Source organism: Odontesthes bonariensis, chromosome 22 (assembly GCF_027942865.1).
Source record: "Odontesthes bonariensis isolate fOdoBon6 chromosome 22, fOdoBon6.hap1, whole genome shotgun sequence".
In the NCBI taxonomy this organism is placed as follows: Eukaryota; Metazoa; Chordata; class Actinopteri; order Atheriniformes; family Atherinopsidae; genus Odontesthes; species Odontesthes bonariensis.
Genome location: NC_134527.1, coordinates 24,519,688 through 24,591,776, shown reverse-complemented (window position 1 = coordinate 24,591,776; position 72,089 = coordinate 24,519,688). Strand labels below are relative to the sequence as shown.

General features: G+C 40.6%; 1 protein-coding gene across 1 annotated transcript; it reads right to left on the bottom strand.

The window, feature by feature from the left end:
• Positions 1-14,335: 14,335 nt before the first annotated feature.
• LOC142372790 (uncharacterized) lies at positions 14,336-49,893 on the bottom strand. Its single transcript, XM_075455762.1, has 2 exons — positions 49,571-49,893; positions 14,336-16,914 (listed from the first exon to the last, which is right to left on the bottom strand). The coding sequence occupies exon 2, from the start codon at positions 16,451-16,453 to the stop codon at positions 15,797-15,799; it is 657 nt and encodes a 218-aa protein (XP_075311877.1). The 5' UTR covers positions 16,454-16,914; positions 49,571-49,893; the 3' UTR covers positions 14,336-15,796.
• Between the last annotated feature and the right edge of the window lie 22,196 nt (positions 49,894-72,089).

The following is a 72,089-nucleotide window of genomic DNA, read 5'->3' as shown; positions in this document are numbered from 1 at the left end:
TTCTGTTTTTTAAGAGCAGAAATAAATAAATAAGTGAGATGACAGGGGAGGAAATCTTACACATATTGCTGGAAAGAACTCATCAAGTGGGGAAGTCAGCAGTTAAGAGTGTGTTTAATTACTTTGGCTGTTGCCTATCAATCAGTTAGCTTAATGATAAAATTGCAAAGCAAGATAAAAGTCATTCACAGGTGAGGGAACATTGAGACAAAATGGGTGACTTTACATTTCAATTGAATGTAACAGGAATTTTTTTAAGCAGTCCATTAAGCAAACTGCTAAATCGACCGAGTACACTTAAAAGACCCACATTGCTGTATGCAGTGTGATACAGCAACATCATCTTTTCATGCACATGTAAAGCAGCTGTTAATTATATCCACTGAAATAAGTGTTCAAACCAAAAGAACATTTTTTTTTATCAACTTAAAGTGGAACATCCTGTGCATGAGATAATGTTATAGAAAATTCTGATGCTCCTTGTCTGTACTGAGGCAAAAGGAAATTTTATGTAGATTGGGAGACAAACAATAAATGGGAACGAATGGTTAAATCGTATGGATTTCATGCTCTCCCAGATGACTTACACTGATGAGAAGAGACAAACAAAGGTAAATACTTTGAGGAGTTTCTTTAGTTTTCAATAAGAGTATTTGTAACTCTATCTTGCAGATATAGTAGTTTTTCCACCTATTTCAAGTTTCTCAGATAATAATTAAAAAATGTATGGCATAAATTCACACTATTTGTCCACTAGAAACTTAATTTGTGCTCGAAGTGTCTGTTGTAGTGATGCGCGGGCCGGCCCGAGCCCGGCGGGACCCTCGGGCTAGCCCGCGGGCCGGGTGAGGTCGGGCCATTATTTTCTTAGAATCCACGGGTTGCGGTCGGGTCGGGTCAGATCACAGACAGTTATTATAATTACACCGTTAAAATCACACCTACGCACATCCGAGACAGCAGAATGCCAATTGACAGCGTCTGCACTTGTGTGCTTGCTCTCTCTCCCCCTGCGCACGGCACCAATGCTGAAGACCACAGAATGCAAGCAAACAGGCAGCCTACTCACGTGAAGCTCTCTCTCTCTAAATTCATATGACATGCACAGAGCTTGGGTGTCTGATGTGGCAATGAAAAGTGGAATTACAACCATAATCGTCAGATGGATGTGCTGCGGTCAAGACTTTAGAGTAGCAACTGTATTGATGCAAGGGAAATTAAGGGTGAATGCGCGCAGCTTTTGGCAGCCTATGACATTACGCACCCCCTTGCAAAACCGCAGACAGTTCATTTATGTTTAATAGGCCTACATAAATAAATACTTATTCATTTAATTTTTTTTTTTAAGCGGGTCGGGTGGGGTCGGGTTAAAAATCATTGTGTAATCTTTCGGGTCGGGCGGGCTGGGTTGGCTGCGTGATTGGTCGGGTTGGGGCGGGCCGTAAAAATCATCGGCCCGCGCAACGCTAGTCTGTTGGATAAACAACAGACGAATGGAAAACAGTGGAGGCATGAAGTAGGTATGAAAATCTCTGCACAGCTAAACGAACACTATTCTCCACAGAATTGCTGCTCTGAACAAAACAAAAAGGAAAGAAATTCCAGAAAGGAACCCACAGCAAAAGATAAAAGTTTGACAACAATGGAATAAGGAAAATATTTTTACAGCAATTTATTAATGGAAGGACAAAAACTATTTTCATTGACATTGTTTATTGTTAAAAAAAGAATGTATGAGTAAAAAAGAACATCTCTCAAATTCCCTGCAAAAATTCTAATATTTAAAGTACAGAGCAGAGCAGTGACAGGCTTTTAAGCTGCCATGGATCTGAATCTAATTAACCTCAACAGAGACCTCCTGTCAGAGAAGCAACTGTGGTCAAGGTAGCCATGGCACTTCTGCTGTTATGCTGAGTAGGTTTGTCCAGCAGTCTGCCCGACACCTCCTGAATGTGTGACCCCTCAACTGTGAAGGGCTTTTATTGCTCACTGATCAGCCATTCCAGATATAGCTTTCTGACTTGTGGCAGATGAATTTGCCCACGGGTCTCAGTCTGTCTCGCTGCATGATCGTACATACATTTTTAACAAGCATCTCCACACACATAAAACTTGAAGGTCCCATGAGGAGCTATTAGACTCCCATGATTATGACCAAATGCTTCAAAGCTCAGTTGTCCTTTTTGACTGATTAGTCTCCGGATAGAAATTAGTAACTCAAAATAAGAAAGCTGGTGGGGAGAAATGCATTGTTATGTGCGAGTACTACTATAAAATGTGTCAAATCTGTGAGACACGAATTCCATTTTTACTGACACATTGTCACAATTGGGATACTTATTTTACTACACCTACATGTATGGAAATGTGTGCGGTGCATATATTTTGACAGAATCACACACAGGAAGTTGTGTATTTACTATAAATGCTGTGTGCCGCTATCTACAACTGTCCTGCTGTCCTGTGGCACAATTTACAAGCATGTACACATTTTTGTGCACCTGAAACTAAACTAATTCAAAAGTAAAGATGATTGTTTAATGTACATAAAAAAAGTTGATATTACAAAACATGTGACGTAAATTCAGGATAAAACTGTTAACCAGCTAGCTAGCTAGCATAAGCATGTCCTCTTCACTGGGCGGCAACATTCATTCCGATATCCCGCCATTCCGACATGCAAACGTCCCACTATTCTGACAAGACTTTCCATATAATATAATATAAAGATATATATAATATATATAATATAATATAAAGAAATGTGCGTCACCCAACAGATAACAGTCTTCTGTTCATGCATTTTACATGTTTTAAGACATGTGTACAGATGTGACACAGTCTTTAAAAGCGTAATTAAAGCTTCTCTCACTCTCTTATCTCTCTCTCTCCGTTATTCTTCAAAGCTTGAATGACATTAAATTGATACTGAATGATAATTTAAGGCTCAAATCTACAGTCAGAGGGGAGGATCAGGTGGACGTGGGCTTATTTCAGATTTTAAAAATAAAAATAAAAGATAATGCCACTCAGGATCCATTTATAAGGGCTGTGTTGTTACTATTCACTATAAATCTAGTGTGTGTGTGAAACAGCTGTCATGTAGGTGTGTCGGATACCGTCAGATCCGTCAGACGCACTCCCAAAGCAAATTAACGATATTCAAATAGTTTATTACACAAAAAGGAGCGACAAACATAGACAAACACTGTTTACATATTGATTTAAAACTAATAAACTAATACAAAAAAATAATAATGATACGTTTTGGGTAGCCTGATATATGAAATTGGTTTTATTTGCAGCACAGGGACGTCCGACACAGGTGAGCTGTCATTGTGGTCTGTAATTACAATTAACAATGTTGCATATGATGCCAGCGTGCAAAAGATGCATGGGCTCTGTGGAGAGCTCCGCTCCAGCTGGCTGCTGTGACAGGCCACTGACACTGTATTTCTGCTTAATGTAACATGTTTCAGACTCGCCCGATTTACATTAATACCTGTATTTTGATATTTGAAATTGCAGGGGATTCTGATAATAATTTATTATAGTTGGTTCGCGAGGTTGTGGAGTTCCTCTAAAAAAGGAAAAAAAAAGGCTTTTAATAGGCTATTAAAGGAATTGTCGGAATGGCGGGATGTTTATAAAAAATAAAACATACCGCCATTCCAACAATAGGAGGAAAAAAGTGTTGGAATGACGGGACGTTTGATAGAAAATTAAGTGTCGCCGTTACGACAATTTGAGGCCCATGTCGGAATGGTGGGATCAAGGTCAAGGTCACGTTTATTTATATAACACCTTATAACAACCTGGGTTGACCAAAGTGATTTACATAAATAAATAACTGTCAGATCTGGGATGTTGGAATGGCAGCCCTATTCACTGATTACAAACCCACATACTATTGTTAGAAAGAATTGGTTGTCCCCCCATAATGAAGCAATTATTGAGGATTAGAAGAGAACATCGGCATTCACGAAAGCTAAAGATGAGTTCTGTGCTTAGATTTCAGCTCTACTTATATGATCAATGATCGTTCACCGAGAAAGCTAGAAGTAACAGAATGTCTCTCTCACATGGTAAACAGCCTCCTTACTTCAAGGACAACACTGCACATATGCTGTTACGACAGCAGTTTTTTTTTTTGCCAATAACTTATCAATATGAAAGGGGAGAAAGGTTTCCCTGTAGCGTTTTTTTGGGGGAAAAAAAGTTTAGGAGATCGTCTGAAAAGTAGCTTAATCTAGTGACAAATTCACTTAGTTGGCAAGAGTGGTGACAGGTGTCAGATACAGGATTGAAAAATTTAAATTCTTGTAGATGGACACAAATCATACAACAAAAGCATAATTTTACTGTAAAGAAGCTGTTGTGTGTACCGTGTTCTGTGTAATCTGCAGATGGCCAGGACTTGCATGGAGGCTGATTTTTAGGCAAGACATTTAGTTTTTCTTCACTAACTTTTTCCAAACGAGTGACTTTCCTTTCACCTAGCTCAGTTAGGTGGCTGAAATTAATCAAAGGGCACCTTAAAATAGCCTGCCAGTCTTCCACTCAAAATAACCATATAGATAGTTTTTTCATACCCTTAAATATGACCCATAATGGCGCCCTGTAAAGTATCTACAAGCAGCAGAAGAGAAAAACGACTCACATGAGTGTTTAAACATCTGAAAAATGTCATTCTTAAGTGCTTGCTTTAACAAGCCACAATGTCCTCTTAGGGACGCAGGAGGGGGTGTGATGGAATGGTTAGTTATAGTTATAGCGCCAAGCGATTGTGAGGTCTGACTTTTTCTGGATGAACTAAATAAATGTATTACCCTGTATTACCCTTTTGAACGCATATTGTTTTGAGAAGCAAGACGCTTTATTTTTAAGCCCCAGCCAACTAGCCGTACTACCTTCGTCAATGCCAAAACGAGACTTGAACTCGGCTCATTGACGTAAGTCAATGTTCATAAATGATATTACTATTATGGGATGTCATACAGCTTCATGTCAAAAGAGGCGAACTATCCCTTTAATGACATGATAACACTTTAGTAAAACAGTTCTCACTCCCAGGTTGTGTTGGTTACCTGGTTAAGGGTAAATCTTTTTTCAATGTGACCATTACTTTATCAATGTCAGTTTGGGGTTGGCAGGACACGGATGCAGACTTCAAAGGTGTAAAAGCAAACTGGGTTTATTTTCAAACAAGGTTAACAAAAGGCGCGGCTGAGCCGGATGACAAAACTAAGCTGTGGAAAATAAAACATGGCCAAGGCAAGGCAAAACAAAGAACACGGCTTGGTAAATCATGAAATTACTTAGCTTGGTTAGTCGTGGCGTGGCGTGAAGTGTGAAACACAGAGAAAGGATTTCACCAACTGAAGGGAAAAACTGGAAACTAAATACTGAACTGGGTGATTGGTGAATGAGTGAAGCTAGGGACAATGAATACAGGTAAATACATTGGCAAAACTTAACTAAACATGAACTTAAAAACTAAGACATGACTAACACATGATAAAACAAAACTAAAAACATGGGGAAAACCCCATGAACGTGACAATCAACATAATTTCTGGATCACTAGAGTTGAAACATTCTTCAAATATAATTTTTGGTTGTTTATGCCTGCATAAACAAACAACCTGCGGGGTCGTATTTGGGTAGATGAAATGTCAAAAATAGAATTAAACATTGAGTGACAATGAATGATAATTATAAAGCATTATGAAGTTGGAAAATGTCGTCATGGCAGACAAAACTGGGTCTCCTAAAGGACAGTTGGACTAACAATATTGAATTACATCAGTATTGAATATTTTATAATTTGTCATGTTGTGCAGGCAGCACCTGGTGATCTTATCTTTGAAATCAGTAAAAGCTTACTGGCTATGCTGCAATATAGTGAGCCTCACAAGTTAATGAGTATTTCACATTTATTTAATCCATTCAAATAACCTATCAGAATATAAAAACTGCAACTTTTTATTATGGCACTTTAAGTTGGCACATTAGAAAATGTTGGGACACAGCCACACCCCTCTGTTACCATAATGTTCAGGGTGGTATAAGGGATCTCTTTTTACTCTCATCTTGGTTGTGAACAAGCACATTTTTTTTAATATGAGACTGCTTTATACGTGATATTATTTATCAAAACACTTAATCTGCTACCTCATCCCCTAGCTCGTGACTTTTTTTTATAATCTTCCCTTTTTGCTATTGGTCTGATTTCCCTCATCCCCAACCTACTCTATGGAGGGTAAATTAGTGTGTAATTATAGCCTTCTACTCATGGCTGTGTTGCTCTAATGGATCAGAGCTTCTCCATATACCTCAGTAATAGCCTGACAGAATCCAAATGACAGGGATTGCGCTCCAAATGCGAACTTGAGTCTCTGCGTAGACCTTATTGAGAGCTTGCACCAACCAAGGCTGGGATTGGTGCAAATGAGATACATGAAAGATTACATGGCTTGTAGCTGTGACATTTCCAATGATTGTCAGTGTTATTGCAACAGCAGCTGCTGTTGTGCCATCCATTCGGTATGTATCAATTTTGTATGTGTCTTGTGAAACGGCTTTGAATAATGAACTAGTTATTTCATGATGAATTTTTGTGATCAGTGGAGTAGATTTCATGTTGGGTCATTAGAAGTAGAGTGTGTTTTCATGAATAACGGCAGTCGTGCATGCAGATGCGCACACACATATGCACAGTGATGCTCATTATCTCTTCAGAGTTGTCCCCATTTCCAATCCTCCAGCACCAGAGAAGAGGGGGTTTGTGATATCTCTCCTGGAAAAGAACAGCACCACTGAGGCCGATCCTGACCTAGATTCACTTTTTCATTGTTTGGAGGTAGGGCTAAGATCTGTAGCTGTAGGTGTGCAGCAGCCAAACATGGTTGCATCATGGTCACATAGGTTTGGGCATCTTAATTTGGTTTTGTTTGTAGACAGACGGAAGTGACGTAAAAATTTTGGTAAAGGAACATGAATAAAAAGCTGAAGTGTAGAGGGAGATTGTTAAGACATCTCATATACCATTACATTCTAAAAAAAAATATCACCTTCATCCCAAAGCAGTAAAATCTCTGATTTCCTTTGACTTATAGTAAGGGGGAAAAAAGACGGGGAAAAGACAGAGAAACAAGGTAATAAAGATGAATCAACTGCTATGTAATTGGACATCTCTTAAAGCTTTTTTTTTTTTACCATCAAAGGAACATTTCGAGAACAGACAGCTTTATTGTTTAAAAGATGGGTAAAAAAAAAAAGAAAAGAAACAGAAAAACAAGGCACACAATGGCAAAGAGAGAAATTACTACCAATTTCATCAAAACCACCTGGAATTTGTTCCTTCAAATAATCTATCTTAATGCAGTGTAATGAAACCCCATCCATGCAGTGAAGTGGGACATTATAGTTTTAATTATACATAAGCCTCTTTGTATCTCCTCAGAGGTGTCAGCCTTGAGCCAATAAATTATAGTGTGTTACAGATAAAGTCCAGCTATCTCAACAGTATGCAACTGGAGCAGCTTCTGATGGAATATTTAATATGGGACACTCTGAGAATGGATTTGTGGTCTTGGTCTCTAACATTTCTCTCTGCCACAGGAGTCAAACTTAACAAATCCAAACAGACATTAAAAAAACACAGGTTTGTTTGATCAGTACAATAACACAGGTTCAACAGGCAGTCTGTGTTTATTATTTTATGTATGGCTGCATTATGTTATAAATTGTGCAAATATGCTGAGGTCTGCAAAAACAGAGAACTCTACACCGAGATAGAGAGGAAAGATGGCCGTAAATGAAATGTAGGAACAGGAGAAACTGAGGGGAGGTGTTTTACAGGAGCACGCGAGCCATGTTGTGATGAATTATGTACTGCTGAAATGATTCCAGCTCCCACTGTTCTCTCCAACGAGCCAAAGCTCTACAGAAGACAGAGACCAGCTCTTCCATTAGAATAAAAGATAAAAAATGCAGCGGCAGTAACAAAAAGGGAGAAAGATGGAGGAATTCAGAGGCAGACAGAAGGTAGTTACTGGGGAGAGAAGTGTTTTCATGAGCCAAACAGACCTACTTAAAAAAAAAAAACAACAATATTCTTAATAAGCATCTGTACAGAAGATAGGAAGCATGAAGGGATAGATTAGTCAAGTGACGGGTGTAGAGAAAGAAAGAAACATGTGGACAGGGTTAAAAGGTTTTACTGGAATTATATTAGCGATGGAGCATTGGGGAAATGTTGATGAATGGAAAGAGAGGCAGCTTTATTAGATTATAGCATCGTGTTTCCTGAGGGAGAGCAAGTTTATCACAGAGTGCTCTGACGGAACCTCGTTCACATGCATTACTGTAGGAAAAAAATACGCATTTGATGCAAATTTTGATCGTATATTTATTTTTACGATACATCAAACTGTAAAAAACAGTAAACCAAACAGTGAATATGATATCTATGATTACCAAAAGGATGTAATCTCTACCCTGCACTCTTTTATGTGGTGCTGAAAACAACCCAGTTGGAGTGGTTTTCTCTGAAATACCCTGCAACTATTATATCAATGCCATTATTCTGAAATCAAGAGTTTACAATTTAGTGATCCTAGCATTACAAATTTGCTTTTCTATTGAATAATTACTGAATTTATCTCAGGAAATTGGGTTTTTAGATTAACTGAATAAACTGTGTTGCTTTTATTTTAATGTTCACTTCACTTTTGCTTTTAGTAGCAGAATTGTTTGACCAAATTCACTCTGTTTGGTTTAGGCACTAATTATACTTGGTCAGATTTAGGAAAATATGTGGTTTGGGCAGCCCGATGTTGCCTAGAAGACTACTTTTGAACTCAATTTGTGTTTTGAATTCATAAATATCAAACTCTTTCACAGAAGTGGTGGTGTCAGTCACCATCGTCTGTGCTGAGACTCGTCACCTTGGCAACGGAACAGGTTGAACTCAGACAGACATGACATAAAGTTCTTTACGCTACATTCAGTGTAAGAGGGGTACGGTTTGTTGCAGTGGTATCAACATAGAATTTTACATGTTTTGTGTCACCTTGCAGTGTCCTATTCAGATGTCATACCCATCATGTGTATTTTAATCACTATAATTGACAGCCAAACCAAGTATTTGTCTCACCAGCCAGTGAGAAGTAGGAGAAAAGAGCTTAAAGATGTAGGAAAGGGTAGGAAAAGGTTATAGCTTGAAATACAACATTTCAGTATGTTTTCACTGTTGTTGTGGTGCATAATAAGCCAGGAGAGATAACAGCCTCTTAAAACTACATTCACTAACATTGGTGTCTGTGCTGTCCATGTTGTTTTAAAATACACACTGTATATGTGGTAAATACAATGCTTTAAAGCAAAACTAATCAGCCTTTCCTTCCAGCAAATATATACGATCTGATATATTAGATTTTTCATTCAGTTTCACAGAGAGATGTTTACTCAGCAGGAGTTATCAGTGTGTCTTGCAGTGAAACATGAGGCAGTAGGGAGTCATCACCTACAGTTTTATTTCAAAACGCTTGTATCCTCATAATGAAGGCAGTTCTACTTTTTGCAGAATTAAACAAAAGGTCTGCTTAGTATGTAGGCATCAACGGTACAGAGCATGCCTCTGGTTTGGTCATATGAGATTTGGAGATTTGCATAATAATGCCTTGTTTCAAATTGCTTTTCACAGTTTTCTGGATATATACAGTCATTACTTCCTCCACTGCAGTGGTGTTCCATGTCGGTAAATTGAAATAATATCAGTATTGTTGTATCACTGCTATCATTTCCTGCTATTTGTCAGCTCTCTTTTTACTGTGTTGTCAGCCAGTTTTTAATCTGTTAGCCACCTGTGGTCCACATTATCCCCGTCATGATGCAAAAAGGGTGTAAAGTTGATTGTTTTCACTCCTTTCCTGAAGCTTTTATGCAAAGATTGTTTGCCAATACTTACTTACTTAACACTGTTTTGTCTAAGAGTTCAGAAAGCTGTCCTTGTTATTCTTTAGAAACAGCAATGTTTGGTTTGCTCGGGCTTGTAAAAGGCTTAAACATTTATTAAATGGTTATAAAATTTGTAAAGCCAGGATAGGATATGTCAAAATCAAACAGACTACCTTGAGTACTCTGCAAAAAATTTAGACATCATCTTTGGAAAACTACACAGTTCACATGTCAAAACACAAGTAACACATGGTAAGAATAGGCAACAAGTTATATCTTTAGTCTTTAGTTGCATTTCACCGTTGGGTGTGGTCTTTTTGTTGGATAATCTATCGAGGCTGACAAAGTCTTCTTTTGCCGGGAATCAGCAGCACCAAGCAGTTGTGGACTACTGATACTGATATAATACAATAACAGTAATATGATAGAAGTCATTAAGCCATTTTCTGTGAGGAGTCTTCTTTCCTCTCATTGAATCCACCAGTCTTTAGACAAAAACACAATTTCAGCTTGAAGAACATAGAAGCCGTTGGTCTACTTCAGTGTTTTGATGCATTAGTTCAGTTCTGATATATTGAAACAGCAAAGTCAGACAATAAAATTGGACAGAGGACTGCCCTGCAATTCTATCTGTCTTCTGAAATTGTCATGAACATGGAGTTTGGCGCCATGGTTTTGGTTCTTAGTTTTGTGATTTGTCATGTTTTAGTTTCTCATGCCTTGGTGTTTAGTCTTTAGTTTTCTAGCTGATCTTTAGTTTTAGTTTTGCCATTGTTTTCCCCACAGTTTCTCTTTCCTCAGTGTACCTAGCTCCAGCCATAAACTTGAGGGATGCATTGACAACTTCAACTGAACAAACAAAGAACCCTTTTTGGAGAAATGGGAGACTAACCCATTCCCTACCTTATCTGGCCCAAAAAATCAAAGTTGACATTTTACCCTCATCCTCCCCAGATAAGAGAACCAGATGCCTAAATAGAACTGAAATGACTTTTACTTCGATTCCCTTTCAGCCGAATCTTAAAACTGTATAAAATGTGTTTGATATCTTTGTACAAGTTCTTTCAGGTTCTCAGCGAAGTCACGAGAGGCATTTAAAGACAATTTTCACGATTGTGACTAAAAGAATGACGTTGGAAAAGTGACTAACCCTATGGAACCATATTGCCCCATAGTGGTCTGTAGTGTTGAATAGTTAAATCCACACGGAGTCAGTAAACTGGACAAGTTATATGCAGTAATGCAACAGTTAAACAATGTACCTTCTGTATCTTTTTGTACTCCATTGTTAACACAGAAAAATAACATTGTTTGGTTCGCTATTCATATGTCTCATATATAACTTTACAGATATTCATTTGAATTTTGAGACTCATAATCATCGTCTATTTCATGTTATGTGTTATTTGATGTCTTCATATCATAAGTCTATGTTATATCTTTAATCCTTATATCTTAACAAGTTGTGGTGTTTTCAGAATCATTGAGACAAATGTTTTATGAGACGGAAGAAATGGAGAAATAGAGTTTCTTTGTTTTAGCCAAAATTCTCTATAAACGTTAGGACAGATCGTCTTACACATACGTCCAGAAAGACGTCACAAAAGTTTCAGGCATATCATTGGCTGGTGTCCTTATGCCTTGAAACCATTGCAACATAACAGAAATGGGAAAATTGACATGGTTGTTCGGGGATTTTGGGGACTTTGGAGAGATTAATTTGTTTTAATTATTACTCATTTAAAAAATAATCCAAAACACGTTTTAGTAAACTACTAAGGTGAAAAAAGTTCAAGTTTATGTACATGTTAATGAGCTTCTACTTGGGAGATTTTAGTGTAGAAAATAACATCACTTGAGTCAAACCCACTTGATTAGGAAAACAATCATGGTCTGAAATACATTCTTTTTACAATGCCACCATCGGCTTAATGAATTTAATTGTTAGAGTTCACATACAGTTGCTCTAATGACCGCTTTGCTGTGTTGACCTGCATCAGCATATGATCCATAGGCTCCTATCTGGGAGGAGGACAGTCTTTGTTCAACATATCCAGGTTAGCTTTATATGGGTTAATTAAGCCAAACAATCACATCTATGACACTAGATATCAACACAGAAAGTTAAGAAAGGTTTTTCATCTCTCAGATCAAATGATATATTTCTAGCAGACTGAAAAGCAACCCAGCTGCTGCAGCAAAAGCATAAAGGAAAGATGACAAAAAAGAAAAAGGATGCCCATTATGTGTAAGTATAAAGTGAGCTTATCATTATCACTGCCTTGTATTAAAAGTATGAGCAGATCTGACAATTTTGGACTTATTCAAAAAGGTCTACGTTCATGTTCTGTCATCCAGCCATAAAATGTTCAGTAAAAAATAAAGTTAATTTAAAATCCAGTGATTCTAATTGGATTTTTAAACATTTTATAAGATGGATGTGGGTATGAATGTGAATGTACAGATTTAATTTAATGCATCATTTGACGAGTTTGATATTCTGCACATTCATACATTGTATGAGAAAACAGCAGAGCTCATTCAGCCCCGAATCAGTTGGGGCTGATTTTAATTATTATTAGTTCTGAATCTTCATAAGTTAACAGGAGTTATCACTTTCTGTTTCAGGCAAAAGATAAGCCGACATCTCATGAAGATGCTTCTCGGTGAAAGTCAAATGGTGTAGCCTGTTTTTAGAAAAAGAGAGAATAGACGGTTACTATCCATGACCAAATGTCTTTTTGTCACTCAAGCGGATTGTCAGGTCAGAAGGCTGTGCTTTCACATGTTGATTGGAACCAGAAAAGAGCACAAGTTGCTATGGATATACACCCCGGTAAGAAGAGAGCCAGCGGGATGATACTGAAAACGCAGAGTTGAACTAATTAAAAGGAAGCCAGTGAAACAAAGCTGATATAAACAATCAAAAATGTCTGTGGAAAATCATTTGCCCACCACACCGAAGATAACATAATAACAGACAAAAAAGAAAAAAAAAAAAAAGAAAATCAGGACTTCACTGAATTAATCTTCAAGCTTCTCTCTGATGACTGGTTTGGCAGTTGTCTGAGGAAGGGCAGGCTGCCCGAAACGTCACATTAAATTGAGAAACGGGAGATTGGTGTGCGGACTTTATTTTCAGTTTTCATGTTACTTTGCTAGTCCTGCACCCATAACTTTTTTTTGAGACGGATGTGCGTGTTTTTTCTTTGCTCAACGTGGTTTGGCAGTTGTCCCATGTCAATTAATACAGTCAAACCTCCAAACACCAATCCCTGAGCCCAGAGATGTATATAATCATGGACCTATTTTCAGAAGCGTCATCGGCACAGTAGGCACTTATTGAATTGTTGGACTGAGAGGTGCTTTAGAGCTTGCACTAAAAGGCACTTTTACCACACTGATTTCACTTTTCACACCAGGTGACTACAGTCATCTTTTATACACAGATTGGCCAAAGAATGGGATGAATGGTGGCCAAATAATTCATCAAATGTCTGGTCATTTCTTGATGGGACTACAGTAGGATATGGCTATTGAAATTCATGGGGGAGTTAAAGTCCTATCAAAACCCACATGTGTCTAGGGAGATAAAAGACTCATTTTACTTGAAGCTCATGGATAGAGTGGATGACTTAGAAAATTTCACCTGTATATTTTTGGTACCTCTGGGTTGGGAAACACTGTCTATTTCTGTGTGGAATGAAAAAAGTGTGACAAGAAAAGAGGATTCTTCCAGAGAGTTGGAAGAACACTTTGAGTTTTTCTGACAAGTGCTTTCAAAACTGCCAAACTGGCAATGTATGCTGGTGCCATTTTTGGAAAAAGGTTGTGTGATCTCTCCTTTCCCTTTCCCTCTCTCTCTCTCTCTCTCTCTCTCTCTCTCTCTCTCTCTCTCTCTCTCTCTCGAGCATCTCTCCTGTTCTGTTTGTTTCCCTAAAGCAAAGAGTCCCCATTTTTAGAGAGTCAGTACATATCAAGTTAATATGCCGCAGTGGCATCAGTCAGTGAAGATTGAATATTAATACAAGGATATTCCAAATGCCTTTTACCTCTTTATGGCTTTAATTTTAATTAACATCATTTAGTTAAAAAGTCAAATCATATTCAATTGGGATGATCTGAGACAGAAATGCATCCCTGTATTATTTATGAAAAGGAATTCAATTCCATACAGCCCTTCCTGTTCAAAAGAATCACTCATAACACCACAAGGATACCATCGGTTTATCATTTTATAGTATTTCATAATCAAATTAAAGAAAGCCAGGTCCCATAGTTCTCGGACTGAAACACATCAATTGCAGCAAGTTGTTTTAAATGCACTTTAATGTAAAGCTTTATTTCTGGAACTGTGTCCTCCCGTAGAGAATTCAATGCCCTCAGCAGCTGTTTCCTGGGGTTAATGCAGTACATATGCAGACACAGTATACTGATGAAGTATAAAGTAATGTTAATGTTTATACTCTCCTGCATTTGAAAGTGGGAAAGCTGATGTTGCCTGTCAAAACATATATTTTCAAAACCATTAACTGGGAAAGCAGATGCAACAAAGGATTTTCCACAGCTTTGGTTTCTGTGAGATGCAATAATAAATCATATGGCTATAAAGAGGTGCAGCAGAGTGATTTTAAACCAGCTCGGCTAAAAGAATATTTTGTGAACAGCGAATGTCTCTTTAGAGCAGTTCAGGGCAGATCTGAAAATACCACCTCTGAGATTTCTGCACTGCGTGAACATAGGAATTGCATTACCTAGAGGCACTGCTGTGTGGAGTGCTTTTTTCCGCTGGCGCACAACTGCTCCGTTACCATGTTGTGTTATTCACAGCATCAACCTTTGGAGGGATTCAACACTGATTCCACCCAGTGAAAAGAGAGCAACTATAAACTATGAATAAATAGATAAAAATAAATATGAATGCTTAAAGCAGTTGCACAGTTTCTTAGGGCAGCATCTTATTTTAAGTAAAATAAACATATACACACACATTAAATATATTTACATACATGCATATATATATATCCATCATTTCTAGAAGCTTAAACTGTATTTTTGAGATACCACACAATTTTCACCTCAGGTCTCACAAACATATTTCATATGAAAAAATGCTCCAGAAGTAGGTAGCATAGTTTTTGTCCTCTTTGAGTTTACCAGTAAGGGCAAAGAGACTTTGGAAATGCTGGCTTTGCCTGATGATAAATATATTGGCCACAATGAAGACCCACAAAAGACTGAGGGGTTCCATGAGGGATGCTGTCCCCTTCCTACTCTCAGACCAACAAATAACTTAATCATATATAGAAAATGTAAGAAAATCTAAAATATGTTACAAGCAATACACTTGGGATAGAAGTAAAGAAGATCTAATGCTCACATATCTGAATTAAAGAAAGACACAATAATATCACAGCAGTAAATTTGTGTGTAACAGATGAGTCGGATTTTTGGAGAGGCGGAGTAATTATTGCTGTCATTATTCAAATTTATTTTGGAAGCATTGTTTTTCAAATTAAGAAATCCTGTTGAAAACAGTGGCACATTTTCCATCTGGAACAGTAACATTACATTACATTACGGTCATTTTGCAGACACTTTTATCCAAAGCGACTTACAATAAGTGCGTTCTACATTGGTAGGCAAAAGAACTTCAGGTCACTAGAAATCATAAGTGCATTTCCTTCCAAAACCAAACAGCTAAGAGCATAACTAGTGCTAGAGTAAGTGCGATAAGTCAGGTACCTAGACAGATTGGAAGACAATTTAGAAAACGAAGACAATTTAGGAAACAAATAAGTGCGTAAGGAACTTGGACGAAACAGGTGATGTCCTAGGAGGGCGGATCAGGGTAGTGTTTCCTGAAGAGGTGGGTTTTCAGCCTGCGGCGAAAGATGGGCAGCAACTCAGCTGTCTTGACATCAGTCGGGAGATCGTTCCACCATCGGGGTGCCAGAACAGAGAAAAGCCGTGACCGTATCGATGGTGCGCAGGGACCACTGAGTGACGGGGCAGCCAGGCGCCTGGAGGCCGCAGAGCGAAGTGGTCGGGCGGGGGTGTAGGGCTTGACCATAGCCTGGAGGTATGAAGGAGCTGTTCCTTCCACTGCCCTGTAGGCTAGCACCAGAGTCTTAAACTGGATGCGAGCAGCTACAGGGAGCCAGTGTAGAGAGCGGAGAAGGGGAGTGGTGTGGGAGAACTTGGGGAGGTTGAACACCAGACGAGCAGCAGCTTTCTGAACCAGCTCCAAAGGTCTGATGGCAGAAGCCGGGGCGCCAGCAAGGAGCGAGTTGCAGTAGTCCAGGCGGGAGATGACAAGAGCCTGGATGAGCACCTGTGCTGCCTTGTCGTTGAGGAAGGGGCGAATCCTCCGGATGTTGTAGAGGAGGAATCGGCAGGAACGGGTCACTGATGCGATGTTTGGCGAGAACGACAGTTGGTCGTCCAGGGTCACACCCAGATTCCTCGCGGTCCGAGTTGACGTCACCATGGAGTCATGATGGCCAGATCTCGGAACGGGAAGCCCTTTCCCGTGAGAAACATCAACTCAGTCTAGTCTAGGTTGAGCTTAAAGTGGTGCATCGACATCCACCCCGAGATGTCTGCCAGGCACGCAGCAATGCGTGCCTCCACTTGAGTGTCAGAAGGGGGAAAAGACAGAATCAGCTGGGTGTCGTCTGCATAGCAGTGGTAGGAAAAGTTATGGGAGTGGATGACAGAACCAAGAGATGATGTATAGAGGGAGAAAAGAAGAGGACCCAAGACTGAACCTTGGGGAACCCCAGTGGTGAGCCTACGTGGCTTCGACACAGACCCTCTCAGTGTTACCTGGTAGGAGCGGTCTGTCAGGTAGGATGAGAACATGGAGAGTGCAGAGCCAGAAACACCCATTACCTCCAGGGTAGAGAGAAGGATGTGGTGGTTCACTGTGTCAAATGGTTCAGACAGGTCCTGGAGAATCAAGACAGAGGAGAGAGAGTTAGCTCGAGCAGTTTGGAGTGACTCAGTTACTGCTAGGAGGGCCATCTCAGTTGAGTGGCCCACCTTGAACCCGGACTGGTAGGGATCCAAGAGGTTGTTCTGGTGGAGGTAAGAGGACAGTTGTTTAAAGGCAGGGTAGGGGATCTTTTTCTGGAAATTTTTTTTACATATTGCTTGAAATACTCTTCACACCCCCGTTGCAACCAATTAATTAAAAGTTTTGACACAAATATGAAAAGTTTTAGTGGCCTCTAGAACGTACAATCTAGGAAAAACAGTATCCAATCATACTGAACGGACCGTTCACAATGATTGGATTCTGATGCCGTCAATCAAACTGCAATCTGCTCCTCCCTCCCCCTCCTTCCCCCTCCTTCCCCCTGTGCGCGTACCCTGCTCCGTGAACGAAGCTTGGCAGGAAGCTAAACTAGAGCCAGCTTGGCTTATAGAATCTGTGCTAGCACCTAGCATTATTAAACGTATAGTTAGCATAAACTAAATACTAAATACGGCAACGATCGATGCTTGCTGTCAGAACAGCGCTCGTGCACCTTCGTGCTTGTGCGCGTTCATGTACTCTAGAGGCGTGGCTTCGGGGGGAAAGTGAAGAAAAGGGTTGGGACTTTTTACCTGTGTATTTTCAAAATGCAGCTTCGCTGGACTCAAAATCCAGGATCTCCTACCCTACCTTTAAAGACAGCACGTTCAAGAGTTTGGGACAGAAAGGGTAGAAGGGATGCCGGTCTGTAATTCTTGATCTCTGAAGGGTCAAGAGCTGGTTCCTTTAGAAGAGGAGTGACTTGAAAGTAGAAGGAAAAGAGCCTGATGTCAAAGATGTGTTAATGAGGTGGGTCAGGTAAGGAAGAAGATCAGGTGCAGCAGAATGAAGGAGAGGGGAAGGGACTGGGTCAAGGGAACATGTGGTGGGGCGGCTAGATGTTACGTAAGGTGATGGACCTCATTTGCAGAGAGGGGAGAGAAGTGGAACAGAGAGGGAGTTGAGGGAGAAGGTGGTAGAGAGGGAGGAGTGGGAAAGGGACAAGTGTGGGTGGTGTGGACAGCTGGGGGGTGAGGGAGGGAAGATCGGATATCCCTAACCTTCTTGTCAATGAAGTCGGTGAAATTGTCAGGGAGGAGGGAAGAGGGGGTCGGGGTTGGAGGAGGGATGAGAAAGTTTGAAAGAGTTTTTTGGGGTTGGAAGCAGAAGTTTGAATTTTGTTACAGAAGAAGGCAGTTTTTGCAACAGAGAGAGAGGTGGAAAAAGTGGAAAACAAAGACTGGAAGGCAAGAAGGTCTTCAGGAAGTTTACTTTTCCTCCATTTGCGCTCAGCCGCCCTCAAGCCAAGTCCGACAGCCAAGGGGCAGGTGGAGCTGAGCGTGCAGGTCTGGATGTGAGGGGACAGAGTTTGTCCAGAGAGGTGGACAGGGTGGAGAGAAGAGGATCAGTAGAAGTGAGAGAAAAAGATTCAGGGGCAGGCAGAGCAGAGAGAACAGAAGAGGAGAAGTCAGTGGGGAAGAGAGAGTGTAGATTGGGACGAGAAGATACCATGTGGGTGGGGGGAGGTTGGGAGGGAGGATAGGAGAGGGAGAGGGTGTAGGACATGAAGTAGTGGTCAGAGAGATGAAGGGGAGTGACAGAGAGGTTGGCGCTAGAACAGTGCCTGGTGAAGATAAGGTCCAGTATGTTGCCAGCCTTGTGGGTAGGAGGAGATGGGGAGAGAGCTAGGTCGAAGGAGGAGAGAAAAGAAACAAGAGGGTGAAGCTTCTCTGTCTGGATGTTGAAGTCACCGAGAAGGATGAGGCCGGAGCCATCATCAGGGAAGTGAGAGACAAGAGTGTCTAGCTCCTCCAGGAAGTCCCCAGTAGGGCCTGGTGGGCGATAAAGTACAGCAATGGTGAGCTTGACCGGGTGAGAGACAGGGACAGCATGAAATTCAAAGGAGGAGCGAGAGAATTGCAATAGGGAACAAAGAGAGTATTTCCAGTCCTTGGAAAAGACCAGGCCAGTACCACCGCCCCGCCTCGCAGCTCTGAGAGTGTGAGAGAAAGAGTACACATCAGACAGAGCTGCGGGCGTGGCAGTGTTTTCTGGGGTGATCCAGGTCTCTGTAAGAGTAACAATGTAGCTTTTATAAATAAGGTGATTAGAAAAAGGGACGTTGTTCCCGTTTCCTCTCGTCTCTCTCTGTTACGTTGTTCTTGCTCTCTGCACATCTGACTGTTTAGTGACGAGATTGTTGTTTTGCTCTCCCTTTATTGATAAATTAGCAACTCCGGCTCCATCGTGTTAAAAATTTCTCCTTATATTGCAAAGATCCAATCCACCCAACTACATTTTTTGGTTATACACTATCTGCTACAGGATACATGCTTTAATTACCCAAATACACAATTTAAACGTTATTTTGTGAGTGCTCTTGCCACAAAAAGGGAGCAGATGCTTTAGAACAATTGCATTATTAACTAACATAAAGTATGTCTAACATAAAGTATGTAAAGTACCAACATAAAGTATGTCTAAAATAACTTAGCATTTTTTGTGCTTGTCCAGTGGCATGTTAGTCCCCCCTGAAGAAACATATTGTTTGCAGACATCCAAAGTTCAATATACCACATTGTGAGTGCTGTGCAGTGGAAACCAACCGCAAAGGATACCACCTGACAGAACTGTGTAGTGATGGGAAGTTCGGCTCTTTTCCGAGAGCCGGCTCTTTTGACTCGGCTCCCAAAGAAGAGCCGGCTCTTTCGACTCCCAAACGGCTCCTTATTTAGGATCTTTTGTAGCCTATATTTTACCTTAACTTTGCAAAAAAAATCATGGTTTATGTGTTGAAAACCCTTTTGTTTTCAGTGTTTTTATGAGAGACCTTATAATTGCCTAATTCTTTGCATTTATTCTGTGACAAAACCACTTTTAAATTTGTTTATTTCAATTAAACTTTTTTATTGCACAAATTAACAATAAACTTCAAACAAATCCACAGAACAGAACCAAACTCAAGCTAACATTAATAATGTCCTCAATTAAACTTTTTTATTGGACAAATTAACAAAAAAATTTCAAACAAATCCACAGAACATAACCAAAACCAGAACCAAACTCCCTAATTCTCACGTGAATACCGCATGCTGGTCCCACGCTAGCCAATCATAACAAAGCTCTGTCGTAACCAGAACTGGGACTGAGCACTGAAAGTGAAACCTTGGCAGCGAATGGAAAAAAACTGGGAGCCGGCTCTCACTTGATGCGAGCCGGCTCTCAGAGCCGATGCTTGTGCGCATGACCCATCACTAGAACTGTGTATGCCAGTCACTACAGATAAATCATGACCTGTTGGCACAACGCACAGCTGTTTTATATGCATGAGGTTTTTTGTAGACTGTCTAAAACATACTGGCCAGGCAGAAATCCTGGCGTGTCTGCCCAGTATATGAATGTTGAATAAGCCAACAAACAATCTTGTAGCGTGACACAATGTGGATAAACATGTGCCCATGGAATAATGGAATAACAGGCTACCACATCTTTTTTACTCCGTGCTCTGTGACAGTCAGCTAACTTCACACGGAGTTTGCTACTGCTAGTTTTGTACAACATGGCAGGATATTTATCAGAGTTTGACGACGTGGATGACGACTTTGAGTAGGATGGACGTCCTTAGAGGAGTGAATGAGCTGTGCTTCAGCGGCGCGCGTCAATGAATTCATCCCACTAGACATGTGTAGATGGCTCCCTTAATAATAAAACATACCGCCATTCCGACAATGGGAGGAAAAAAAGTGTCGGAATGGCGTGACGTTTGGTAGAGAATTAAGTGTCGCCATTCCGACAATTGGATGCCCATGTCGGAATAGTGGGATGTCGGAAAGGCGACATGTAACCATGCAGGCCTATGATAACGATTACTTTCTCCGTCGTTAATATACTGTCATTTTAGTAAGCTATCTGAAACAAAACAAACAGCCATGGCTTTGTCCTCCTATGGTTAAATGAGGGTGAAAATGTACTTTCTTTCTCTCTCACACACACACTCACTGCCATCTTTCTATCAATAAATATGTAAATATTACTTGTATTTCCTCAAATGTAATCAAATTTATTACTCACTTATTACTCAGTACTCACTCCTGTCACACATCATTATTAAACTTCTCTCTTTCTCACACGCATTTAAAAGAGAATTTACAACAACAAAAAAGAAAAAACTAGAGGCAAGATTAGTTCATCACATTGATAAATGCAAAATTTATGTCCATTGAACACATTTATGAAGAAAACAAATCTAGTAATCCACCCTAATTTAGGGATTTACACAGCAACCCTGATGAAGAATAGGAGGTCCCTGGCAGCTCAGAAATTTAATGACGATGGCTGGGTGGATGAGGTGCTACACCATAGACCCTGTGCTCAGAAAGTAATTTTGATAAACGTATAAAATAAATCATATGTTGGTCTCTTTCAAGTTGTTCGATGAACAATATACCACACAGCAACCCTTCGGCATTGTGGTTTTTCGTATTGGCGCGACTATTAACTCTGAGGTCCTCTCCTTTGTTTTCACCGGAATGGGGGCGTGGCCTTTTACGTGACATATGGTTGCAGTCTTCTAGCAGGAAATTCAGATGGAGGGCAGCATAGACATATAAAGAATAGATGCTGCATCGACCACTACTGCCTATTGGCGCTGACGAGCCGTGTGGCCGCCATCTTGGACCGGTCATCCACTCCACTCAGTGTAATCTGGCTGGCTGGCGCAATTAAATGTCAGCGCATTTAATCAATCATAACTCGCTGAATACAAAAAGGATTTTTACACGTATTTTAATATTCATTGTAGGTTTAACAGTAATAGAATGTTCTGGTATGTGATATATGTTATGTATGATAGGTGGGTTATTTTGCAAAAGACACACGATATATGAAATATAATACACACAAATATATAAAAACTAGTGGTGGGCATAGATTAATTTTTTTAATCTAGATTAATCTCACTGAAATCTTGAAATTAATCTAGATTAATCTAGATTAAAATGGCTCATTCAGGGGTCCGACAACTACCCCCCACAGATTATTGACCTCCATAAACTGCCTAGCACAGGCTTCTGCAAAGTGGCGTTCTTCTGTTTTAATCACACCTAACGGCAGACAAAGTACATCAGTCCACACCCAAGCTAAAATATCAAGGTAAAAGTCATCACAGTTTGCTTAGGCTACCTATTTTGACCCAGTTCCCAACCCAACTTTGAGAATAGATTAACGGCGATATTTTTTATATCGCCCGATAAGACTCTCAAATTATCGCAGCACGTTAACTCCGATAACGGCCCACCACTAATAAAAACACAAATATATGATAGAGAAGTAGAAGCAGATTGTGTACAACTCAGATATTTTAATAAGTTGAAAAATGAAGAAATAATATATTATAGATACAAGATAAAAAACACAATAGAGGGCCGGTCGGTGGCGTAGTGGGTTAAGCAGCTGCCCCATGTACAGAGGCTGCAGCTGGCCCCCGGTTCGAGTCCCGCACTGAGCAGCCCTTTGATACATGTCTTCCCCATCTCCCTGCTTCCTGTCTCTCTCTCCAACTGTCTATCCATTAAAGGCATAAAAAACCCCAAAAATATTTTAAAAAAACACAATAGAAAGAATTTATATATCAGAAGAAAATAATATCTATATCTACATATATCTCAGAAGAAATGAAAATTTACATCTATATCAAGATTGATTCAAATTGGCTTTATTAGATTTCGCAGAATATGCCGGACTACAAACCCTGCAAATGTAGAACAGAGCATTTTCCACCAGACCACCAAACTGAGTGGGAAGATAGCTCATAGACATTCCCTCCTCAAAGCAACTTCCCACTTCTTCCCAGGGGCGTAACCACCAGGGGCGTCTGTAGCTTGAGCAAACATTCGGGGCTGTAGCCCAGACATGAAAATAATTTTTAACGGGGGTCAGGGGGTTTTTCCCCCGGGATTTTTTAAAAAAAAAAAGGGGTGTTAAAATGAAAATTTAACACAGTTCATGACCAGCTGCTTAACATGTTGAATGCCGAGCTGTGAATGTTGGCATTCATGTTTTGATAAAATGCCGAGATCCATATATCCAAATGCTGACATTGTGTCTTTGTTAGCCTAATGCACAAGAGAGAGAGAGCGAGCGATTCTGTTGTCAAGAACCTGGGAGCTAATGTGCGCTGTTAGCACTTAAGCACTTCGTGGATACTACTGAAACGTGAAGATTGTGACGACGTGACAAATTTGTTTTGTTTAGATCAACCACTCTCAGAGATCGCATGAAACACCGATGACGGTGTCTTAGCTCTGTGTTTTGGTAACCCAGCTTGACCGTCGGAGCCCAGTCCACTGACAGTAGCTAACAACGCGCTGGGGCAGCCTTCAAAACAAAGCCCAAACGTAGCCCGTGTTACATTACAGTTGAATGGCATTTAGCAACATAATACTTTACTGCACTACTACAAAACTGTTAGATTTCCCACATACCTTTGAAAAGTGGTCACCGCAGACACGAGCATTTGCAGATTCAGCCCCTCCAGTCTGTAAACGTAGGTTAACTATCCACTTTTTGCGGCATTGTTCTGTGAGTTTTTTTCCATTTCTCACCTCTATGGGCGATTACCTTCGGTACCCGATAGTAACCCTTTCCCTTCTCTCGGTTAGACCGATTGCTACATCCAAAAACGGCACAAAACTGAGGTATTTTGGGCAAAAAGTGGAAGACAAAACACAGTGTTTTCAATGGGCTCCAGCTCAGGCTGCCCACCACCTGGGTAGAAAAATACGGAAGTGACGTCAAGTGAAACCCTCCTATTAAAGGCACAATTTGCGATTTTTATGTCATTTTGAAGTGTATTGCATACAAAAAACTAGCCTGACTACGTCATACTCACGATTCTAGTCAGAATGTGAGTCTGATACCGCTCAATAGAGATTTGAGTATGGGGCGTGTTTCAACCGAACCAGGAGAAAAAATGCCTCTTCGCTCAATTGGATAGACCTATAACCAATCAGAGCAACGTAGTATGTGACGTAGATTAAGCGACACACACTTGTTGTAGGAACGACGGCAAAAACATCTTTTCTATCGATAAAAGCCTTTATCGCGTTCCTCTGTTCGTCTTTCAAAATGAATGCAATGTGGAGATCCTGTAGAACAGACTCGATGGCAGAATCTACACGCCCTAGCTCTCCAGCGGCAGCCGTGTTCAGCTCTTTAGTGACGTAGTCGATAATGTCCCTGTTGATCATCTGTCCATCATCGTATAAAGCCCGCCCTGGCAATCTGATTGGTCCGACCAATTCTTGGTCGGGCATAATGATTTCCCAACTGAGCAGAGCCAGACCGAACTTCCCGACCAAAACTTTTATGGGCGGGGCTAAGTTCGGCTGGCACCCAGGCTAACAAAAAACACCTATACATACCATAAGAGTGTGCAGAAATAATCCTACTGGCATGTCCTAACCAAAGTTTATACGCAGCATAGCTGAGTTTTACTGCAGAATTAGCAGGCTAACTGATAGCGCCGGACCGGCAGTTTTTCTGGCCAGGAGGTGGCGATATAGAGTAAAATCAACCTCCGTTCAACCCCAGGCAGGAGAAGAAATCGCTGGTCTGGCGCTGGCGCTGCCCCCGCCCCCGCCGCCCCCACCCCACTCACTCCTCCTCAGAGCAGGTAACGCTCTCAGCCACCACTTGTCTCTCTGCCCCCTTTCCCCTGAAAAAATTCCTGATGTCCATCTTAGACTATTACTTTCAATGTCACCCTCAGACAAAATGGCAAACCAATGTAGAATAAACCCCTTCTGCATGATGGGAAACCTTTATTTGTTATTTTCGCGACAAAATGAATCAACACATGTCCATATTTGGGCATGTCAGAATCCTGCGGTCTGAGCTGGTTACAAAGTTGCATGATGACAGCAGCGCCGCGGTAGTCTATCACCGCTCAAAGTGTGGTCCCGTGACGAAGCTCTCCTTCTTTTTCTTCTTCTTCTTCTTATTATTATACATATTTTTCTTTATGTCAGTCCAGAGAGATTCGGGGCTGAAGCCCGGAGATTCGGGGCTGAAGCCCCGAATGACCAGGTCTCTCGACGCGCATGGTAACCACCATAGACATTGAGGGGGACACGTCCCCCAAAATGTTGGGAAAGTACCAATCTGTCCCCTCCAATATTTTGTCTAGTAGGTGACATAAAAGTCCTCCTTCTTTGAATTGTAACTTGTTAATTGGTCATTATACTGCATTTCTTAAAAATGTATGTTCTATACAAGCACATCTTTATCAATACACCTATATGAAAATTGTACAACATTTTCAATATAAATATTTTGGGAAGGGCTCACATTTGGACCAAGGGCTGAAATCTACTGTTCTATACAGTATATATTTCATGGGTTTAGGATTTGTACAGGTCACCCTAAAATGCACTAGAATGCAGGAAATGGCATCTAAGAAATAAAAAATCTTCTGGGGGAGGACCCCCAGACCCCCTGCTGTTTTTTTTCCAATTTCCAGAATACACAGAATTAGGTGTAAATATTCTTGTGCGAACACATATGCTAAGTTGACAATAGGTGAATGGCGGATGGTGGGCTTGAAGGAGAAATGAAGGCTCGTGACACAACAAACGACTTGAAAGGGTGTTGAGTGTACGAGGCAGTTGAGGAGGAGGCTTTGTTGGTGGAGGTGGGTGAACTTGAGGGAGAAGGAATTTGCGGGTACACATCGTCAGTAGTGTACCTCTGGGTCATGGGGTGTTTCGGCCTTCAACACTATACACCCTCTCCAGTGGCGGCCAGCTGCAGGGTGATCAGTCCTGAGCTTGCGTCCCAAGCCCAATTAGACATCTCAGGGGACTATGCATGGCAGGGGCGTCCAGTTCCCTGAGTCAGGCCTAGGCTGGCTGACCTGGAATATGGTCTACAGTTCTAATTTGGACCCCCCCAATATCTACACTATGGTTTCGCCCTTGCTTCTTCCTCATATCTTTGTCTTTGGGAAACCTTCAAAACAAAAACGGGAGATTCAAGAAAGTCAACGTAAAAACATTTTAAAAAGGAGGTCAAGCTTATTTTCTTCCTTCTTCTTCCTTCAAATTTTTATGTTTAGGGTCAACAGCTCTCACTGGAGCGGTTCGCAGCCGAGTGTGAAGCGGCTGGGATGAGAATCAGCACCTCCAAATCTGAAATCTGAGACCATGGTCCTCAGCCGGAAAAGGGTGGAATGCCCTCTCCGGGCCGGGAATGAGATCCTTCCCCAAGTGGAGGAGTTCAAGTATCTCGGGGTCTTGTTCACGAGTGAGGGACGAATGGAGCAGGAGATTGACAGGTGGATCGGTGCGGCGTCTGCAGTGATGCGGGCTCTGCACCGGCCCGTTGTGGTGAAGAAGGAGCTGAGCCAGAAGGCGAAGCTCTCGATTTACCGGTCAATCTATGTTCCTATCCTCATCTATGGTCACGAGCTGTGGGTAGTGACCGAAAGAACGAGATCGCGAATACAAGCGTCCGAAATGAGTTTCCTCCGCAGGGTGTCTGGGCTCTCCCTTAGAGATAGGGTGAGAAGCTTGGTCATCCGGGAGGGGCTCGGAGTAGAACCGCTGCTCCTCCGCATCGAGAGGAGTCAGATGAGGTGGCTCGGGCATCTGGTGAGAATGCCTCCTGGACGCCTCCCCGGTGAGGTGTTCCGGGCCCGTCCCACTGGGAGGAGGCCCCGGGGAAGACCCAGGACACGTTGGAGAGACTATGTCTCTCGGCTGGCCTGGGAACGCCTCGGGGTCCCCTCAGAAGAGCTGGAGGAAGTGGCCGGGGACAGGGACGTCTGGGTCTCTTTGCTCAAGCTGCTGCCCCCGCGACCCGATCCCCGGACCAGCGGAAGATGATGGATGGATGGATGGATGGGTCAACAAAACTCCCATTTTGACACAGATCTGTTGATACTAAACCAAAGCTGGTGAAATTGTAAATGAATTGTTATGGAATATATGATTTATAAAGTCTCAATTGGCCTAATAGTCGGGTGAACACCGGCTATAAACATAGCCTAGCGTAACGTTTGCTGTCTACGATTTCGCTGGCAGACATAAATACAGAACAATAATATTCTATTCACAAAATACAACCAATAATAATGTTTAATCTTACTTGAAAAAGTAATCCCCGACCCCTGTTCGCAATCATCCGCCGATTTGCACAGGAATAAGCCGCACAGTGCTCTGGTATCTTGAATACTCTATGGGTGTCATAGACACCCATAGAGTATGAAAGACCGGTCCAAGATGGCGGCCACATTTCTCGCGCCCCAGCGGTCGATGCGGCGTCTACTCTTGTCTATGGAGGGCAGGAAGTGAACTGAGGATCTGCCTGCTGTCTGAAAAAATGCCTATGTTTTGTGTGGTTTATGGTTGCTCTAATCGTTCTAACCGAGAAAAGGAAAAGTTTTTTTTTTTTAAGAGTACCGAAGATAGTTGTTTACAAAGGTGAGAAATGTAAAAGTGGATTTTAAATGCCTGCTAATGTCCGTGTCTGCTGCGGCCACTTCATCAGAGGTATGTTAGCTTGCTAACTTGGTTTTTATGGTTGTGTTTGTCAAATAAACTGTTGGCCGACTCCACGACGGCCACTCTCCCGGCTTCTCTAAGTTAAAGTTTTCCGGAGGCTTAAACTTCGCCATTGTAGTGTGTTCTATCCTACAGCACTTCTGACACCATGTCAAATAAACTGTTGGCCGACACAGCTGATTGAACTCGACTTGTCTCCTTTATTCACAACTCGCATATGAACTTACATGTCACAGGTCCCGTAAGTCTAACTCTCGCGTTACTTCCTGTATATAGTAAGTGACTACGTAATGCACCATTTACATTACTGATACCTTGACATCTCCCCCTCAAATTATTATACTTCTAAAACATGGGATCACAACATTAAGCTTGTTATTAATAAACCTTATTTATGTTGATCTTAACAACTTAAAAGAATTAACCGTTTTCCTTTCCTTGTCTTTTACATCTGTAATGTTTAGATACTTCTCAGATTACTTCAAAATGTAAATCATAACTCAAACTTAAACTTACATTCTTAATAAAACTTAAATTCACTGTTCTCTGAGTTACTTAACTAAATGTCCATTCTTTTCACAGGTCTACTAACTCTACCAAACCTGGTCACTGTCAGTCCTTCGGGTGTTACTGTAGCACTCTTAAAGTAATACTATGTAACATTTCTACCTTAAATTAACAGCTTGAAAAAAATTGTGCGTTAGAATGAGTTTTAATATTACGATTGGCCTGTCTCCTATGCCCTTCGGGGGTCTGAGTTGGAATAACTGCGCTATGTAACTTTGCTGGACCGGCCCGTGAGCGGCCCGGGAGCTGAGCGGAAGTACTTCGACTTGCTTTCTGGCACACCTACCACAAAAACAAATAGACCCCTCTCACGCTCCCAGGTACATTTGATTACTCTTACCTTCTCGGACGACATAGCTTGCACCTTCTGACTCCTCGCCGGTTCGTCAACAAACGTGAAACGTGAAAGCAAAAGGGTGTTGTATTTACGACAGTGTAACCTCCAAGCCTGTAGGGGGAGCTCCATAATGGGCTTTTTGAGAAGTTACATTATATTGCTTTAACCTTCCTCTCACACAGTCCCTGGTCAGAGCCTTGTTTGGGTGTTTCTTTCTCTGGATCTGTGGCTGATTGCCCAGTGTCTGTGTTCTCTTCTTCAGTCAGCTGAAGATGTCACCTGTTTCTCCTCATCTCTCCTCCTCCTGGCGACTTCACCTGGTAAGAGCGTGGCGTGCCACACTCCTGCAGCACCGATGCTCGACCTTTCCACACCTTCTCCCCACCCAGCTTGGACAGGACCTGTTCACCTGTGTGCAAGGGTGGTAAGTCCCTTGCTCCGTGTCTCCGGTTGTAGTAGAATGCTTGTTGTTGTTTGGCTTCTTCATCTCGGCGACGGATGAGGTCTCGGTTCGGCTGCCTTGGATTCAGGTTTCTCTTTAGGGACGGCAGTGTGGTGCGAATCTTACGCCCATGAGCATTTCCGCCGGGCTCACTCCTGTGGATGTGGTTGGGGTGGCGCGGTAGCTCATCAAAGCCAATAGGTGGTCGTCTTGCTTGAGTATACGCTTGGCAGTTTGCACCGCACGCTCCGCATGCACATTGCCTTGTGGGTTGTGTGGGCTGGATGTGGAATGCACGATGTCATACAGCCTACAAAACTCTTTCCAAGCATCATTGGTGTACTGAGGCCCGTTATCGCTGACTATCTGCTCAGGGATGCCAAACCTTGCGAATGTTGCCTTCATTGACCTCACTACCTGTTCTGTTGTTGTAATAGATAAGTGTAGTATTTCTAGATATCGCGAGTAATAGTCTGATATCACTAGGTATTGCTTTCCTTTGTATTCACAAATGTCTGTGGCTATCTTTTGCCAAGGTCTCTCAGGCAGGGGTGTTGACCGTAACTGTTCTCTGTGCTGAGTGCGTCTGTTTGTCTGACACAAGTGGCACGTCTAATTTTTTCTTTTAATGTCCCCTGACATGTTAGGCCACCACACAGTCTCTTGTGCACGTTCCCTACACTTGGACAGGCTCTGATGTCCCTCGTGTACGCGGTTTAGCACCTCCTGTCTCAAGGCCTTTGGAATTACAATGGGACAGCCCAGCGTGATCAGGCCCTCACACTCAGGCTACGGCTACACGAAAATGAAACAAGGTTTTTTTTGAAAACGGGTACAAAAATTATTGCGACCCACAGGAAAGCTTCTGTAAAGATATCAGTCCTCATGGAAACGATGAAAATGCTGAAAACGATGCAGTACACACGCCACACCTCTATGTGCGCTGTAAGCCACCCCCACCGGTTACACCAGAACAATAGAAGAAGCAATGCGCATGCGTGTACGCCCCTACTTCTACCAGTGCGAAGCTCACGTTGTTCCTTCAACAACGCCATTGTAGTTAACAGTGTCTGCAGCAGTGCTACTATCAATGTTGTGGGGTCCATGATGATTGCTGTCTGTCCTTGTTGTGTTGTCTTCTTCTTCCGGATTTTGAATGGAAGCCGCTTTTTGTTCTGGTCACTGACGTATGTGTATACGTCACTGGCATTGGCCATGTGGCTGTGACGCAGATGTAAACAAATCCGTTCTGGCTGTAACAATGGAAACGAAACGGCGGCGTTCTTAGATCTTCCCACTCTGGAACCCGTTCTCCAAAAATATCGTTTTGGGGTACTGGGAACGCCGGCTCCATGTGGCCGCGACAGCCAAACGATAAGCAAAAATATCAGTTACAATGAAAAACGTTTCCGTGTAACCAGACCCTCAGACAGTGAGTCTCTCATCATGTAGTAGTCTTTAACACTCTCTGAAGTGCTACTCACTCGTTTGGGCCATCCATCCCTGATCAGCTTTCTCACGCGCTGGAGCTGTGGGTCCTCCTGTGTGGCTGTCCTGATCCTGTCCAGCTTACTTTGTGAGACAGGCCAGCTGTGAGTTACTGCGTTCATGTGGCATGCAATGACTGCTTCTGTGGTGCTGTCTCTCTCCTTCAGCGGGCTGCGTGAGTGTGTCGGCTATGACCAGCGTTTTTCCTGGTGCATACTCTGCCTTTGCATTGAAGCGCATGAGCCGCATCAAGAGTCTTTGGCACCTAACAGGCACTGTGTCTAGGTCTTTGCTGTTTATCAGCGGCACCAGTGGCTTGTGATCTGTTATGAGTCGGAAATTGTCCATGCCTACCAGGTACTTCTGGAACCTTTCACAGGCCCATACTCCCGCCAAACACTCCTTCTCTATTTGCGCGTACCTGGTTTCCGCGTCTGATAGTCTCCTGGAGCAGTACGCTACTGGCTTCCAGCTCTCTCCATGCAGCTGGAGCAGGACTCCTCCCATCCCGTAGCTACTCGCATCAGCTGACACTGTGGTCAGTCCCTGTGGATCGTAGTGGGCCAGTACAGGCGAGGTGACGAGGGCTTCTTTCAAGCGCTGAAACGCTCGCTGCTGTGGCTGGTCCCAGGTCCAGGCCATCTTCCCCTCATACAGTGGGGCTGCAATGGTTGCCATGTCTGGAATGTATTTGCTCATGTAGTTAATCATGCCTAATGCACGTTTCAGTTTGTGTACGTTGGTGGGCACTTCCAACTCTCTGATGGCGCTCACCTTCTCTGGGTCTGCTCTTACCCCGTTGGCGTCAACGATGTGGCCCAGGAAGCGTAGCTGTGGTTGTGCATAAACACATTTTTCTTCGCTCAGCTTAAGGCCTGTTTCATCCTTTCGAGTGTGCTTTGCAAGCGTCTGTCATGTGTGGCTTTGTCTTTTCCTTGCACAATCACGTCATCCATGTACGCTGCAATATCTCTGGGGCTATGTTTATCCCAAACAGAAGGCGAGTGAAGCAGTATCTCCTGAAAGGTGTGATGAATGTGGTTAGGATTCTGCTTTCTTCATGCAGCGGTATCTGCCAAAAGCTTGAGGCAGCGTCGAGGGAGGTGAACACGGTGGAGCCACACAGCTTGGCCAGCGTCTCGTGTGTGGTAGGTAGCAGCACCTGTATCAATTCTAAATTTCACTGGCGTGTACCCTATGTGGATCTGCTCTGTCCATTGCTCTGCACTGCTTTGTTTCTGTTTACTCACTGCACCAAGGTAGAAACTTTCATCCTCTTCATTGCCCTGGTTCCTTCACAATCTTTGTGAAGCATTTTCTTTCCCAATGCCCCTTCTTCCCGCACTTCTTGCATTCAGAATCCATGGCTGGGCATTTGGCTGCATATTTGTGTTTTTCTTTACCGCACCGACTGCACTTGCTCTCCCCTTGGTAGCCGTGCTGCTGTCCTTCGCTCCACTCTCCCTGCGGTTTCTTCCCTTTCTTCACAAATCTCTTTTGTTTCATTGCTTGCACTGCCAGCGACGCCTGTTGCTCTTGCTGTGTTATCTGCTGTGCTACCTCTTCAGCTTGCCTCACCATAAGCGCTGCCTTTTTGAGGGTTAAGTCCGAAGTTAACTGCAGTTTTCTGGACAGTTCTTTATACCTTATTCCCACAACCAATTTGTCTCTTATGTGTTCGTTTTTCTTGTCTCCAAAGTCACAGTTCTCACAGACTCTTTGCAACGGTTTCCTCCATGGACGTATTCTCCATTTTTACTTCCTGCCCTCCATCTGAACTCGCGCCGCCGCCTTTGCGCGTCATCCTACTTACGTTACTGAAACCCGGCTATTTGTTGCTTTCTTGGCGTTTTCTATTTATATCTTTTGTGGGAGGGAGAAGTCCTTGACACTGCTCACACCACATATTGTTTAGGGCAGGGTTCTTCAACGTTTTTCAGGCCAGGGACCCCCAAACTGATGGAGAGTTGGAGCAGGGACCCCCCTACTATTTATATGGCATACAATTGTGTTTTATATTTAACGGGGCCTAGTGCTGTGTATAAACATAGCTACTCTGTTATTGTACATTCAATACTAAGCTATTCAAATAATACACAGGTTAATATATTCATGTTTTTATTTTAAACATGTGCAAGGCACAGGGTGGCCGTGCCACTGCCATTTATAAACAAACATCTTGCATACAACACTAAGCTATTCAAATAATCCACAGATTTTAACTTTAAACATGCAAGTAGATGGGACAATTAATCCTCAAACCATCTGTGGATGGCAAACATTTGCACACAATTTGTGAGAAAAAACTGTTTGAAAAAAAAAAATTAAATTTTTTTTTTATTTTTTTAAATGTTAAAAATCGTCTAATCAACCAAAGATTTCGCGACCCCCCTGCAGTACCTCCGCGGACCCCCTGGGGGTCGCGGACCCCCTGTTGAAGACCTCTGGTTTAGGGTCAGAATGTTCTCTGTCAAGGTGATAACGGAAGATGTTATGAAAATCTCAGACACAGTAATGCCCAACAGAGATTGGCTTTTTGGCCACGTACGCACAGAATGTGATCAGGAAGCTATTTTCGTTGGGAATTCTGTGTATGCTGCCATGTTAAGATCCGATCTATTGTCATGCATACATGAATACACACGAAATTTGTCCTCTGCTTTTAACCCATCCAGGTTGGCCCCTGTTGACACACTGATGCTCATGCACAGGGTCACACACTCCTGGGGAGCATGGGGGTACAGTCCCTTGCTCAAGGGCACCTCGGCCGGGACAAGGAGGTGGACTGACGCCCCTCATTCTGTCAGTTTCACCAATCTTTTTGAGTGGCGAGAGTAGGAACTGCCAACCTTCCAGTTATTGGACGACCGACTCTAACCACTGAGCCACAGCCACCCATGTAATATGTTTCTAAGTTGTTCCTGTTAATAAATTACCAATATGAGGCTGCAAAAGTGAGTCCGACTGCTCTTTTCTCCACACTTCCTGCTCTGCCTGTTGCCTTGGTAATGTTGGGATTGTGTCACAGACTGCATAAATAATTTGGTGTTTATTATTTAGGTAGCACCTTTCTAGCTTTTGCTGTGTCAGAACGCTCCCACATGAGATTGAGCCCCAAATAAAAAGATTAGAAAAATTTTAGATAAAGTTTCGGATTTCCAGCATCCCTTTCCTTGGAAGAGTGTTTTTTTTTCCCTGTAACAATTAGCATGCCAGCTGATGTGATTTTCCAATTCCGTAGTGCACAGTATGGTCTCTAAAATCCAAAGAAAGAGAAAAAAGTTCCAGATAGCACATCAAAGATTATGGGAATTCTGACCCAAAAGAATGGACTGCAGGTTGATTCCCATTCTTGATACTCAGTATAGTACTAATTATGGGTGCCAATGCCAAAGGCATTAGGCAAACATCTTACTCCTGTGCCAGACTCTTATTATTCTGTTTCCGCCCTAACTAGTCTGGTAGCGTTGGTCCCACCGACATAAAAAGCGCACCGTTAGGTGCGCATTGATCGGGAAAAATGTCGGAAAATTTAAACAGGGAATCCTCATCAAAAAGTCAAAAAATGAAGATTTTGGGCCTTAACGAGCTTGAAAAAGGCATTTTTAGAGGCCTTATAACTCAGCCATACAGCATAGCACAGACCTCATTCAAAGTTTGTAAGTGACACGAGACTCTCGGCTATAACTGAATCGAAGGGTTTGAATATATTCAATAGGGCTTTGACACGACGGCAGTTTACGTTTGAGGGTGCCAAAATCTCAGATCTGGCGTCTCTCGCTCTCAAGCTCTCACTCTAAAAATCATTAATCACCGATTCTTCAAACAAAACTCTCTCATGTCTGAAATATCTGGCCGATCTGGACAAATGTTATCACAAAACGTAGGTATTTTTGTCCTCTTTCACACAATGTCACACTCATTGACCTCTGCCACACAGATTTATCACAAATTGCCTCTGAGCGCAAAGTGCCGTCCCTCAATCCCATTATAAATGGCTAAAATCCTAAAATCAGTGTTTAAATATGATTTTAAAACTGCCTTTTAAAACGAGCCCGAGGGGGTAGCCGAATGAAAATTACACCGCTGGATTCGGCCGTCCCTTGTGGCGCTCACGGTACAAAAACGATTCGGATTCGAACTTTACTTTTCGAGCTGTGACCGTTTGTTCGAGAAAGTAGGCGGAAATCAGAAAGGCTCCTTTTTTAACAGGTAATAGTGTGTGTCATTTGCAGCACCTGTCAGTTGGAGCCTGTGGGCATGCTAACGAGCTGTCTCCTAGCAACAAGCTTAAGAGCCTGCTAAGGGCTGAGACAGAGGCTGTGTTCGAAACCACCTACTACATACTACATACTTGAAAACGGGATACTCATCGATCAGACAGTATGCAGAGCGTTTACACACAGTGCACTTCACTCCTGCCCGAGCCAAAATCAGCCAGCCTGAAAAGCAGATTTCGCTTAAGCCATAAACTCTGTAAATATATCACTTTAGCAACATTTGAAACATTTTCAGGCGAGAAAGTAGTCGTTTAGACCCCCAAGGTTTTGAAAATCTGACAAAATACCGGCTATTTACAATTTTGTTCCCACGAATTCGGCGCTAAAGCTAGCCGCAGTGAGCAACGCACTTCCGGTTATGCCGTTTTAACGGCTCTTGTCCCGTTAACGGAATTTGACCATTCAAATGGCGATCGGTGACGTCACGTTACGTTGCATCTTGGGTAGTTTAAGTGTGACAAGTAACCTCATGATGAATACTCAACATTTCGGCGAATCTAGCATGCATCTAGTGTACATCCGGGAACTTCAAAAAGTAGGACTAGTAGGAATAGTAGGAGAAGTAGGCGGTTTCGAACACAGCCAGAGACTGCTTAGCAGGAAAAAGCCAAGATGGAGCCTTTCTGGAGCCATATTTTGCCTTCCAGATGCCTTATCCAAGTATCAAAGTAAATGCATTGAAAAGCACTTAACATTAAGCACTTAAGCTTATTTAAAATGGCATAAAAACTGCTTCGATTTAAATATAGTTCACTCCACAGATGTAAAATTACTTTGCTAGCTTCCTCTAAGCCTTCTGCTTCTAACGGTGTTAAAATTATCTTTCTAGCTGGTCAACTTTTCTCACAGGACGTGTTATAAGATAGTGTTCCGCCTCATTTTTCTCCCGCAGCCGCCTCATCTCTCTATATATGTTGTGTGTGTTCAAACTGCTTCGATTTAAATATAGTTCACTCCACAGATGTAAAACTACTTTGCTAGCTTCCTCTAAGCCTTCTGCTTCTAACGGTGTTAAAATTATTTTTCTAGCTGGTCAACTTTTCTCACAGGACGTGTTAGAAGGCAGTGTTCCACTTCATTTTTCTCCCGCGATACCTCTGTGTCTGTCAGTGCACTCTTTATATCAGTTTTATGCACTTCTGATCTAACAGGACAGGGTAGCCTGATGGCAACACTATCGTCCTTTCGTGCGTGTGGCCCGAGTTTGATCCCTGCTGGGAAATACATTTTTTTTTTTCTCCACTTAAACTAAACTAAATATTTTTTAATTATTGGGTGGGCAATAGATTGGCACCCATCAAAATTTCTTCAGGAATTTTCTAGTTGTATCTATTGTCCGACAAAGTTGTATCTATTGTCTGACAAAGCCACTGAAATTTATATAGTCTAAACCTTAGTTGTATATTAGCACATTTTACCTAATTTACAAACTAAAATAGCATAATGAGGATGCTAAACATTTAAAAAGTAGTTTAGCATTATGATTATTATTGTTTGTTAGCATGCTGAAAGCTATTTTTGTCACTTTATTTGTAAATGGTTATCAGTTGTTGTCTGTGTTAGCACCAAAAGTTTGTCTATTTCACTTTTGCTAAGGCTGCTGCATAACCCTTAAAATATTCTGGGGGTAAAAAATAATCAGTGCATTATATTAATATGTAGTGGAATTTAATTTTCCATTTTCAAATGTCTTCAATCTTTAATCTTTGAGAAAAGTGATGATTTTTACATAAACACACTGGTAATATTTAATTTTTGGTTTTATGTTTGAATTTTACATGCTGATAACTTTCCCATTTATTAATAATATATTCTACCTGAATTGTACATCAAATGGAGCAAACTGTGCAGACACAGGTCACACACACTCAGACACACTATTCTGACATCACTGAAGCAGAAAACAAATTACACCCAACATGTTGTCACAGGTTGAGTATTTCTTTTCAAGCATTCATTTTGATTCTTATTTGCTGACACTCATTTTCCACCAGTATCACACATTCCCCTCCTTTCCCTCTCCTTCTCTATCTATCTGTCTCATTTTAATACTCCTTTACTCTCTCTTTCTCATGTTTATTTCATAGGACCCTCCAGCATCTCAGAATAAATAAATTATACATTTCATTATGCACTCATTTCAAAGCTCCTTTCAGGAAAGGGATTATGCTCATTTGTCCCTGAGCTTCTGTTTATCCTAAATGACTGCATCAGACATGATCATGAGCATCTGGGAGCCTAGACTGTCCACGCTCATTTGTCTTGTACCAGACCTAATTCCCATAAAGTTCACATTCCTCTTTCTAATACCGCTGCCTGGTGCTGATCCTGGGACTAGATTTGGCAAGAAAACAGTGAAACACTGTGAAAGCGCAAACCACAGAAATGTTCACGGAAATTATATTAATAGTTTGTGTCAATCAAGCGGATGTCCATACCTGACACAGGCAGATTTAATGTTTTTTTTTTTACAAGCATTTGGCTGAGCGTTTCATAAATAACATTTGTTTTTCCGTTTCTATACATCAACTCTTCATTTTAACTGAAAATCCAATTTTTATTCCTTAGATATTTTGGCTTTACGAGTGGCCCACACCATCCCTGCTGGGGCAAGCTTGCGTTTGTTCTTTTGTGCCTATGTATGCTGCTGTGCCATCTTGGTGGACCATGTGTAGAGATGACTGCTGCTGACCAACTGACGTTAGTAATGTCATGTTCTTGGCCCTGCTACTGTGGCCAAGCCACCCATGCTGAGGGTCAGTTTGACCCATAGTGGTGGTAATGTTAGGGTCCAGAGAATGACTTGAAGAGGAGTTTATTCTGGTAAGACACAAAATAGGCACATACAAAGTGCCAGTTTTGTCAAAGTACACTTGTGTTCAACTGCTATCCTTCTGTGCACATATGGATCTCTAAACCATGTAGATTCACACATGCGCACACGTGTGCGTTCACGACACACAATGCCAGTAAAATGCTCGGACACACTCTGCATCACATATGGACCCTCACAGCCATCTGTCCTAACCAAGTATGTGCCAAGCTCTGTTCACTGAGTTTCCTCTCCATCTTTCTCTATTGGATCATATCTGTCCAACTGTAGTAAGCCTCCACATTTCAGCCCCCCCCTTTTTTTTTTTTTTTTTTTTACAAGAACTGTAATAACCCAACACAAATACAAGCTACACTTTCACAAATACTTTAACAGAAGGATGACTCCTCAGAAATCAGTTGTTAAATTAATAGGAATACTTCTCTAAGGAATAGGGACATAATATACAGTATGTACTAACTATATATATTTATATATATATTTCTAATAGGTGATATACAATTTATTACACTGATGTAAAATGCTTTATATATTATTACATTAAACATTAAAGTAAAACCCTTCTGCCCAGAAGGGCAGACAGTGTTTCCCACAGAATTTTTGGAAACTATGGGGGGGGGGGGTAAATTAACGTGGCATAAGTTTGTGCGACTGCAGATTTGATTTTATTTGATTGATTTGCACACATTCATTCAAATATAAAAAAATACACAATAAAACACAACAAATTAAAAAAAAGGAATGTGTGCTGGAGATGTCAGAAACCCTTGTGGGCTTATAAGGAAACCTCATCTTGTCATTAAAACCCAATGATAACAATTGTAATAGAAAATATTTACAGGTTAAAACTAAACTTCATGAAAAATATGAATGGATCATATACAGTGAGTACTTATGCCTTTTTGAGAAACTTGAAAAGGTTTTCCTTAATAATAAAGGGTGTAGGAAGTACACAATGAGTTCAGGAACACATCAGAAGTGGTTTGGTGTTGATATCTTTAAAAACAAGAGAGCTATTACAAAATAAAAATCTAAAATGGAATTAACTATGCACACTGAGTAAATGTTCCACCTAAAATTATTTTTCTGGAAACTAAAAGGCTGTGAAAGCTTCATAGTGAGTTCACAAACCCATCCGAAGTGGTTTGGTGTTCATTGGTTGAATATCCAGTCAGAACAAAAAAGGGCGTTGCACTTTTGCAACGGTCCCTAAGCGCTCCGGCTGCCGTAGTTTACTTAGAAGTATATTCGCGCGGTTACTCTGATCTTTCAGGCTTACTTTGGTGAGTTGATAAAGCCTGTGGTATGTTAGTCTTAGTTTTCTGTAAATATTAATACCATCCTGAGGCTAATCGGTGCGGTTTTCGTGACGCTATTACAATTACAAAGCCGGAAAATAGGCGAATGTCGAATATAAAACCAACTTCACCCCGCTCCGCCTAGTCGGGACGGTTGAAACACACATGCGGGACAGATGAAACACCTTATTTTAAACAGAAACTATTGAGCTTGCTATTTTTTTAAGCAACATACCGGACAACATACTAGTGTACCCGTCATTGCTCAAATTTCACATTATTTCTCATAATATAAATAGGTAAAAAAATATGTTTGTCAACGAAATCACGATGAATACAGCTGACCTTTATGCACGCGCACCCACTGATCTATAACGTGTGTGTCAATCGCCCCGACAGCGACTAATAACACATAAACCTTTTTTTTGCCACTAAACTTCAAAACTCTGACATTGCACACTTTAGGACATGTTTAATTACTAATTCACCTGTTGTAGAGTCATATTGGTTGGTTTTCGAGGAAATCGCTGTGTTTCCAAAAAAAAAAAATTAAAAATCGCTGTGTTTCAAACGATTGGGATTCAGAAACTATGGCGGCCAAAAGAAAACTATGGCGGGCCGCCATAGTTTGCTCAATGTATGGGAAACACTGGCAGAGTTGTATTGTTCCGAGCCTACCCACAGGTAGAGTGAAGTTGGTATGTCCCACACCCCTGTTAATTTGTTTGAGCTTTGATCTTAGTCAGAGAAAAAGCAGTGGAGAGTCAAATTTAATCCTCTTCCATCCTTCTGATTACGCCCTTGATTTGGCACATTCTGTGCGTATAGTGATATTTAGATGTTTTTCTGTACAATCCACTGATTATTTTTGATAAATATGTTTGTTTGATTGTCACTACATGGTTTATGTAGCTCATTTCATGTATGTTTGTTGTATGGCATGCTCAGTATGTCTATGTTAATGTCAATTTGTAAAGCTGGTAATACTACAATTGGTGTTAATCTATCTAATGTAACTACTGTAACTGCCATTCATTGTTTATATGTTACCGTTTCACAAAAAAGACTTCAACTAAAGTTACCTGAATTATCTTCATTGCTTCGGGCTCTTTATTGGAGTGTGCTTAGCTCGCTGTCTACACTGTGTACTGCACATGTTCGGTCAGGGCAGAAGAAGAACCATCCTTCATTTCATGTTTGGGAAAGCACATCATAATCACAATAATTTAAACATTCTGTATTTCCCAGAAAATAACACTACAGCTACATACAACAAGTATTAACTAAACTATTACTAGTCCCTGATGAAATGTTAATTTTTTCCCCAGTTTTGATGAATTCAGGCAAAAACTACAGGGTTCACACATTGAAGAAATCGATGGACAGCATCTTACATTTTGTGACCTATAGAAAAAGTGTGACGTTACGAGCGGATAAAATACAGTTGTAATATCAGGAAGGCAATATTTGTTTCAGTGACACATGGCTGCAAGAACAATCTACTCAGCTTTAAGTCTATATATGGGCAGATAGGGGTGCAAACAGAGAGGTAACAGTGAAGGAGTCGTGGATGCAGTACTTGTTGGTCCAGGACATGTCATTCAGAAGCATGTCCTTTGAATTGTTGGCTTAGAGTTCATGTTCATGTTGTCTACTGAGAGAGTACACCTGTGTTACCTGCTAACACTGTGTGACATCATCAGCCAAATTGTTGCTAAGCTACAAAAAAACTCCCCAATTAATTCACTGTGATCACTGAAGATTTCTACATTACCTCTCTCTGCTACACTTAAACTTTCTAAATGTTTGTCAAATGATTTTTGAAGTAATTTTATTTAGTTATCCACCTATAACTATAGCTGTGTTTAATGATGATTTATACTGCAGCAACATAACTGAGGTAGGGATTTATCCCCAACCCAGAGATTACATTCCACCTTTTTCCAGTTAAGAATCATGGCCTCGGATTCGGAGGAGCTGACTCTCATCACGGCCGCTTCAGACTCAGCTGTGAACCGCTCCAGGTCTTGGCTTGAAGAAGCCAACAGAACCACTGTCCATGAAAATCACAAACAGGATCTGTGGCAAGGGGCAGCCCTGACAGAGTCCAACACGCAGTGTAAACAAGTTCGACTTAGTGCCAAGAATGTAGACATGGCTCTTACTTTGGCTCCCCACAGAACCCCTCGGGGAACTCGGTCGTAAGCCTTTTTCAAGTCAAACACACATGACACGTGCAGACTGGATGGTCAAACTCCCATTGATCCCCTCAGCAACTCTGTGAGGATAAAGATCTGGTCCACTGTTCTTCGATTTGGGCAAGAACCACACTGCTCTTCCTTAATCCAACGTTCGACAATCGGCCCGAGCCTCCTCTTATAATTAAATTAATGTATTATTTGTTTTAGGATTGTTTACCTTAAGTGAAATGCAGAGTGCCTCTTGCCTCAAACTTTTAAGTTATCTGTTAGATCAGCATAGCATGGTAACTTAAATCTAAAAATGTTCATATCCATATTTTCACCAGTAAAACACTGAATGTTGGATATGTTTGGATACATAATGAGCGGCAACTTATATATGTCAAGAATCAAGATTCTTAATCGTCATTATACAAGATAACAACATTTTCTTGAGACTCACGGCTTAAAGATTATGCAGCTGTGAGTGCATAAAACACAGTTTGAAACAATTGTGTTGCATTCCCACTAAACCTGCAAATTTGTCCTGTTTTCATGAATCACCTCTATTGAGTCAAGACTTGATCTTCTTGAATTTCTTTCTGGTACCTCTTGTGTTATTATAAGCTTTGTTCATCTGTGCCAAAATGTACTTGGTCCCATTCTGGCAAAGCCACATTCTTCTGGATGCTGCTCCAGTGATATCTCAGGAAGAGTATGACTCAGAGGCAGTGGATCGGGAGCCCCAGGGGAGCCAGTCTGTTAGGATTGCTATTCCAAGGAGCTGATAGACTCACCTTTAAGGTGCAATGCTATCCTCAGACATATCACCTTCTCCAAAATAAGCAACCTTTTCAATGCCTGGCAGTGTTTTTTCAGACAAAAAACAAGTGAGAAAATCTAGTTTACTTTGGAGTTATTTGTGCTCTGTCCATCCTTTGATCACACAACTCTTTCTTGTGTAAATTACAAACAGCCCCCATGGAACTGGAACAGTGGAAGGATAGGGTGTGTTTATATGTATGTGTGTATGTCTCCCTTCAAATTTTCATGATAGCAAGAAAACAGCAATAGATGCTCTCACACTAACCTGAAACAAGTGCACACAGATGATATTAGCCTTCACTTTCATTATTTTATTACACAGCTAATAATATTTAATCTATCTAAAAGAAAATATAATTGTTTTCATGATTGATAATTTGTAATTAGTCTTTGTAGTTAATCACGGATTAATCATATCATTTAGAAGTTGATGAAACCCTAGAATCTGTTTCTTCATAGATTTATCTATTTATTCATTTATTTATCTACAACACAGTTGCTGTGGGAGGTGCGAGTGTGAGGGACGTCACCAGAACTGAGCTGCAGCTGCTAAGTGTACACTGACAGAGATGATTCAATCACTTAACTGCATCAGAAGTGTTCGATCGATCCACATCTATACAAAGTTTGTCTGAACAGTAAAGGTTACCAGCGTTGAGCCAGAGTAGACTAAATACATTTAAAATTCAAACCACAAATCCTGCTTATTTGTATGGTTCGGAGCTGAGTGTCTAAAAGTAAGTTAATAAGTATTTGACAGGTTCAGGTCACTGGAATACTTTAAATTTGCTGGACTAATAACTGACCAGTTATGGAAGTTATCAGAGGAAGCTGACGTATGAATGAAAAGGGCATGAACCTGATAGTATAGCCTGAGAAAAATATTCACATGTAACATTTTCTGCCTTTTGGACAAGCACAGGGTTTTGTTTTTTTTGTTGTTTTTTTTCTTGACAAAGAAACCTGTGTGCCTTAAATATGTGCAGCAGAAGATTCCTCTCCCAGCATGCCACTGACCTCAAAACTGCATCAAAGATAAGCTAGAACCGTTTGAAGTCCGAGAAACCTCTACCAGTGTTTCCTTGGAGGCTCTCACTCCACAGCGACTACACATTATTCCTCTCAGATATACATATTTTGTGGGTAATTGCATAACTCAGTTTTTTTCATAAGGAGACACCCCGCTCCAGCACAGTATAGACATGAGGGGGCTGACTTTTTGCCTAATTGTTTTGCACTTAAATCCTGGAAGGTCCTTGGGGTTAGAGCCCACTGAATCAAACAGAATTACGTCATCTAAGAGCCAGACAGAATTCTTAATTGTCAGGAACATGGAGTAACATGATGTTAATGAGTGACTTTTAGCAGCTCTTAAAGGCAGTCGATCATACAACGCCGATCAGTTTATAGGTTGAATAAGATCAAAATGCAACAAGTGAAGTCATTTACATTCTAGTTCCTTGTTTGAGTACATCTGTCGTGAATTGATTTTTAAGTGTAAAGCTCACCTTAAAATGACCTGCTGCTCATATTTGGCATTGCCAATCCAAAGAAGTCCCCTGAAGTGTATGAATCCAAATCTCAAAATGAATAAACAGATAAATCTCAAAAGTTACAGCTGCTCCATTAGTAACACAGCCAACACTTGGTCAGAGGGTGACAGAGAGCACCCACTTGTCACTCAGGTACACTCAGATATAGCTTTTCTGTGTTCAGAGTTGCTCTGCAGAGGTAAGGAGAGCTTGAAAGAAGAATAGACATGTTTTCAGAGGTTTAAAAATGTTAGACATACACAGTAAAAAAAATACCCAACAATGAGCTTGCCAAATGCTACATGGAAACCTATGAAACTATGTAGAGATACAAAAAAAACTTAGTAAGGATGCCCTATCAGCTTAAAGCTATAATGTGTAATATTTCACGTTGTCTATTAACAAATTTGAGTCTTATCATTCACAAGTATTACCTCAATCGTTATTAATTACCTCCATCACAAAAGTGCAGTGTTCTTATATTCTTTATATTCAGCATGTGAATGTACATAACAGTGTTACACCCCAATGGATGTCTCCATGTCGCTCCGCCATTTTAAAACTACGGGATTTGTAGAAGGACATGTCATCAGCTTCGCCTTTTCCGTATCGAAATGTGGAAATGGAAAGGGCGAAGGTGATGACATGTCCTTCTACAAATCCCGTAGTTTCAAAATGGCGGAGCGACATGGAGACATTCATTGTCCGTGAAATATTACACATTATAGCTTTAAAGGTTAAGGTGTACAAAATAAAACTATAATGCACATGCTTTTACAACTCATCACTGGGACCTTTGTTGCCATATTCTCTCATTCACTAGGTATTTTCCTCACATTTATACTCTTACTGAGAAAGACAAAAAAGAGAAAATGTGATGTGATTTGTTTTCACCTATAACATCACTGAACAAGGGGATAGTTAGGAAAGCAAGGCCCCTCCTGAGTGGCAGGGACTATGAAGAAGTGGTAAGGACAAAGGAAACACTGAAAGAGAAGAAGTGTTGTGCATCATGTAAGCTCTGACAAGGATGGAATACCCTCCAAAGGTAGTTTGGTCAGGCAAAGCATCAACCTAAAGCTTATCTCATTCAATCTTCATTCAATTTGTGAGGGAAATTAGATAAAATGCACAAAATTGCATGGAAACAGGTGAATATAGATGAATATGGCACAAGTGAAATGAAAAGTGACTAAAATGAAAAATAGGAAACAGCCAGATTCAAATCATCAAATTCATATTATCAGTTCAGTGTTAGATCTTTACATCAAACTTAATCTTTTAATAATGTATATACTGTATCTTAGAATGTATTTTAGATTATGATCGCCATACTCTGCTGGTTTATTTGCTATTAGCCAAGGGTGTTAGTGAAGTACCATGTCATGAAAAGGCACAAGGCAACTCAAACAAGAATGACAGAGCAGCAAAGTCCAGGCCCACTTATGGATTTGACTCATACAATCTCCTATATAATCATGTTGAGACAAGGTCCTCTGCCTTGATACCTGCCATAGCTCTGCATATCACAGAGAGCAGGTTAATTTGTGGGGAACTCGAGCACTGAGGCAAAAGACAAGGATGTAAAAAGAGTGCAAGATCATACAGTCCCCTCCAAAAGTATTGGAACAGCAAGGCAAATTCCCTTGTTTTTGTTGTTCACTGAAGACATTTGGGTTTAAGATCAAATGATGAGTATGAGACAAGAGTTCAGAATGTCAGCTTTTATTTCCTAGTATTTACATCTAGATGCGTTAAACAACTTAGGATATATCACCATATTCTATATTCTATGGTTTGGCAAATGTGTCTGATACTATTCTTTCCTCCAGTCAAGCATCCTTTGATATCTTAAAGGCATTATCCTGCTATTCTGTTGATATAATTTTTTTTATGTTTTTATGTGATTTCAAATGATAAAGGGTCCAAGTTTTTTTTTTTTTGTCAGCCATAGCTTAGTCTTGGCTAACACCAGATAACTTAGCTAGTGAGTGAAGCTATCATTGCTAATAATACAATAGCCACATCCCATATAACACTTGCATAAGTCCCTAATCCAGGCTACTTTTGGCACTTGTCGCTCAGTTGTGGCAGTGGAAAGTCTTCTGTGGGAAATAAGATCATAAACTGGGTTTATCTTGGGTCACAACAAGTGTCGAGTGAGCCAGAAATAATCAAAATGCTCAAAGAAAATGAAGATTTGGGCTATGTCCAAGGCCTGGTCTAGACAACCACACTCATGACTCAACTCTGTCAATCAATTCAAAATGTGAGCCAGATGAAAACAGCTACTTTGGACTATAGTTTGTGCAAAAAAATCTTTACCATTTGGGATTGTTTTTTATTCACTGAACAGAAGAAATATTGGGTCTAGTCCACAAGCACAGTGTTTTTTTTTTTAATCTGCAGTTTTCCCTCCTTTGCTCTCAAAACAAATTTCTGACTACACACCACTGTTCACAAAAATAAGAAATAAAATAAAAAAGCGCTATTCATATAGAAAGAGAAATACAACTGGAATAACAAGTTCTTCACAGGTAAATCTGTGCACACGCAGACGAGGTAAGATTTTATAATGGTCCTTTGAGATCCTTTCAGCTCAGCTATGTCAAATAAATAACATCATGCTAAATTAGATCTTATTGCATTATGCAGGGTTGAAAACAGTAAATATATAAGAATAGCTGGCTGGGCAGCGTGTCATGGTTTCCATTCTTTGGCACTGAGAGGATAAGGTATTAAAGGACTACACACCTTGTCCAGGTTTGTTTTTTTCTCATTTATTTGCAATATCATGATGTCTACATCTATTTTATGCAAATGATTTAGAATGATTCAAAGCATTAATTTAGCACAGTGAAAAAATTGTTTCCCTGGAAGTGCTTAGCTGGTGTTCTTTGTCAAGAATTAATGGGCTCTCTACAGCCAATCAGAATTAATTATCTGCCTGGACCATAAAACAAGTGGCTTGAAAGGTATCCTGATGCTGTTACAGAAACCGTCATTATCTGCTTGATTATACAGGCTTATATGATTAAACACTGGATGTCTAATCAGTCACCATTTTGCGGAATGACACTACAATTGAGTGTCAAGTAAAAGTGTTTACTTGTCAGGAGAATTTTTGAAATTTTTCTTTGCTTATAGATATACATTTTTGAAGAGGGGTAATGATATTTTTCTGGTTGCAACATGCACAAAAGGCATGACATGTCTCTGACGGTGTCTATGCTACTTCTATTCCTACCTCCAGCACCAGTAACACAAGATGAATTTTTCATAAGGCCTGACTTAAGAGCCAGACATATAAAGACATAGATAAAAATACAACTAAGACAATGTTTTTAAGTCAGTTTTGGTGTGGCTCATATACCATAAGCAGCTCAAATAAACATCTGACATAAGAACAACAGTAACAAAACCTATCAGGGAAGAACTGTTTACTGGACTGGGCTGATGTACGCAGCAGAAGTGTAGACAGGGTGATTAATATTAATAGTTAGGTCAGCAGGTTGAGCCTCAGTGGAAGGTGGCTGATTGAATTTTATTGGGTCATGACCTCGTGTGTCCAGCAGTTGGTTCTTCAATGAAGCCTGACTTCATTTGTATACTGGCAGTGGATGGAGCTTAGCCTGGCGACGCCATCCTACGTACTTCCGCCCAAAGATTTTGGCTCCGCACATAGTCTGGCCAAATCCCCCTACCTCGGTTCGCCAATCAGCAAACAGTTGCGAGTGGTGACGCAGAATTGTAGTTCAACCGCAGCGGAAATAAACATGGCGACGGAAGAACGCTAGAAGCTATCCATGAAGTTGTCTCAACTCTGGAGAGCATTACACAATTAAAACGAGAGCAAGAGGAATGCCTCTTCAATATTGTTAGTGGCAAGGATGTCGAAGCTCTCCTTCCAACTGGCTTTGGGAAAAGTTTGATTTCTCAAATGGTACCGGTATAATGAAAGCGGATGTGGGAAGCGTGATTCGCGAGCTAGAGCCTCGCGAGAGTAAGCATGAACCTCGGCGCATAACCTACGTCATTTCTAAACATTATGATTGGTTAAGGGAACTCCGTTACTCCAATGAATTTAAGTTGCTGGGTAAGGTCCCGCCCTCCATGGAAACGGATTCCTCTTGGGTTTTCCCAGACTGTTTGACAGAGTCAACAGTCGGCTTTCGCCCAGGCTAGATGGAGCTGAAACTTGCTGAGATGTTACTTGTAATTAAGGTGATGAGTAATACCTTAAACATTTCAACCAAATTATGAATTCATTTCTCATTTTCAACTATCGGTTATCATTCTATGTTTTGTTAAAGCTGTCGTCGGCAACTTTTTTTTAGTAATATTAGCTTGAACTATCATGGGATTCTGGAAGTAGAATATTAAATAGGCTGTTTAGGAAAAATAACGAAATCTGTAACTCCCTCTGAAGCCTGTAATCATGCTTACAAAAACCGAGCGCTCCCGGCTGTTTTTAACCAATCAAGTTAGGGTGGAGGAATCCTACCTGTCAATCACAGCTTGTGCACAAGCTGCTGAGCGTGAGTCTGCCCCAGCTTGTGTGCGCTCACACTGGTGTGAACTCACGTGCACAACCTCGTTCACAGAGGGGGAGGGGTTTAGGGGGCGATTCGGAGCTTGTTAGAGGTTGGGGGAGGGACCTGAAAGTTGTATCAGTTCGAATTTTACGACTTTAGACTCGGAATTTTGAAAACCTGCCCGGCAGCTTTAACAGGGCCGTAACCAGGATTTTTCAAATACCGAGGTCAAATATTGCGATAAATCTTATTTGACAAAAAAAAAAAAACATCCTAATATGGTGACTTTTTAAAATACAGTTTGGAAACGTGAATAAACAGAGGTAACTCACAAGCCCATCAAGGAGGTGAATATGTAGGTGAACAAGTTTATTATAACAATTTGTGATCACAAAAGTAGAGTATTTGAGTGAGTGAGTGAGTGAGTGAGTGAGTGAGTGAGTGAGTGAGTGAGAGAGAGAGAGAGAGAGAGAGAGAGAGAGAGAGAGAGAGAGAGAGAGAGAATGAATGTGAGTCAGTGAGTCCATCTACCCTGTAGAATGTTCCTTTTCTCCTCATCTGTGTAGGAATGTTTGTGTTTATAGCTTGCCGGATCATGGATGGAAAAATTTGTACTTGGACGTTCTTCATCTTCACCTGTCATTTCCCCATCTTTATCTCCTGATTCTGTTATTTCTTCCTCTCCTGACTCAGTTCTTCCCCTTTCTTCCTCTACTGACTCTCTCTCTTCAATTCCCTGATTCTCATCCTCTCCTGTGTCATCTGTTTTAAAATATCATCAGCAGCAGCAGCACTATTAATATTATTGTTATTAATATTACATTATTATTGTTATAAATATTAAATTATTATTATTACTACAATTACTATTGTCACCATCATCACCATGCATGTGCATGACCCACTAAAAGGTCAAATGAATGAGTTGGGTTATTGGTCTAACCGATGTGCAAAATTTTAGACACCATTTGCAATAAAATCCAAATGGTTCATTAGGAAAAATGCAATCATTTTACCTAAGTAACTGGTTGAATCCACCCACTAAATTAACATCGTAGAATGTGCCAAACAGACCACAAGATGTTGGCTGTATTTTAGATGTATAGTCTCAATTCAATCCATTCACTCAACACAGAGAAGACAGAGGTATCATGCTGGGCCTGACAACTAGCTAAATGCTGGTAAAACTTGGCTTCATAATGCACCATGAGCAGCACAACTAACCTCAAGATTGTGTCATATGAGAGAGTACACGGGGTATTTCATTCTGTTATTTTGCCCCGTGTGCATCATCAATTGTTTTAAGTAAAATGAAAAATATAAGTTTCTGACCCAGTTTCTATTAGTCTGCTTTATTTACATGTAGGAAGCCATTTAGCACTGAACAAAACTGTAGCTAGTGAGGCTGAATGAGCCACAGTTGGCACAAAACTGTCAAGCCCTGATTAAAAAGAAGTTAGCTTAACAGCCCAATAATTTCATTACAGGTCGCAACTTTTTTGGAAAATGGAAAATCGAATTGAGAGAGAGATTCGTGTGCCGTGTGTTTGTGCCGACTGGAAAACGAAATCCTAACCAAAGGGCTTTGTGACTGTTGCTTGAAATGCCGAGGACAATGATCTAGCATCCTCCTATTTCCAGCCGCGCTTTGAACGCATATGAACATTATGAACTGTCACTCATTCTCACTGGCGATTGGCGAAATGAACTCACCTCCTTCTCTCTTTCTTTTCCCCTGGCCAGTTGGCTTTCCAAAGCTGAGTTTAGTTTGTTTAGTAGATTTCCTCATCTCGCTTCCATTTCCCAGCTGACTTTCGCGTCGAAGCTGCGTAATATGATAAACATGTTTCCAATGTCGGGTGGCGCTCAGTTTTAAAATATAACGTGATAATAAAGGGATTATGTGGACTTTATTTTCAGAAAAACAAATGAGAATGCATGCTGATCTTTCCACCAATCAAAGTCAGAACGATTTTCATCATATTGTAATGACTTCCCGGAGGCTCTGAGACCGGCGGTTGCCGAACGGCTCTTTATTAAGTTATAGACAAGCAGTACAATCACAGAACACGGGTGACTCTCCGTCCTGCGCCGCAACCAACCCCAGGAGAAAACCAAACCTGCACACAGACTGGCCCACGCCCACTCCTCTCCCCCAATCACCAGCCCACACCTGAGTGACATGACCTGCGGTCCAGTGATTGACAGGGAGAGGAGGAAACAAGCCAGTCCGTGTGCATCTACCTTAATTCTGGGTCGTAACAATATATTAATTTGATATTTCTCTGGAAAAAAAAAAAAAAAAAAAAACACCGGGGAAAATACCGAGGTCATGACCTGTGTGTCCTCAATGCTGGTTACGGCACTGAGCTTTAAATGTGGATTTTAACCTGTTGGTTGGACAGTTTACTTCCTCACATGAATAGTTAAGCACCCATGAATTTTAGCTTTAAGTTTTGACAATTAACTTTAAACGCAACATTTTTTATTTGAAGGTTCTGGGATCTGATTGATCTTAATCTCTATAATGACATTGAACCTCCATGTCAGGGCTCATTTACACTGAGTGAGGCATTTACCACCACAACACAGATACAGATTTCTGTTAGGACTCAAACCTGCATCTTTCTTATACAGTCTGTGCATCTGATTGATAGAGGTGGAGACTGTCCTTTAAGGTGTTTTTATAAAGACAGTTTCCATTCACTACATAGCTGGAGCGAACCTCTAGCAGGCCTACTGCTGCTATTTTAATTAGTATTTGAATTTGCACGGCCAAAAGATGTGAAAATATTATTCAGTGGAGAAGGCTTGTTGTAGACCTGTCTGTTCATGTACATGTGCTTATTTTGTCAAACTTCTTCGCTCCATGTTGATCATTCATTTGTACATCTCAGTCGCTCAAGATACATTTTTTTCACCTCCAGCTTAGATTAGCAAAGCTGTGAAACCATGACTGTAGTGCATAGGTGTAGGCAAACAAATGACTCAAGTTGAGAAAGAAGACCATTATTGGGGCACCCCTAACTCACCAGATCAACAGCAATTTTAGATTTTTTTTTTTATGTGACAGTGTTATTGTCACGAGCAATTAGTTAATTAAGACCCATCATTGTTTATCAAGTCCATCCATCCATCCATTTTCTATACCCGCTGAATCTGTCAGTTGGGTCATGGGGGGGCTGGAGCCAATCCCAGCGGTCATTGGGTGAGAGGTGGAGTACACCCTGGACAGGCTGCCAGTCCATCACAGGGCCACACAGAGACAAATGACCACACGCATGCTCACACTCACTCCTAAGGACAATTTTAGAGACACCAATTAACCTAACATGCATGTTTTTTGGACAGTGGGAGGAAGCCGGAGTACCCGGAGAGGACCCACGCATACATGGGGAGAACATGCAAACTCCACACAGCTGGGAGTTGAACCTGGAACCTTCTTGCTATGAGGTGACGGTGCTAACCACCACACCACCGTGCAGCCCCGTTGGAACGATCCCTAACTATAAGCTTTATCAAAAAGGAAAGTTTTAAGCCTAGTCTTAAACGTGGAAAGGGTGTCTGCTTCTCGGACATTTTCTGGCAGCTTTTTTCACAAGAGAGGGGCCTGATAACTGAAAGGCTCTGCCTCCTATTCTACTTTTAGAAACTCTGGGAACCTCAAGTAAACCTGCAGTTTGGGAGCACCACCGTGCAGCTGTTTATCAAGTCATGGGAGGAAAAGCTTAATACTTTCCAGGGTCTTTGGATATTATTCTAATAAAATTCCGTCCTTCTACAATGTACTGTTGCAATAATTTAAATAGTTTTTGTGAGACCAACCTCCTGCAGTGAATCTGTACCTGTAGTAACTCTCTTGCAGAGAAACATTAAATATGCCTCGCTGCTTCTCTCAAAGATTGATGACCACTCGTTACAGTATTAACAGTATATTGCCAAAGAAATACCTTGTGTTTTTTTTTCAAAGGGCTAACTAGTTGGCTGTGACAAACACATGATTCCATTGAATTGTTTTGTTAATATGTGCTCAACATTGAAGCTTCTCGTGAAACTGAACCTGGACTTTTGACTCATGGTTAATTGCAGCCCCACTTTTGTTAATTGAGATTTGTTCTTGTTTTCCGTCAAAGTCCCAGTCCCAGATTCACAAACACAATCACAGCATACAATCTGTAGATAAAATAAACACCTAAAGAGACAAATATTTGCCATCCAAGGCTGACACATGGATGACATTTGTCTTCTTCTCCCCTGGTGCTTGAATGGAGACGTGCTGGACTGCTGGTGTGATTTCCAATTACACGAAGCTGTATGGTATGGGATTGCTTTCCTATTACACTGCAGGTTTTGCTCTCATAAATGACAGAACTTCTTCCAGGGTGAATTACAGACACTCCCTATGGATTCATTTTTAATTCAGTAACATTAGTTGTTGGCATAACTGGGGCATATTGTTACAGATACCTTTACCACTTATAGTTAGAGGAAAATAAAACAGAATATTGAAAATGAAATTGGTCTTAAATTGATTTGGATGGAATCTATGTTTTGCAGTTACAATTACTTTTTTGGGAAAAGGGAGGAAAGTAAAATAAAATTTTGAAATACACCAAATTGGTGTATAAAAAGCTCCATAAACTAACATTACATGAAGAGCCAAGGCAAAAGCAAAGAAAGAGGCTGTAGGTTAATTCATTTGAATGATTTATTTATTTCATTATATTTCCCATTCTGTCAGGGTGGATGAGAGGTGGTGAGAGGATCCAAATGCAGATATGGATTGGCAGGAAGTTTTGGATGAACAGAACTTGATTTATTCAAAACTAGCGGTGGGCAGTCAATCACTGCGCCCTGGGAGCATGGGTGTACGGTGCCTTGCTCAAGGGCACCTCGGTCGTGGCAAGGGGGTGGACTGCCACCCCTGAGCATGAGCATGAGCATAATGATGAGTATGAACATGAGCATGAGCACGAACTGACCAGGCCAACTTGAGGCGTTCTGACAATGACTACGAGAAGACAGGGAGCATAACTACGGAGAAGAAGTGATTAGTGAATGAGCAGCTGAGACGACTGAAGATAGGTGAAATGAGTGGAACCCTAACACATTCATTCATCTTCCTTTTATTACATGTAGACTTATATTGTCTTTAATACTTGATCTTTTAGGTTAACAGAGATAAAAAGAAGGACACAGGTCAAGTTTGGTGAAGGAAGTGCACTTTTCTTTCTCCAGATCTTTTGTCATTTTGACGTTCTAGGTCCAAAACCTTCCATAATCATCCCCTTTCATTCCAATTTTACCACTACGTGGAATGGTACCTCACATATATATTGCATTTCATTCTTCAATATGTGAAAAGGTAGAATTGCCCCATGAATTGCATTGGTAGTTTAACAAGCAGCTTAGCTCCTTTTTATTAAACTCCTCCTGAAGACAAAACTGTTTCTAAAGCCTTGAGTTACTTAATTATATGGGTAAAAGTCTGCACTAAATTACTGAATCTATAATACACAACACGTAAATGAGTAATTGATCTTTTCTAAGTGAAGTTCACACTATTACTAATGAAAAAATCAAACAGAATAGCAGAGCAAAATTGAAATACGAGTGTAAAGAATTAGTTGCATTCATAGAATATTACCACTTGTGGCTAATATTCCTTTGTTGCTACGACATCGTTCATTTTTACTACCGCAGTGTGTATCATGTATTACAAAGATGTCACATTCAAAGCCCTAGAAGAGCTGGTTCTGTAGCTAATTACACTCAGTTCAGTACAAACACACACAGTCTCTCTATTTGCTTTTTTCATTTTCTTTTTTCTTCTTCCATCTTCTTCACAGTGACTCATCCTTCCACAGACACATTTTACACACCTCAAGCAGTCACAGTTACCAATGAAGGTGTCAGATTTCACTTTATTTTCTTCAGTGTAAGTGTAAGTTCCCTCTACAGTGAAGACAAAAAAAAAGGAAGAAACACATTTTTTCCGGGGAAAACATACATATTGTCAGTTAATTATGCAAGTGAGAGCATATGAGTCACTTGCAAAAGAAGGCAATCGTTTTTATTTATAGTTCTTATAGTATGTTTTTTTTTATCTCTTAGGTTTAGGCATTTGACTGTGGTTTCAAAGACCTCTCTTTTCCCTTTTTGGTTTTTGACCTCAGCTTCTGAACAGTTCCATCTCTGGCAGTCCAGACAGCAATGCAGGCAGTTTGCTTATTAGTGCCTTTGTCAATGTGAAAAACCAGTGGGGAGTGGGGATTACATAATCCCTATAAAATAACCAATTGTTAAATGTATTTTACTGAGCATACACAAAATACAAATATGTCAGACTTACATTACAGATGACAAAAACACATTAAACAATTCTAAATACTAGTAAAGTTTTCAGATAAATGTATCCATCCATTTGTTCATTTCACATTATGAATTTTGGATTGTGGAACCCTTGGACTGTATTAAAAATTAGATTAACAAATAGTCTCCTGCCTCAAAAATATAATAAATATCTCTAACAAGAACTAAGAAAGGATTCTATTGATCCATATTTTCTTTTTTTTCTTCAATTTGTCTTTGTGTCTTTGCACATTTTACATTCCATTCATCATTTATTTGTTTGGATAATCACTTTCCTACCTTTCCTTCCACTTTTTTAAGTAAACAAACTTTTCTATGCATTTAAACAGAACCAAATAAAGCACATAAAAATTACCCTGAAAAAAAGGTGTCAGTAAATTTAAACTCACGAATATCTGTTTCAACTACATTACCTGAAACATTGAACAACACCCAGAGGGGAAATTCTGCAATATCGTGAATACTGACACAGAACAGATAATAAAAATAACAGGTAAATACAGTTTTCTTAATCTGTGCAAGGGCTACAATTTTTTTTTAGTAGCAGCTCCTAATAAGGGTTAGTGTTTTAATAATATATCTAAATGCATGTGTTTTAGATGAAAACCATTTGAGATCCCCGTTGGTTGCACTGACATCAAATCAAAGCTCGGAAATCTTGAGAAGAAGGTGAACTTTTGAAATTCTGAACAAATACAACGTGTTGGTCCTACCTCCTCCCTCTCTGCTGTGCTTGAGCTCCACCTCGAAAGCCCACTGTGCATAGAAGGCTGCCCTGCATGCAAAGATGATCATCCTCTTACAGCAGTGGCACTGACTGACACTCTTTATAACTCCTGCTGATTGTCTTCACTCAGGGATGGGCATTTTGGAAAGGAAAAGCCAGAAAAGAATGATTTTTTTTTTTCAAATCTCCTGTTAAACTGTCAGAACAAAGCAACAACCATCTGAGCAAATATGAGAAGGTATTTGTGTTCAAGTCATCAATTTCAGCTTTAAAAGACAAATCCTAGTTTTGAGGTAGCTGAGAAAACTGACCATTTGTATTGGAAATTTGAAAAGAGGTTGGATGTTAGAGGTTGAAAAGCTCCAGGCTGCTTTACTTTTCTTTTTTTTTTGTAGATAAATCAAAATTGCATCAAATGAAATCTAACTTAGAATCCCCGAAGATTCTTGGGAAAGGTGGCTTCATTGAGTTAATTCTTGTCCTTGGCAGAATTACATGTTAGGTCAAAGATACATTTGCCCATAAGCTGCCTAAAACATCAATCTGCCTCTTTCTTAGATTTTACTCTTATATTATTAAACTGCTGGGGTACACAATAGGACAAATGTGTCTCCTTGTTCTCCTCAATAAATGTTCACTACAAGGCAGGTGACATTGAGCCTTGAACAGTCCAATAATGCACACTTTGTCACTGAATAGCTGGCCTCATATAACAGACCCAATACATCACCACAGAGGGCTCCATCATATACTGGCTCATATAGTTTGTCTTTGATCCTCTCCTTCACTACATTGTGATAGAGGCTGAAATTGAGGGAAGTGTTGAGGACTGGGAGAAAGCTTCTGACTGTACAAGTGTGTGACTCTTGTGGGCAGCTTATGAGTATTGGTTATTATTGAGAGTGGTACATAGGTGCCTCTGTCTTCGTCAAGCTGCTGCTGGTCTCTGCACGTAAAGCTACCCTCAGGTGACCTTCAGCGTGTCTTTGCATGTCAAGCAGCCCCGCTGATGCAGTGACAATCTTGCATGAATTCACAGAGCTATACCTCTGTGAGAAATGAAAAGAGAGGGAGAAAATGAGGATATCGAGATGAAGTAATGAAAACAAAGGTGGGCAAATGTGAGATTTGTTAGGCAGGAATAATTCACCACAGAGCAATAAGTTACAAAAACATCTCGGTGAGACAGTGTTTTGCTTCAATCGCAGGAGTTTGACAATTTTGTATATGAGAAAAGCTATAGATATAAGTCAGTATGCTGAAAGTAATAAAATCTGACATTCATTCCAAAAGAAAGTCCCATCAGTTTAGATTGGCATGAAGACTAAGAAGATGTAATGAACATAAAAAATAAATGTGGCGAAGCGCCTCTAAGCAGAACCAAGCTAGCTGTTGTCTTTGCAAAACTGATTTCTCCTCTAGTTTGGAGTTTACAGTGTCTAATTTTGATTACTTCTTTACTGCACTGAGTACTCAGCACAATTAATCTGCCTCAATGGTAAATTAACAGTACCCATTCACACACTCATACTCTTTACGAGGTCTATCACAAACATTCAAATAACAATCGATAGTTCTGATGCAACGTGGGGCTCAGTGTCTTGCCCAAGGACACTTCAACACGTTGTCTGGGGAAGCCGGCACTCGAACCGCAGGGTTTCCATTTGGCAGACAACTGCTCTTCCACATGAGCCACAGCAGCCCCAATAGTGTGTGAATTTCGATCGGGTATTTTCTCAAGTTAGACACAAAAAGCTAGGCTCTTGATTTAAGTGAAGCCATACTGTGAGCCACGAGAGGAAACATCAAGGCATCTCTAAATTTCAAATTGGACTTTAAAAAATGTTCTTTTTATTCCCCCAAAGTGGCCATTTGTAAATTTTTGAACATAATTATAAGTCATCGTGTAAGTCATTTACAAATATCTGAAAATAGCTGTCAAAACAATTTCCATTGCAGATCTTTGGCACTAACTGCACACTAAATGGGAGATTTAAGTAAGCTAATAAAATAACTGAGTCATAATTCTTCAGCTCATCACCTCAAGATGGCTTTTTCAGCCTATTTCCATTTGGACAACCTTCCATCAGTCAGTCCCTCTAGCGCTTCATTGATTCTGTGTTGGGAGAACTGTGTGGCCTGCAAGATGAGCTATTATTTTGCTTGGTTTCTTATAAAACTGGTTCAGATAAGTGATGACAGCCACATCAAGGAAATAAGTGTGAGACAGACGTTTACACCACAGTGTCAACTCACAGCCAGCCTGCAATGAGACATGTGTGACTGTGTGTTAGCAGAACTGTTCATGTCAGTCTTCAGATAATTCTTTTTTAGAAAATAAATTGTTTTCATGATCATCTTTCTTACAGCAGATGCAGTTTATATTTATAAAAAAAATGATTGGATTATTGTCTTGTTTTGTTATTAAGACATGATTCACAACAGCTCCTCATACTCACAACTTAGTTTCCAATTGCTGAAATCTGATAATGTTGTCTGGAAACAAATATTTGAGCAACAACCAACAATGTTTGATAAACTTATTTGGAAGAGAAAAAGAAAAAAAAATATGTGGTATTCTGAAACGCTAATAAACATTAAGTCAGTTTCACTTGTAAATGGCCTTAGAGTTGGATAAAGCCTCTAGTCTGGGCAACACAGCATCGGTAGTTGTATGAGATAATATTATTACACTATAATTTGTGTATTTCCCTGCGAGGCAATAAATGGCTGAACACAGTTCTCTGCCTTGAGCTAATGAGGTCCCACCAGAGTCAGTGAGCTCTACATTAAGACATTGAGCAGCTGCATTACAACGCTCTCGGAGGAAGTATAAGCTCTCTTCTCTGTCTTCACTTTTTTACACTGACACCCCTCCTCTGTTCCTCTGTTCCTGCTGTCCTCTTTTTCTGTCGTTAGCTCCTCATCTGCAGGCCGTGTTTAGCCCCTCTTGTCACTGCCGTGCTCTGTTTTTGTCATGGGATCCATTTGATGTAGTTAGGCACAATGAGATTCTTCTACATCTGGGTCAATTTTCTATGAACCTACTTCCGAAGCTCCCTGACATACTCATCCACACACGCAAGCATATATGAAGGCGCACAAACTGAATACACACCTATTCATGATGCAAGCAATTGTACACCCCCCCCCCCCCACACACACACACACACACACACACTATAATAAAAAGGACATCCTTGTTTTGCTGTTGTACGAAGCCAGGAGAGAGTCAAAAGGCATCAGGGTTATGATCCTCGAGGAGCAGAGTAACTTGCTGAGAAGTGGGAAGTGGACGATTTGGATGTGAAGATAATTAAACCCTGGCCTGTGAGAGGACTGATGATGAGATTTTCTCAAAGCAGCTCGACCTCATCATTTTAATCTGCGCCATGAAAACAGCACTGACTGCGAATCATGTTGGCACTTTTATTCATCACTCAGCAATTCAGTCCCTGAGAGGAATCTCTTTTGAGACCAGGGAGTGTCTAGATATAACCCTGTATGAACCTGACGCTCTGTCCCAGAGCAGAGCATAAAGATCAAACGGCAAGAAATGCCACATTCAAACCAGACTCAAGGGGTCTGAGGATGAGAACATATATGACTTGTAACAAAAGAGGGGCAGCCATTGCCATCGCTAAGCAGCTTATCTTATTTAATTATTTTATGTTTTTAATGAATGGCTTAAAGATTAAGAAACCTAAAGCTAAACAAAAAAGGAACACAATTTTATTTGAAATAAGCCTTGTCAAAAGAATGGATCAAACTTGATGTTTCTACAACAGACAGCCATTTCTTTTAGGATAAGCTCTAAAGCCTCTCACATACATTGGCTCAAATATGTTGGCATTTTGTGGTTCAGGGGGATTAGGTGTCTTTTTCCATTGTTTTTGCCATGGGGAATGCCCTGCTGTCATTTCATCACAACATTTTTAGATTGTGCCCACTTAAGCAACATGATAATGTGGGTTATTTTTAGATAATAACAATGGTCTATTGATCTAGGTATTGCAAGGCATGGGAAAAGGGTAATCTTAAGTTTGCTGATCAATTTATATGAAAGGTGGGAAATCCTTTGTGGAAATTATTTCTTTCTTCACTTTTACAGTCATCAGTGTATTTAAGTTTCACACCACATTTTTACACTTAATACATATCTTCAGAAAGTTTTTCTATAACCTTTCCAGCAAATGTGTTGGGCTGAAATTAGGCACAACGGAGCTTGTAGCTAAAAGCTAATGTCAGTTTGTTGACATTTACATAGTACAGCCCATGGTCACTATTGGTGATGGACCTGCTGGTCTGCTAGAGGACTATCTCAGTGCCATGTTTTGTCACGATACTGCCCAAACTCACCAGCAAAACGACATCACTGTTTCTGTTATACTGACAACCCTTGAAAGGCTCTACTTTTAATCCAAGTGATAGATATCAACCTCATTGTGGCACTGGGGAAAAAGTCAGTGGATGACCAGACCAGAGTGATTAGAATTTGGATAGCATGTACAAGCACGGGCAGAAATGTATCTTTTTTCAACTGGTAAGCCAGACAACTGATATATATATGTTCCCAGCACCTTGATTTCCCTAAGGGAGAGTCCCCCCAGCTAAAATAGGTGGAACTAGTTGGAGAATAGGAGTGGCAATTATCTTTCCTCATAAAAGCTATGCCTAAACTTTTTAAACTTTTGTCATAAATGGATAGTTTCTCATGATCTCATGAATTTCAAGACAATAAAACTGAGGGGGTACAAAATTTAACCCATTTGAAGTAAACCTTTCATATGCTAATTTGATCTGAATGCATTCAATTTGATCAGATTATGATTGTATTTCAATAATTTTGGATTATAATTGGATTGAATTGGAATTTTCATTAGAATAATACAAAACCTTAGTGTGCAGAGCAGGAACCTCCCTGTACCAGTTCCCACGATAACCCATTTTATGATAATCCTCCACAGAATACATGAGAGGAACATGTGGACTCCAATTATGTGCCAGCGAAAGAGAGCGACGAAAGAGAGCGGACACTTCAAGCAGAGGTGGTTTGCAGCCAAGTGTGAACCAACCTGAATGAAAATTAGCACCTCTAAGACTGAGGCCGATGTCCTCACTTGGAATAGTGTCTGACCTCTCTGGGCTGGGAATGAGTTGCCGTATCAAGTGGAGGAGTTGAATTATTTTTGGGTCTTGTTCATGAGTTGGGATGGAATGGAGCGGGAGACTGACAGGTGGATAGGGGCAGTGATGTGTCTGTTATACTGGTCAGCAGTGGTGAAGACAGAGTTGAGTCAAAAGGTGAAGCTTTCAGTTTACCAGTCAAACTACCTTCCATCGCTGAACTATGGTCATGAGCTGTGATTAGACTCTGAGAGGATGAGATTGTGAATATAAGAAGCAAAAAAAGCGCTTCCTCCAAAGGCCTCACCAGCGAAAAGACATCACTCAGACTATGGCTCTGACTAGAGTCCATGCTCACACACTATATTAATTGAGGTAGTCTGGGAATCTGATCAGGATGTCTTCTGGATACTCAGCAGAGGCATAAGGAGAAGGACATCTGTCAATGTCTTCTCCTGTGACCTAAGACCTAGAATAAGAAACATTAGATATTGGCATTCTACATCACTAATATAGAAAAAAACTAATTCATTCTAAGGGCTAAACAGCATAGTTGAGAAATAACGAAAAATAAAAGTTAAAGGTAGGGTAGGAGATCCTGGATTTTGAGTACAGCGAAGCTGCATTTTGAAAATACACAGGTAAAAAGTCCCAACCCTTTTCTTCACTTTCCTCCCGAAGCCACGCCTCTAGAGTACATGAACGCGCACGAGCACGAAGGTGCACGAGCGCTGTTCTGACAGCAAGCATCAATTGTTGCCGTATTTAGTATTTAGTATATGCTAACTATACGTTTAATAATGCTAGGTGCTAGCCAAGCTGGCTCTAGTTTAGCTTCCTGCCAAGCTTCTGGACGCGTAATTCGTTCACAGAGCAGGGTACGCGCACAGGGGGAAGGAGGAGCAGATTGCAGTTTGATAGACGGCATCAGAATCCAATCATCGTTAACGGTCCGTTCAGTATGATTGGATAGTGTTTTTCCTAGATTGTACGTTCTAGAGGCCACTAAAACTTTTCATATTTGTGTCAAAACTTTTAATTAATTGGTTGCAATGGGGGTGTGAAGAGTATTTCAAGCAATATGTAAAAAAATGTTCCAGAAAAAGATCCCCTACCCCACCCCAAGACATTTACTGAAATATAACGTTACATATGAAGTTACCCTATACCTCCAACAGCTGTGGTTTGGAGTCCAACTGTAATATGTAGGAGACATCCAAGTTATACAGTCCAGTCATTATACCACTCCATCTGTCAGGCTTAAAAATTTGATAATTAACTTCACCTTGTGTATGACCTGTGAAAAAGTGTTCTTGGTTAAGCTTATAGAATATGAAGCCAAAAAAGAAAAAAGCAACATTATGCATTATTTGCTGACTGCATTAATAATGGTTTATCAGATAATTGATTAAACTAAATTCATAACAACTGCACTCCATTTGAGCTTTTGCATGATAAAAAACTTAAAAAGCCCTTGTGGAAAAAGGTTCCGCTCCTGAAACAGAAGGTCAATTTACAGGAAAAAACATCTAATTCAAACGCTCTGTTCTAGTCTACATTACTGTGATGAAATACAGATACACGGTTATGGCTGGTTGCACTTGACCTATCAACCTATTCATGTAACCCTTGAGAGTGCTGACAGTACTAATAATTATTTTTAGAAGAATTACTATTATTAGCAACGGTTCAATACTGATGAAAATAAAAGGCATAATGTTAGGTTTTTATACATTCACAGGTCTCCTGATGCATGGTAGGAAAGGGGCAGCAAGTAAGAGGCAGGCATTAATTATTTGTAGCTACAAAGTCACTGTAGCTGTTCCACATGTTGTGGCATTTAGGCTTTATCACATAATGACTTAGGACAGGACTGTCAATGGGGGAAAGACCTTTCTGTAAAAAGGGTAAAGAGCAAGAGGGTTAGCGAGACCACGTTTACAGGGTCTTTCAGGTATTAATGGGTTCATCTAACTATTGGTGAAATTATCAAACTCCTTGATACAGGTAGCCTTGTTGCTAGAAACAAGGTATATTCATTTTTAAGGCTTCATGACTTCCTGGTTGGTATTCGGGTGAGTGTTTGAATAATGGCAACAGCAGAAAATGTTTAACAGCTGACCTGGCTTTTTTTTTTTGGACTGCACAACCAGACAAAATTTGATTTATAACACAGATCCATCCATCCATCCATTTTCTATAACCACTAAAGCCAGGGGGGGGGGGGGCTAACCCAGTTGCTGTTGGGCGAGAGTCAGGGTATATCTTGGATGGGTATACCACAGATTCCTTTAAGAATTAACCTTCACAGAGGGTGAGGCTACACTGTTAGACACTAATTACTGCTCAGACATTATCAGCTAATGTTTTTATTATATCTTCTGCAGAGCACGAGCTATTAGCTGGAGACAAAAGATAAAGAGATACTAAGATGGATACAGAATAGGTTATGAGAAACTTCAAAATTGCAGAATTCAATTCAATTCAATTCATTTTTATTTATATAGCGCCAAATACAACAAATGTCATCTCAAGGCACTTAGATAGTAAGTCCAATTCAAGCCAATTGGAATTCAATTAATTAATAATAATCATAATTCATAAAATAATCCAATTTGTTCATATAGACCCAATTCAAAAACAATTTCCTAGCTAAGAAAACCAACAGATTGCACTGAAAACTTTTTGTTTTTCGGTCCAATCTCCCGGCCTGAGCGTGCCTGAGGCGACTGTGGAGAGAAACGACTCCCTTAACAGGAAGAAACCTCTGGCAGAACCAGACTCAGGAAGGGTGGCCATCCGCCTCGACCAGCTGGGGTTTGAGAAGACAGAAAGGGGGGGAGGGGGGGGGCGGCGGCACTGTAACACCATTCAAAGGATATCTGTTGGAACAGGGAAACACGAGTTAATGACCACAATAATATCACATATATCACATATACATAAAGAGAGTAAAGTGAGGAAAGGTGTGACAGATGAGGCCCCCCAGCAGTCTAGGCCTATAGCAGCTTAACTATGGGATGTTTCAGGATTACCTGAGCCATCCCTATTCAAGGTAAACTCAAGAAACTTGTGCTAACGAAAAAATAAATAATAAAATAAAGGACCAGACTCAGTGAGTAATTCCCTATACTCCCTATATAGATCTGCTCCTCACACCGCAACAACCATCTTTTTACAGCCACAAGCTACCTCAGCCTCTCACCAACTGCACACCAGTCACAGCGGGGTGGGGATGCAAACTCTGGTTCGGGTAGGGGGAGAAATAAAAGAGGTAAGATAAGCGGGAATGGGATTCAAACCCTGGTTCGGGTAGGGGGTAATGAAAGTATAGAGGGTGCCAGAGGTGGAGGCAGAACAAGACACACTAGCAGATACACTATCAGATTCAACAGACCTAACTATAAGCTTTATAAAAAAGGAAAGTTTTAAGCCTGGTCTTAAAAGTGGAAAGGGTGTCTGCTTCCCGGACATTTACTGGCAGCTTATTCCACAATAGAGGGGCCTGATAACTGAAGGCTCTGCCTCCCATTCTACTTTTAGAAACTCTGGGAACCTCAAGTAAACCTGTAGTTTGGGAACGAAGTGCTCTGTTAGGAAAATATCTTACAATGAGATCTTTAAGATATGATGGAGCTCGGTCATTAAGAGCTTTATATGTAAGGAGAAGAATCTTAAATTCTATTCTGAATTTAACAGGGAGCCAATGAAGAGAAGCTAAAACTGGAGAAATATGATCTCTCCTGTTAGTTCTCATCAAAACTCTGGCTGCAGCATTTTGGATCAACTGAAGGCTTTTCAGAGAATATGTGGGACAGCCCAATAATAAAGAATTACAGTGGTCCAATCTTGAAGTAACAAATGCATGAATTAGTTTTTCTGCATCACTCTGAGATAAGATGTTCCTGATTTTAACAATATTACGAAGGTGAAAGAAGGCAGTCCTAGAAACCTGTTTTATATGCGAGTCAAATGATAAGTTCTGGTCAAAAATAACTCCAAGGTTCCTCACTGTAGAACTAAAAGCCAAGGAAATACCATCTAGAGTAAGTATATAGCTAGACAATTTCTCCCTGACTCAGGTCCAAAGATAACGACTTCAGTTTTGTCTGAATTTAGAAGCAGACAGTTCTGAGTCATCCAGGTCTTTATGTCTTTAAGACATGCTTGTAGTCTGACCAACCTATTGGGTTCATCTGGTTTTATAGATAAGTACAGCTGAGTATCATCAGCAAAGCAATGGAAATTTATGCCATGCTGTCTAATAATGTTACCTAATGGAAGCATGTATAAAGTGAAAAGAATCAGTCCAAGCACAGAACCCTGGGGAACTCCATGACTTACTCTGGTGTGTGAGGAAGATTCTTCATTTACAAGAACAAACTGAAATCTATCAGTATCTACATCTTAATATTTATCCATAAATATGACTTAAACCAGCCTAATGCAGTTCCTTTAATCCCAATAACATGTTCAAGTCTGTGTAATAAGATACTGTGATCGACCGTATAAAATGCAGCACTGAGATCCAACAGGACAAGCACAGACACAAGTCCTCTATCAGAGGCTAAGAGGAGATCATTGGTAACTTTCAGCAGTGCTGTTTCTGTGCTATGATGCACTCTGAATCCTGACTGAAACTCTTCAAACAGATTATTTCTGTGTAAGTGATCACAAAGCTGAGCTGCAACTATTTTTTCAAGAACTTTAGACATAAAAGGGAGATTGGATATAGGTCTATAATGAGCCAACACTTCTGAATCAAGAGTAGGTTTTTTAAGTAAAGGTTTAATTACAGCAACCTTAAAAGTCTGAGGTACATATCCTGTCAACAAGGACAGATTGATCAAATCCAATATGGAAGTGACAATTAATGGGAAAACCTCCTTGAACAGTCTGGTTGGGATTGGGTCTAAAACACAAGTTGATGGTTTAGAAGAGACTATTGCTGTTGTTAGTTCAGAGAGATCAACTGGACAGAAGCCGTCTAAATATAAATTAGCTTCTAAAGATACTTCTAAAGCTGCTGTACTTGATGATACATCACTGATAATAGTGGGAAGGACTCCATCAATCTTCTCTCTGATAGAAACAATTTTATTAATAAAAAAGCTCATGAAATCATCACTGCTCAGAGTTAAAGGAATAACTGGCTCAGCAGAGCTCGGACTCTTAGTCAGACTGGCTACAGTGCTGAAAAGAAACCTGGGATTATTCTTATTCTCTTCTATCAATGATGAATAATAAGCAGTTCTAGCTTTACGAAGGGCTTTCTTATACATTGTTAAACTATCTTTCCAGACTAACTGAGACTCTTCTAAATTAGAGGAACGCCACTGTCTCTCCAGCTTTCTTGCAGTCTGCTTTAAAGCACGCAGCTGTGAATTATACCAAGGAGCCAACCTCTTCTGACTGATTACCTTGCTGTACGCATTGAAACTATAGTGCTCTCAACAAGAGAGTCAAGTGCTGCTGGAGTAAAGTTTAGGTAGTCGTCCTCTGTCATATCTGCACATGGCAGTGAAGAAAAGGATGATGGAATTAATTCTTTAAATCTGGTTACAGCATCCTCTGATAGACACCTTCTATATGTAAATTTCTTCTCAGAAACTGTGTAGTCAAGTAATGTAAACTCAAAGGTTATCAAAAAATGGTCAGATAAGACAGGGTTATGAGGGAACACTGTTAACTGTTCACTCTCAATGCCATAAGTCAGAACAAGATCAAGGGTGTGATTAAGGCAGTGAGTCGGTCTGTGAACACTCTGAGAAAATCCAATAGAGTCCAATATAGAATTAAAGTTCATATTAAGGCTGTCATTTTCAACATCTACATGAATATTAAAGTCACCCACTACAATGACTTTATCTGTACTCAGCACTAACTGGGATAAAAACTCTGAGAATTCAGACAGAAACTCAGAATAAGGGCCAGGTGGACGATACACAACAACAAACACAAGAGGTTTCTGTGATTTCCACTTTGCGTGGGAAAAACTGAGAATCAGATATTCAAAAGAGCTCAAACTAATCTTGGGTCTGGGACTGATTAGTAACCCTGATCTGAAAATAGCTGCCACTCCTCCTCCTCTGCCTGTGGTTCGAGGAACGTGAACATTTAAACAGTCAGAGGGAGTTGCTTCATTAATGCTAACATGATCCTCCTGCTGCAGCCAGGTTTCTGTAAGACAAAATATATCAATATGATGATCACAGATCAACTCATTCACTAACAGAGACTTCGAAAGGAGAGATATGATATTCAGCAAACCACATTTAATAGTTTGATGTTTTTGTTCAGTTAAAGTTTTTGTTTTAATAATTTCTTTTTGCATAAGAGGATTTGCTCCTTTTGTGTTAATTGATTGGGTGGGTAGCAGCAGGTGGGAAGCTGCAGAGAAGTGTGTAAGACTACAACTCTGCATCCTGGTCTGAGCCCTGGGTTGTCATGTTTTAGGGTGGCAAATAAATTCATCCATATTTCTAGAAATGAGAGCTGCTCCTTCCAAAGTGGGATGGATGCCGTCTCTCCTCATCAGACCAGGTTTTCTCCAGAAAGATTGCCAATTATCTATGTAGCCCACGTTGTTTGCTGGACACCATCTAGACAACCAGCGATTGAAGGAGGACATGCGGCTAAACATGTCATCACTCGTCAGATTTGGCAGGGGTCCAGAGAAAACTACGGAGTCCGACATTGTTTAGGCAAAATTACACACCGATGCAACATTAATTTTAATGACCTCCGATTGGCGTAACCGGGTGTCATTAACGCCGACGTGAATAACTATTTTACCATATTTACGTTTATCCTTAGCCAGCAGTTTTAAATAGGATTCTATGTTGCCCGCTCTGGCCCCTGGAATGCATTTGACTATGGCCGCTGGTGTCTCTAATGCCACGTTTCTGACTATGGAGCTGCCAATTACCAGGGTTTTGTCCTCAGCGGGTGTGTCGCTGAGTGGGGAAAATCTGTTAGAAGCGTGGACAGGTCGATGGTGAACAACGGGCTTGACTTTAGAGCTATGCCTCTTCCTGACAGTCACCCAGCCACGTTGTAATCCTGGCTGCTCAGGTTCTGCTAGGGGGAGGCTAATTGAGCTAGCTACGCTAGGTGGCTCCACACTGGCAAAAGGGACCTGGCTCGCTATCGGTTGATTTTCAACAGTGCAGAGCCGAGCTTCCAATTCAGATAACCTCGCCTCCAAAACTACAAAAAGACTACATTTGTTACATGTACCATTATCGCTAAAGGAGGCAGAGGAGTAACTAAACATCTGACACACGGAGCAGGTGAAAGCAGGAGAAGGAGGAAGAGAACCGGTAGCCATGCTACGCTAGAGAACCAGACACACCGTTAAAAAGTGAGAATAAAGATCTGTAGGGGTGTGTTAGAACAGAACGGTAAGCTATAGAGTTTAACTATGCAAAATTGTGTAAGTTATAGATCGAAATAAAGTGATTATCAGTACTCCAAGCGGAGCAAGAAATTCCACAGTGCACAAGCAAGGTAACAGGAAGTGATGCAACACGTCTTACCGCAAAGCGTCACAGCGTCAGGCTGAAACTCTTCTTCAATTCTGTGGCATTTCACGGTGCCATAGCACTATTATAAAGAAAAACAAATGAAAATAACTGACACATTTCTAATATACCCTGCTCATCTGGTACAGCTGGGTTGTCTCTGTGTAGCAACGGGTGTAACTGACACATCCATCATTATTATCAGAATGTAGAGGGCACTGGCTCTGGCTTTATGTGAGTGTGACACAGCATACTATTAGAATGACTTTATGAGAGGGCTCTATGAATGTATCCTCATGTATAATTCTTCTTAATCTCTTGTATTGAAATTAAATGGGAAGTAATTTTTGAGCAGAGAGGGAGTGAGATAAGATACTAAGTGGGAGAGGTTGGTGAAAAGAGAAGGTGGATAATGTGTGGGAGATTGGTTAAGAGGGACAAAAGGGAGTGAAATGAGAATGAGGATTTATATATATATATACTGTAGGCTATATGTATCTATAATAATATAATATAATATAGATAGATAGATAAATAAATAATTGGATCCAAAGAGAAGAGGGTGTGAAGGGGAAAGAAGAAGAAGGTACAAATTAGAAACGCTTTGGCTGCATGATTTGTTCTAGCTGCACTTGATCGATCTGCTCCAATAACCAATTGTCTGCATCCAATTGGACATATTTAACTACTCTGCAGTGCGCTGTTGTTGTCTCTGTAAGCACTTAGAGGTTAGAAAAGGCCAGTCAGACCTACTTTGAACAAATTAGCTACTTTGAGCTTTGGCTCTTCTGTTTATATCGTTTACCTTGTTTTCGCTGCATGCATCCTCAGACTCATGCAAAGTTTGTGTATGAGTTGATAAAAGCACACACCATATCCTGATATTGCACACTAGGTTATGTGAGAGTCTGAGGAAAATTGTAAATGTGTGTCAACAACAACAGCAGATAGTTAGACTAATGCTGCGTGTACACCAAGAGCGACCTACGCTACCTGAGCGCCGGAAATCATTATTTCTCTATGGAAGGTGAGCTACCTGGGCTACCAGAGCGGATTCGCCAGTGGCGAAGAGAACTGCGCTACCAGAGCGGATTCCAGCGATTAAACTCGAGCTAACATTATGGTAATGAGCTATGACGCGTTTCGGCGAAAACCAATGACAATCCACAGATTGTAGGGGTCCGACAATCCGCGGGGTTCGCGGAAACAGACGTGTAAACTTTGGTTCCTATCCAAACAATAGTCGTTTAATCCTGAGACTGTTGCAATTGCCGTGTCGAGTGCTTCAATACAATAGTGTAGTAACCCCACGCATACCTTTCTCACTGCAATTAAGTTTTATTTCGGATTTATTTCGGATTTTATTTCGAATTTAGTTTATTTTTCACAGCTGCCTCTGCTATTCCTGCTCTTCTCAGGTGTACCTAATGTAGTTTTACATCATTTGTAACGTGATGTACATCTTGTATAACAAATTGTAAAAAACAACACGTTTATTCGTGTCCCTGCCCTCTCTTTCCTCGTGTTTTTTTTAGCGGGGTGCTGCACAGCCGCAGGGCCTTTAAAAATTGAACATTCTAAATGTGACGTCATAAGCTACCAAAGCTACCAAAGCAAATTCTCAAGCGAAGCTTTTCCAGCGTAGCGGAGGTCGCCCTTGGTGTACACGCAGCAAAACACTATTCTCTCATGTAATGACACAAAAACCTGGAATCCAGCTTTATAAAAACAAAATCCTCCTCAACCTGATTTGATCATCAGATGACCAAACACAAATTTGACAAGAAGATTCTCTCACAAGATGATTAGATAGTGAACAAATGTAGAATTTAAAGATATGTAAAGCTGAAGACTGAAAGCAATAATGTTCCAGCAGCTAAAGCCTAGATATAAAGCTGACAAAACACAGCAGATTGAGTGGATGCATTAATAAATTAATAAGCCTAATCATCAAAGCACGAGTAGATCTGACCATGATTACAGTTACAGCATTTTTTTTTTCCAACTTTCAACTGCAATCAAGTACATCCAGCCTATGAGAGGTACAATTAAAAATGATTTATTAAATGATTAAATAAAAAATATTTGAAATGAAATGATTTCAAATGTAGTATGAATTTTATTTAATTTTTCAAACTTTTAAAACCTGGATAAGCAAACCTGTTGATCAGCAGCTCCATCTGCTAAGATTGCATGTCTCAACATATGCTTGTAAGGGAATGTGTCAAACAGTGTCTAACTTTGACCAAATAAATGGTAAATGGACTGTACTTGTATAGCACTTTTCTAGTCCAGCTGACCACTCAAAGCGCTTCTAACACTACATGCCACATTCACCCATTCACACACACTCATACAGCATGTCTACGTCTATACACACTACGTGCTTTCTAATCATTCACACACACATTTATACACCAATGGATTTTATCGGTGGCAATGTGGGCTTCAGTGTCTTGCCCAAGTACACTTTGACATGTAGCCTGGGGAAGCCGGAGTCAAACCACTGACCTTCTAATTGGTGGGTGACTGCTCTTCCTCCTGAGCAACAGCCTGCCCAAATAGAAGTAAAGAGACTCCCAGTAGCAACAAATGGATGTATTTTGTCTTATTTTTCCAATAAACTGATCTTTCTATTCTGTTGAACCGTGTTGAACATGACCTTTGGAGCAGGTTAGGCTTCCAGCATAAGTAACCATGGCAATGTAACCCGATAAGAACTACTTTAGTGACACTGAAGACCCAGAGCTGTTACAGATTCAGTCACCGAGAATAGCTGGGGTTTTCATGCATGAGCCATTGACTTCTCAGCCATTTCTCTGCAAGGTCTTTCACAGACACGGAAACTGGCTGGGCTTTGACTATGAGAGGCAATTCCTAGAGACTGCATCTGTGTATGATAATGATCTCAGATTCTAACCATTACTACCTGCGGTTCTAATGTTAATATGAAGACCAGGAATAAAGTAAACTTCATGTTAATTTCAACCAGGAACCCAGCCTATAAGTACATCTCCTCATACATGTATATAGGTTGAATGATCCAAGATGATATCATCTAGATGGTTACACTTACTCTCATACAGTTTTTCAATCATGGTCCAAATTGTCCAGCTCGTTAACAATTCCTTCGCCCCCACCTGATTTAATTTAAATAATAAATATGCACTAAAGGGCTTAAGACAAGTATTGGTGAAGACCCACACAAAATATTGTATATCTCAAGTGTCACTGTGTTTACATTGTGGATATATTTGAGATATTTGTCTCACCTGTCATGGATGAAAGATGAAAGAATTCAAACACAGGACATCCAAGGCAGATGCAAGTGCACAATCGAAATCTTGGATCCACAACTAGGATCTGAAATTCTACACGAGGTGTTAGAGATGCAATAGAAGCAAGTAAGGGGCAAGCATTAAAGAAAGTACAAAAAAAAGTACTAGCAACGCTTCTTTAAATAAGGAACCAATGAGAAACAGGCACAAAGATCATAACCGAAGAAAGTAATTTGAAATGGGTGGAGAGTATGACACATTTAATAGCCAAGAAAGTCCACATTTGGAAGTCGAAGGAGTTGCAGAATGGCACCACATACCTGACTGACAAGTGGAAGAGCGAAGAAGATCAAACCCTGTCCTGACCACTTGTGCCTTTAGATAGCTAGATTTTATTAAAGACTCGTAGTCCAGATCACATAGAAAAAAAAATCAATGATAAAAAAAGAAAAAAGAAGAAAAGTACGTAAAAATAGAACATTCATAAAAAACAAACAAACAAAAAAAAGAAAAACACAAAATCTTTTAGGAGGCCTTTCAGTAATTTTACATCAAGATGTCGTTTTGTGTGTCTATGAACACAAAGAAAAAGAGAAAGTCGTGCTCAAGGACATGAATCAATAATTAATTTTTCTTGACAGTTATGCTGAACCATGATTTAATGTCTCTATCTATGGGTTTGAAACTTTTTATTTTCATTGTAAAAACATTTTTTCTCTAAATGTTCACCATAACACAGATAAAAAAGAGTCTGATTTCTATGTATTGTAACTGACCTCACAGTAGGTCCTGCTCTTGGTAATCAGTGTTTGGACAGTGGCTTTGTACTTTCCTGCTAGCTATTGTAAACACATTACAAGAGATTTCTACGGTGGCCCTGAAGTGCAAATCGCAACGGCAAAAGAGAAAACACAACGGCAAATCAAAAAACACAACGCATTAATCAAAACGGAAAAGGTACGTACCCTCGGGCAAAATGAATCGTCGCTGATTGGACTGGTGGTCAGTCCTTTGTGCCAGAAGGACAATGGTTTACATGTTTTCAAAAAAATGGATTCTGCTAGTGTGCAGAACGTGAGCGCTGCTATTAAAGAATATTTTGATGCAGGACATGGATATGACGTGATTCTGGATATGCTGTCACAACATAATATAACATATTTTTCCTTTGCTTCCCTGTAGCATCACAGACTATTCAAACTCCT

Excerpts from the sequence above, each read along its gene's own strand:
- LOC142372790 (XM_075455762.1), bottom strand. The coding sequence starts at position 16,453 with ATGGTGACGTCAACTCGGACCGCGAGGAATCTGGGTGTGACCCTGGAC.